Consider the following 56,651-nt stretch of genomic DNA (forward strand, 5'->3'; position numbering starts at 1 on the left):
AATATTGTTCCCAAACCCAAGAATCTACATTTGTTCTAATGTCTGTGAATGATAAGGATTAGAATGTATGAGCTTTAAAAAATACTTCAGAACTCTTTTACTTTATGATTCTACATTTTATTGTTAACCATCCAGAGAACATCAGTCATTGGGTGGTATATCAATACTATAAATAAACAAATAAACTAATAGGTATACTTATAACGATCACCTTCTTAGAATAAAATGTCCAGAAAAAAAAGTGTGTATGGATTTATACAGGATACATGGAAGTTACTATAAAATTATTGAGGAAAACCATTGAACTAATTTACTGGTATATTCTTGCTCCATAGAAATGAATGGTGTTGTGATCATTATCATCTTTGACTGAAATCCTCCAACTTTTAGCCATTTTCCACCATGTGTTTGTCTTCCATTCCCATTCAATTAGATAGAAAAGAAATTGTTTTCAACAATGATTCAAAGGAGAAGACTTTTTCAGAGAAATACTCATGGATTGGGTTCAGGATTCTTGTGCTTCTCTTACTTATGAGGTGGCCAAGGAATGTATGTGAGTGCCCTATATGTGCCCAGGGGAAGACATCCTGAGGTAATTCCTGCAATAGGGCTTTTTCAGGTTAGCAAGTGCAGGCTGCAGGGCAATGGAGAGACGTGTCGTGTAGAAAGAAAAGAAAGAAAAACACATACAGCACACTCAGCCACCTCATAGCAATTAGGTAACCTCAAAAATGCCAACAAAAGAAATCCAAAATAAATTATAAAACACCTGAGAATGAGCAGAAAAATGGACAGGGATGGGGGAGAATTCCTCCCTGAAACTTTGGGGGGCCGAGTGCCAACGCATTCGGCCCCCCAAAATTGGTGGGGAAATTCTCTGCCGGCCCCTGCCCCCCCGGGATGGGACTTACCATAGCCGAATGTCCCTCTCGGAGGTGGGTCCCAGCGGTGGTTTGGCGGCGGTTCGTGGGGGGCGGGGGCGGCGGCTGGTCTCCCAACCGGCTGTCACCGCCGCCATTGCAAAAAAAAAAAGTAAAGTAAAAAAAACAAAACACACCCCCGTGATAGGCTACGTAAATATTAATGTAGCCTATCATGGCTAGATTTCCAAAGTCAGCCGTGATAGGCTATGTAAATCGTCATGTAGCCTATCACGGGTGACTTTGAAAAACTTTGGAAATCTAGCTGTGATAGGCTACGTTAATCATTACGTAGCCTAACACGGGTGTGTGTGTGTGTGTGTTTACTTTTTTTTTTGCGGCCGGGTAGATGGGGCGCTTCTACTCGGCCTGAATTTCACTGGCGAGGGATGGGGTGCCTCCCCCCCCCGGCCTGAATTTCAGCTGGGCGAGGCGGGGCAGGGCGCCTCCCCCCCCTCGCCTGAACTTCGGGGGGAGAACCTAAGTGCCTCCCCCCCACCGCGAAGCAAGCTTCAAGAACAGGTAAGGGACTTTCGTCCATCCCTAAAAATGGAGGCCTCTTTCTGGGGGAAGGAAACTTAGAGGAAATTGAATAAGAAATTTTGGCACAGCACTAGCTCCACCTCTTCCCCAGAACTGAACAGAACACTGTTCTCTTCACATTTACATTGTGGAGGATGCAAAATGGAGGGTACTTTATCAACACAGATGGTGCTGTTGCAACTTGCAGTGACAGTGCAAACAACCAAAAACATTTAGGAAAAAAGAAAGAAGCTGTGCTACAACTAGGGATGGTGAAGAATTCCGCCAAGGATTTCAGGGAGGCCAAATGCACTGGCATTTGGCCCCCCGAAATCTGTGGCGGAAGGGCCTGCCACCCCCCGCCACCCCGCGGATTCCCCCTGGGATGAGGCTTACCTGGGGCAGATGTTCTGGATGGCGGCAGCTCCGGCGGCGGGTGCAGCGTCGGCTGGTCTTTTGACTGGCTCCCACGGCCGCCATTGCTGTCCTGGTCTTTGCCGTGATGGCAAAAAATAGGGAACACAAATGGGGGCCGCCATAGCCGCTGCCATTTGCGTACGCCTTTTTGTGTGTTTTTTTTATTGGCTTGCCATGATAGGCTACGTAAATACTTACGTAGCCTATCACGGCAAGCCAATAAAAAAAACACACAAAAAGGCGTACGCAAATGGCAGCGGCTATGGCGGCCCCCATTTGCGTTCCCTATTTTTTGCCATTCTAGCCTATGTAAATATTTACGTAGGCTATTATGGCGGGAAAAAAACGGGGAACACAAATACCGTAGTGGGCGCTATTTGCGTTCCTTTATTTTTCACCGTAATAGCCTACGTAAATATTTACGTAGGCTAGAACGGCGAAAAATAGGGAACGCAAATGGCAGCCGCCATAGCTGCCGCCATTTGAGTATGCTTTTTTTGGGGGGGAGGGGGTTAGCCGTGATAGGCTATGTAAATACTTACGTAGCCTATCACGGCTGCCTGGCTGGATGCAAATGGCGGCTGCTACGGCAGCCACCATTTGCATCCGCACCAGCCTGTCCACGGCCGGAAATCTGGCTGCAGACAGCCCTGGTCGGCTGCTCCGCGGAGCTGCCACGGAGCGGAGCCAGCCAGGCTGTATTCCGGGGGGGAGGACTGAAGTGCCTCCCCCCCCATCGATGATTCCAGGGGGAGGGACGGAGCACCTCCCCCCCCACCGCGAATCAATCTACGAAAAGGTAAGTGAATTTCGTACATCCCTAGGTATACCCCCTGCCAATGGTGAACCCTACCTGTGAGAAACCATTGCAGAATTTTTCCACTCCCTGGAGAAATTTGGTGAAATTTTCCACCCAATTTTTCTGCCCACAAATTGGATGGAAAATTTCAAGAGGCCATTTGCACACTGCTCTCATTATTAGGTACCTCAGGGAAACTTGGAATATCTGGAATATTGACCCTTAAAGGAAAGACACTGACTAAACTGAGGGAAATTAAATGATTATTAAAAAAAAAAAAAACACCTGCTGGTTTAAGACCAGAGTTAAGAGTAGTTAATGATGGCTGAAGTTCCACAAAGCCAGGAAATTAGAAGCTAAGGGTAATGCCTTAACTGACAGGTGCCATGATTAGTAAAGATATTCTACAGTGTTACAAATAGCGTTTCATTACAAATCACCCTCCATGCACCCACACTTCCCCTTGGTCTTTCAGATGGGGAGGATGGGGTGCTTGGGACCAGCAGAGATGTCTGATGTTGTCCTATCCCAGTCTTGGTGTAGAAACCATCTGAGCCTTACTGTATTGCTAGATGAATCCTCCTCTGAGCTAACTCATGCCTGTGCATTGCTTACATTAGGAATGGGAGAGAAATCCTCCATGGACTGCAATGACGTGATTCAAAAGAATCCAGCCTCCAGAGTCTGTGGAGGATTGGAAGACTTACCTCCACCTCCTGGAGGAATCCTCACTGGCTGGATTCTCCCTGCTAGCCAGCTCCAAAGTCCCAGCGATATGGCCACCATTGCCGTATCGCTGGCTGGGTCCTATTGACTGCGGACACAAATGGCATCCAGTATGCCATTTGCAGCTGTAAAGGTCTTAGTTTAAGCTAAATGCAGCCATTTACAGTATCTCTGGGGGCTTGAGGCCAGGTTTGGCCTGTCCTAGCTTACAGGGATGTTTGGGCAAGCTGCAGGACTCCTTCACAATCTAGGAATGTACGAAAGTCACTTACCTTTTCGACAAGGCGATTTGCGGTGGGGGAAAAGTGGTCCGCACCTCCCCCCAAAATTCTTCTCTGGCTGGCTCCGCTCCAAGGAGATTCCGTGGAACCACTGTCCGGGGCCGCCCGCAGCTGGAGATCCGGCTGCTGGGCAGCCTTCCTTCAGGAAGAAAAAAACAAAAACCCACGTATGCAAATGGAGGCAGCTACTGCAGCCATCATTTGCGTTCCCTTTTTTTCGCAGTTCCCTTTTTTTCACCGTCATTTGCGTTCCCTTTTTTTTGCAGTAAATATTTACGTAAGCTATTAAGGCGAGAAAAAAAGGAACGCAAATAGCGCCCACTACGCTATTTGCGTTGCCCTTTTTTTCCCCGTAATAGCTTACGTAAATATTTACATAGGCTAAAACTGTGAAAAAAGGGAATGCAAATGGTGGCTGCCATAGCCGCTGCCATTTGCATACGTGGGGGGGGGGTTGGTTTACCATGGCAAAGGGCAGATGGCAATGGTGGCCGCGGCAGCTGGTCAAAAGACCAGCTGCCACTGCCACCGGACCCACTGCTGGAGCTGCTGCCACCCGGAACATCCGCCCCAGGTAAGCCTTGTCCCAGGGGGAATCTGTGGGGGGCAGGGGGGGCAGGTCTTTCCGCCATGGATTTTGGGGGGCCGAATGCCAGTGCATTCAACCTCAGTGAAATCCGTGGTGGAATTCTCCACCATCCCTATCACAGTCACCAAAATCCTGCCAAGAGGCACTGAATTTAGCACTGAGGTTGAACAGAAAGGATCACAGCAACTTGGAGTTGGATAACTGTTTATTATAGGGAAAGGGATAGAGGAACATCAGAATAGGGATGGCGGAGAATTCTGCCACGGATTTCAGTGAGGCCGAATGCACTGGCATTCAGTCCCTTGAAATCCATGGCGAAACGGCCTCCCCCCGCCCCCCCCGTGGATTCCCCCTGGGCCGAAGCTTACCTGGGGCAGATGTTCCGGTGGCGGCAGCTCTGCCGGTGGCTCTGCCGGCAGCAGCAGTGGCTGGTCTTTCAACTGGCTGCCGCGGCCACCATTTGCATCTGCTCTATGCCGTGATAGGCTACATAAGTATTTACGTAGCCTATCATGGCAAGCAAAACAACAACAGCGTATGCAAATAGAGGCAGCTACAGCGGCCGTCATTTGCGTTCCATATTTTTTGCCGTTTTAGCCTACGTAAATATTTACGTAGGGTAAAATGGCGGGGAAAAAAGGAATGCAAATAGCGCCCACTACGCTATTTGTGTTCCCCTTTTTTTTGCCGTAATAGCCTACATAAATATTTACGTAGGCTAAAATGGCGAAAAATAGGGAATGCAAATGGCGGCCACCGTAGCCACCGCCATTTGCGTACACTGTTTTTTTTTTGCCTGCCATGATAGGCTATGTAAATACTTACATAGCCTATCACGGCAGCCTGGCTGGACGCAAATGGCGGCCTCTATGGTGGCCGCCACTTGTGTCCGCAGCAGCCAGTCCGTGGCCGGAACTCTGGCTGCCGACCTCCCTGGCCAGCTGCTGTGCGGAGCTGCCGTGGAGTGAAGCCGGCCAGGCAGGATTCCGGGGGGAGGACCGGATCGCCTCCCCCCTCATCGAGGATTCCAGAGGGAGGGACGGAGTGCCTCCCCCCCTAGCATGAATCAATCCGCAAAAAGGTAAGTGACTTTCGTACATCCTTACAGGAGAAGTAGAGGTGATAATTTTTATAGAGGATTACAATGCTGACAACTTGCAAGGAAAAGCAAAGCATACACCCCCAAGCAAAATAACCAAACTGACTAGCCTATCCTTTCACATACCTTGGTATGGGCCTCCCAGATAGCATCCAGCTGACAGCAGGTCCAAAACCACCATGATGAAGGGATCACACCTCTCCCCTGACCTCCTTTTAAGGCCCAGCCCCAGCAACTTAAGGCAGATTTCCTTAGCCAATCACCAGCTCAGACCCCAAAGGGACTACCTTCGTCCAGAAAATGTAGGATCTTCCCACCAGACCCAGCTGTTATCTATTTCCCAATTAACAGGGACTGAGCATGGCCTTCAGCAACAGGGCCAAGAAGCTGGCAGATGACACACTATTCCAGGTGGATGCCTGGGATGTGATGCCCAGGCCTGGTGTCATGGTGGGAAACAGGCTGTTGCTCTTGACAGTGATACATATCTCCACTTGTGCAACACACAATTTATCCACCAATATCACTACATGAATCAAAATGGAGGCAGTTTTAGCCACTTCCTAAAACCTCTCAACAATTATCAACATCAGCCCCTTAGAAAACAGGTCATAGTATTCTAGTATGTTGTAGAGATGGGAGAATGTTGTCAAGATTTTCTGAATTTTGCCTCAAACTCAATCCACATTGATCCATAGTAATGTCAGTATTTGTTGTTGTTGATGATGTTCAAATGGGAACAGTGAGCATTTGGCTGTGCATTTTTTAAAAAGCGCACACCCAAATGCATCCTGCTTTACCATTAACAATGGCGGCGGCGGCAGCCGGTCGGAAGACCAGCCGCCGCCGCCGCCACCACCCAGAAGATCCGCCCCAGGTAAGTCTCATCCCGGGGGGGGATCCGCGAGGGGGCGGGGGGGCAGGCCGTTCCATCACGGAGTTTGGGGGGCCGAATGCATTGGCATTCAGCCTCACCGAGATCTGTGGCGGAATTCTCTGACATGCCTACAAAAAGTGTGTTCTTGTCATTCTTATTTCACCTACATTTGATAATGTGACATGCCTCATTAACCTGTTAATCTTCCAAGTGATCTACGCCATCATTCTGGCTAAAAATGCCTTATTTCTCTTTACATAGTACAAATATGGCCAATTTCTAAGCAAGGGAATAAATAGACATAAATATAGTTAGACATTAAGGGAACAATCCTATGGCTGCTAAACAGCCATAGGACAACTGGTTTTCTGGGAACTGACCTCGGTTTTCCTGGAGAACCGACCTCCCCCCCCCTTGCAGCTTGGAACAGCCCCATGCTCCATGCTCACAAGAGGAGTATGGAGTGGCAAAAATGGAGTGTTCTGGGGGGTATTCTGGGGCAGGGAGGGCAGAAATGCCGGTACCACATATCCTATGTGCTGTATGGCAGCTTCCTCTTGCACTCAGCCTTCCTCTGGCTAGACAGCCAATATTGCCTGTCTGGCCAAAAATGCAGGGCAGAAGAAGCATGGAGGGAACTATCCTCTTCACGCTTCTCCTGCCCTGCATTGGATAGGTGTTTGCCTCCGAGTTCGGAGGTGGACACCTATCTGCATAGGATTACACCCTAAAAATGGAAGCATACAAACGCAGTGGAAGAATATTTAAAGCTACGAAAGGCACTCTGATGCTGAGCTCATAGTATGAACCATTCAGCAAAAGAATTTCAAGTAAAAGTAACAAGTAGGGGAGGCTCTACTGTGAAATGTATAACTGTAATTTATAAGCAAAATTGATTCTGTTCTGTTCAGACCTAATCAGCATCAGGAATGGTATTTTCTTTTCCATCAAATTAATTATATTTGCATTCCTGCTAATATTGTGATGGCATGTTGTTGTATAGAGCGGCATGCTATTATGCTGTGATTTTTGGTCACTCTGTTCTGAAGGGAATTTTTTGGATTCTGCATAGCATTGTCACACTGTGGTTGCATTCACACATAAAGCTTATTCATTATGAAGAGCAGACATTATAGTCAACCTTATGCTCTAATATTCCTGTTCTCTTCTGGTGCAACTGCAGGGAGCTTGTTCTGAAGCTTTGAATTCCATTCTAGACTAACTGCAGCTTGTTACGACATCCAAATCAGGACCAAATGTTGTCAATCTTAACTACTGCTCATGGAAAGAAACAGAATGTAAACCCTAGGTTATGCAGCTGGATTGTTTTCACTATCGATTAACCACAATTTAGACATCAGAAATTCTGCTAAACAGTGGTTAACCTAAAATGGAAGCAGGAACTTCCAAGCTCCTCCACACTTCTGTGCCAGGTAAGGGAATGGAGGAATGTGCAAGACTGGGGCTTTCTGTGCCTTGTCCTCATAATGTTAAACCATTTTTCCAACAGACCCAGGATAAAAAGGAAATACAACCTTCATGGGGTTGAATCAGAGCCATTCCAGATGTTGTTGGACAATGGCTGCTGCCACCATCCCTGACCATTGGCCAGGCTGCCTGGGTGTGATGGTCATTGGAGTCCAAAAACATCTGGAGGGCCAGAGGTTTCCCACTCTGTGTCAAATAATCTGCAGTGAAATAACTTTGACCTAATTCTTACTACCCTCCCTTGTTCTAGTGGTACATTTCCATGATTTTGCAAACCAGCTGAGGGAGGATAATTGCTCCATTTTCAGTTTCCTGAATTAAACCACAGCAAAAGTAAATAGGAAAATATAATCTCCTCCTTAAGAGGTGCAACAATTTTATGATGTGTGATTAGCAACATAATGGGATGTGTAATTATAAGATTTGAAAATAATAAGATACATATTTTATACTAAAAACAAAACCAAGAAGATTATTTCCACTTACAACGTCTGTTGTATATTTCCTCAATCTCCCTGCCCCAACCCATACACACTAATTTGGGTTTATGTGAAGAATCCTATCTGGATGAGAGGATGCTAAACTACTTTGCAGCAGGTATAGTAAGGCAGGTACCCAGCCTTAAAGACTAGCTGGCATCCTCCCACTGGCCATAAGGCAAATGCAAGTGTGGCCTAGCTGTGCACCTTTCACCTCTTGTTATAGATTCATGGGAGGACAATTATTGTACAATCTGCGATACAGCAGTCATACAGAAGGAAGAGGTAGAAATGCTGCACAGGGCAACATACTATCCATCTTAGGATTTGAGTAGTGGACTTCCTGTTTTGCAAACCTCTGTCTTCTCCATCATATTATACTAGCTCTGCACTCATTTCCAAGATGCCTACATAAAGAGGCAAGCAGGCTTCTCCCATGTCACCTGCAGCTTTTGAACAAGAAACAAGTCTAGACCCATGAAGAACACATTCTACTACAATTCTTTCCTATAAAGGGTCAATATTGAACCAGCCTATATGTCCACTAAGATTGCAATCCTATGCACACTTATCTGGATGTAAGCTGCATTGAATACAGGGGGACCTCTTTCAAAGTAAGCATGCATCCGTTTCTGCTGTAAGCTACAGTGAGTTATGACAAACATGTTTTCTTCTGCTCTCCTGCTGCAACTGTTGTCTTGCTCAACACAATGCTCCAGAGATATGGCCATGAACTCTGTAATTTCTTCACGTTAGGATTTGTCCCCCATCTCACCAACCCCCAAAAGGATATTCTAGGGCTACAATCAGGAAGACAGTCAGAAAGATTATATAACTTATCTGTATGTTATTGAAAACTGGGGTGATGCTGGGAAGAGGCAGGGATATATTTCTCTTGTCTTTGGAAGTTTCTGTTTATCAAAGGAACCTTGATCCACTGAAGAAAGGTGGTGCTTCCAAGCTGATGGTGGATGATGGGCAAGGACTGAACATTCTGAATTGAGATTTGCCCAAAAATGATGGGATTATTTCTGTTGCTGCTGCTCTTTCTATGGTTGCAGATGACTCCAACTGAGTGCAAGGTGCACTCTCTTCTGTGTACCATGACTTATCCCTTCCAGCTCCCATACAAGTATTATCAGACAGAAGACTTAATAATTGGAGGAATTGCAACTCAGTTTGGCTACATACTTCATGAAGTATCTTTCAATAAATTCCCAAGAACAATGATCATGGATCACATTTCGTAAGAAAAGCAATTTTCTCATCAATATATGCAATAGGCAGTACATAATTACTACAAACCTATCAGACAAACACCTACATATTCAGAAAACATTCTTCATATTACTTCTTTTGAAGATTCATTTAGGGTTATGAGCAGGTGTATAAATAAATAAATATTTTATGCCAAGTAGAAATGTTCTTGATTACTCCAGATCCTTCACCTCCTCCTTCTTATTTCATCATCAACATGCACCTGACTGTCCTTCCAGGCATTTCTAGCCTTCTGTGTTTGGCTAGAAGGATTGTGTCTGATGTCAAAACTCTCCATCTAGCTCTCAGCTACTTATTTCCCATCAGTTTCAGATACAACATTGGAATATGGTATCCTTTTGATTATCTAGATCAGCTTTAAATCATGTAAAGGTTATGGGGTTTTGAATCTCTACTTTGACCATAATGTCTTCTGCTTCCTCCCATATATATTTCAAGTTTCACAACATCCAGCCAAAGTTAAGTCATCTTTAGACTGAATGATGTCAACAGGAGAGAGATCTTCAACTAATTCCAATCAGCATGATTGGCGTATATTTAAATTTGGTTGAATCTTGTCCTTGAATTTTGTTTCAGAGCTGACATTTATTACACATTTCTTCCATAGAAGGGTCTACTGAATAAAATTAGGAGGAACAATAGCCTAGATATCAATTATATTCCTGTGCTCAAAAGCTAGGAAAGATGGCAGTACCTTAGATTATTTATCAGTTGTTCGCATTGTTGTTTTCTATTGCATTGAAGATATATCTATTTCTGTCTTGAAAGTCTGTGTACCTTTAATGTAGCATACCATAGCACACTATAGCATATTCTCAAATGCATGCTTTAGGAAGAGTTCCATATCTGTCTTATATACATCATCTAATTATTCCATTAGTCAAACACCAAAGAACTTCCAGCATGTCCTGTCCTTGGAATTTGCTGTGAAGCAAATCAATGAGAACCCCAATATCCTACCAAATGTGAGCCTGGGATTCCACATCTATGACAGTTATACAAATGCAAGGATGACTCATCAGAACATTCTGCAACTTCTGTCCACCTGGGAAAGGATTGTCCCCAACTTCAAATGTGACAAGAAAAAGGATATGATGGCTGTCATTGGAGGACTTGACTCTGAAATCTCCCTTCACATGGCTAACATCTTAGGCATCTACAAGATTCCACAGGTAAAATTAATCTACAGGCCAGAAGAAAAGAAACAGATCCTGAATTTTGATATTTGGTATAAAATTTGCAGGTATTACCCACTTCCCGCATGTGTGTGTGTGTGTGTGTGTGTGGGTATTAGAGTAGCACTGTGGCTCCATAAGAACAGAAGTGCCATGCTGGATCAGATTAGAGGTCCATGCAGTCCAGCATTCTCTACACACAGTGTCCAACCAGCTGCCAGTGAGAAGCCCACAAGTAAGACATGCGTGCAACCCTTGTTCCCCAGCAAGTGGTATACATTGCTATACTTACTCAGATATTGGAGGCAGTAGCATATAACCATCAGGACTAGCAGCCACTGATAGCCTTCTCTTACATGAATTTGTCCAATCACCTAGTAAAGTCAAGATGTGAGTGTGGTTCAATCTGCTGGGAACAGTGACGCAGTGCTATCAAATTTAATTGTGTATCTATTGAAGGCACAAATTAGCAGTTGTGCCTCCAAAAGTTAAGGCAATCAGTGAAAAAGGGGTTCTGCCATGTTTAATGAAAATCAGGGAGGAGGTGGGTTATTCTAACTTTAATAAAAGGTGCCTGAAAAAGTCAGGAAGTTTGGTTAAAGAGTGAGGGAGAAAGGGCAGTTAACAAAAAATAAAATAAATACTCAGTCACACAGTGTTGGCACTGAAAGCATGTGATGGCAACCATTTCTGCCCATCATTTGCCCAAAAGCTGGAGGCTATATATGAAAACCATATTTGTTTTCCTATTTCCCTTCTATTGTAGTGGGTGGAATGGTATAATGAATCTCTATGAGATTTCATAACACTGTACTCAGAGCGTTGAGGGTGTCGGAGGAGGAGAATAACTGTCATGTAGAGAAAAAGCAGCAGCCGCAGCAGCACATGAGTTCACTGATACCTCACACAGTTGTTGTGAGGATGAAATGGAAGAGGAGGATGCCCATGGAAGCTGTCAAGTTGGGTTACAGGGTCAAGTCGGGTTACTTGCAAGAGGAAAAAGGGCAGGACGTAAACGTAATAATAACAAATGTAATAATAACAGTAGTGGTAGTAATTATAATCATAGTAATAATAATAAATGATCTGGAACTAGGACTAAGCTGCAAGGTGGCCATGTTTGCTGATTACACCAAATTATTTAGGGCAGTTAAAACAAAGAGGGATTGCAAAGCGCTCCAAAAGGATCACTCCATAGTGGAAAGATGGACATCAAATTGGCAAATAAAGTTCTATGTAAGCAAGTGTAAAATGATGCAGATTGGGGGGTGGGGGGAATCCCAACTTTACTTGTATGCTCATGATGGACCAAGACGGAGATCTTGGACTTATGGTTGACAGTCTGATGACAATGGCATCCCAGTGTGCAGCTGCTATGGGGAAAAAAAAGGTGCATTCCATGTAATCCAAGGCATAATTAGGAAAGCAATCGACTTGGCTGAGGGGATGGGAAAATGCTGCAAGGCACTGATGTTTCAGCACACATACAGTAAGGCTCAGATGCTTCATAAGGCAATACAGGAGCAGTACAATGTGGAGCATCTTTGCTGGTCCCAGGCACTCCATCCTCGCAATCTGATTTGGGGACAGAAAGACCCAGGAAAAGAGTGGATGCATTGAGGGTAAGTTGTAAGCAGGCATGATTTGTGACATTGCAACATCATGACTGATCATGGGGCATGGTTTGGAGAAAGTGGAGAGGAAACTATTTTTCTCCCTCTCTCATAATACTAGAACCCGGGGTTATCCTATGAAGCTGATGGGTGGAAGATTCAGAACACATAAAAGGAAGGACTTTTTCACCCAGTGCATACAGTGATGATTAAAGAAATAATAAATTGTGAACCCCTTTGGATTGTCACAAATCTCCAAGCTGAAATGTTAGTAGATAACCCCATAATCCTGGATAAAGAACAATAGATAGCCAGATTTTAAAAACAAAAAAAACAAAAAATAATACTGTCTCACACATACTCTTTCCTCCTTTTCTCCTCTTCAAATAAATCAAGGTAGCATAGTTATTGCCTCAGTCATGGCATGCTCTTTGCTCATTCACCAGGCACGTTCACACAACATGCTAAGTCACGATGGCTGACTAGCCATGACTAGCCACGTACTGGGGGTTGTTTTCCAAACAACCCCCAGTGCATGGCTGGTGCACCCGACAGACACTTTGGACTAAATGAGGAATTGGAGGTTCTACCACTTCCTTAGCTAGGGATGGATGAACCCATCTCTGTCCATCTCCAGGGCAGGGGGAGCTCAATGAACTGCCCTCCTCAGCTTGCACAGCCTGTACCTGCTCAGCAAGCTTCCCAGGTCGTCCTGCCTGCCTGCGAGCTGTGTGAACCACCCCGCTTCCTCGTGCTGGCTTTCAAGGGCTGGCATGGGGGAAAGGGGCCTCAGCGGCCAGCCCCCAACCTCTTGCCCTGGCCTTCTCTAGAGGAGGCCAGGGCGAGAGCACTGGGGTGCCACCGTCACCTTTCTTCCTTGTGCCAGCTGTCAAGGGCTGGTGCAGGGAAAGAGGGCCTCAGCGGCCAGCCCCCAGCCTCTCGCCCTGGCTTCCAGCAGAGGGCGGGGGGAAGAAGAGGATAGGTGCCTCCTTCTTCCCTCCACTCCCACCTGCTACAGCAGTGGCAGCAAGGGACAAGCTGGTCATTTTCTGTAAGGCCAGAAAAACTTACAGAAAACAACCAGCCTGTCCCGCGCCACTGCCGCTGTAGCAAGGATGGGCAAAGGAGGAGACATGCTGCCTTCTTCCCCACTTGGTGATTGGCTTGCTGAGGGAACAGGTGCCCGAGCTCTTGCCTGACTCAGCACTCTGCAAGGCAGGCAAGAGCTCAGGTCCATGAACTGGCATCCGGGGGACTGAACTGGCAAATTTTCTCCAGGCCTTGAGCCGCAACAGTATGCTCGAGCCATCCCTGTCCATAGCAACTATGTAGTTTCCAGAGATCCCCTTTCCTCTCTAACTCAGTCCTGTCCAGACATGAGAGGCCTTGAGATAACCAATGTATCTTGGGAACACCTGCAAAAAACCTCCTCTATCAGATAAAATATAAAGTACAGCCTTCTGAACACTTTTCCAAGTCATCAGTGAATTCTAGTAAGAGATATTTCTTGTAAGAATTTCTGCGGACAATTTTATAAGTAAGTATGCACAGGCTTATCTGCAGTGTGAAATATTTTATATTCTATGAGTTTTTCAATGCTAAAACTTCTATATGTTTGCCATTGCTAAAATTTTTATGTTATTTTAGTAACGTGTTGTCCTGGATTATTTTACAGCCCCCTGAAGTAGGCTTCGAAATATAAATTGTTGTTGTCCTGGGTTGTTGCTTTTTTTTTTTTTTTTACAAATAAAATCTTTTCTTCAGCATCCAAACACTTTCTCTTCTATTTATGAGTCTGCTTTGGATGCTCTCCCACTTTCGCACCCAGGGACTGGAACACTGCTGTGAGGTCCCCAAAGGTCTTATCCACCAACATCTCTGTCTATCTAAGCTTCCCCAGGTCAGTAACCTTGGCTCCAAGTAAATGAACTTGTTCCCTGAGAGCCAGGAGCTCATTAAACCACTACTTCTGTCGAGGTGGCATATAGTTATATATGTGGCACTCAGTGCAATACACTGGATAGCCCCCACAATCCTGCTGGCCTTCTCCCTCATAACTGTTACACTGTTGTTCTTCTTCTTGTTGTTAGGTTTGTTTACCTGGAAAACTAAGAAATTTACTAGTAGAACATGGGAAATTTATTTATACTTATTTATATGTATGTATGTATTTATTTAAACTTATGTATTTATAGTTTCCTGCCAGCCTAGCAGTTCGAAAGCAAGAAATTGCAAGTAGATAAATAGGTACCGCCTCGGCGGGAAAGGTAACAGCGTTCCGTGCACCTCGGTGTTCAGTCATGCCGGCCACATGACCACGGAAGCGTCTTCGGACAGCGCTGGCTCTTCGGCTTAGAAACGGGGATGAGCACCGCACCCTAGAGTCGGACACGACTGGTTGGGGACACCTTTACCTTTACCTTTATTTATAGTTACTAGGAGAAGGCAGGGAAGGGTTTCCTTTCCTTGCCTCCTCAACCTGTTGCTAACTTACATGAGTGCTTCACTCACTTGTGTGTTGACACTTTGGTACTGGGGCTGAGATGCTTCATCACTGGGGCTCCCCAACTTGGTGACCTGGCCTCTCACACAAGACTTCCTCCCTATATAGTTCTAGGTAGCTTGCCCCAACTGCTGCTGCAGCCAATCAGATTAAAGCTTCTCATTTAAAAAGCAATTGAAGATGTGGCTAAACTGTTGGTCTGTAGTAGTTAGTGGAAATCGAGGTCAGTTGAGACTCCTGGGAGTGGAGATATTCTATTCAGAGGAGAGGACGATAGTCAATGGATTGTTGGAGGGGACAATAGATAATGGTAGGTGATTTAGGAAAGGGTGTGGTTTGAGCTTCTCATGGAATGCAATGGGTTGAGGGACTGACAGTGGTCATCTGATTTAGGAAGGGATGTGGTTTACAAGGGGATGAGTCCCTTTGTGTGTGTGTGAGCGTGCATGTGTGTTTTGAAAAAAACTAAATCAAAAGCTGCGCTGTCAAACTTAGGATGAGTCTATTTCTGGACTTTAGTTTATGAGCTATCATATAAGACATAAAATCTGAGCCTACACTGAGCCTGAACTGAAGCTAGAGTACACTTCTTGTTAATTGCAGCCTGTTACACTAGCTAGGCCTGCACAGAAGCCCTTCTCAATACAGAACAATGTTTTACTGCCCCTTTCCAAACTTGGGTTTATTTTATTTATTTATTTATTTTTACCACATTTACACCTCACCTTTTTTTCCTCTTGCAAGGAACCCAAGGCGGCTTACATTATCCTCCTCCTCTCCATTTTATCCTCACAACAACAACCCTGTGATGTAGGTTGGGCTGAGAGTCTGTGACTGGCCCAAAGTCACCCAGTGAACTTCCATGGCCGAGTGGGGCCTAGAACCCAGATCTCCTGGATCCCAGTCCAACACTCTCACCACTAAGAAATAAGACAAAGTGGTGAGGAAGCCCAGGAGTGTTAACAACGGAAACAGTCTCCAGCCAGTGTTGCTAAACCAAAGGAGGAGAGAAAGGGATTTCCAACAGTAGGGTTGGCGGAGAATTTCTCCCCGAAACTTCGGGAGGCTGAGCGCCAACGTGTTCGGCCCCCTGAACAAGTTTCGGGGAGAAATTCTCCACACCCCCTGCCCCCCGCATGCCCCCCAGGATGGGACTTACCTTTGCCGAATGTCCCTCCCGGCGGCAGGACCCGGCGGTGGTTCGTCGGGTCTTCGTCAGGGGCGGGGGCGGCAGCCGATCTTTCAACCGGCTGCTGCCGCCGCCATTCCAATAAAACTAAAAAAAAAAAAAACGCCCCCGTGATAGGCTACGTGACGATTAACGTAGCCTATGATGGCTAGATTTGCAAAGTCAGCCGTGATAGGCTACGTAAATAGTCACGTAGCCTATCACGGGTGACTTAAAAAAAAAAAGCGTGTATGTATAATGGCGGCCCCCATAGGGAGCCGCCATTCCCGTTCCTTATTTGGTCGCTGTAGTCTATGTAAAGATTTACGTAGACTACAGCGACCAAATAAGGAACGCGAATGGTGGCTCCCTATGGGGCCGCCATTAGCCGTACGTGCTTTTTTTTTTTTTTAAAGTCACCCGTGATAGGCTACGTGACGATTTACGTAGCCTATCATGGCTGACTTTGCAGATCTAGCCGTGATAGGCTTCATTAATCGTCACGTAGCCTATCACGGGGCGTTTTTTTTTTTTTTAACTTTTAATTTCGTGGCCGGGCGAGGCGAGGCGCCTCCTCCCCGGCCTGAATTTCGGCCGGGCGAGGCAGGAAGCCTCCCCCCCGGCCTGAATTTTGGCCGGGCGAGGCGGGAAGCCTCACCCCCCGGCCTGAACTTTGGGGGGAGAGCAGCGAAGTGCCTCCCCCCCACCGTGAAAAGCTGCGAGACCAGGTAAGTGGGTTTCGTGCACCCCTATCCAACAGCTACAAGGGTTGGATCTAGACCTAGGTGCATACAGCTGGGCTAGTGAAAGCAAAGTGGATGTCCCCGCCCTGCCCACCATGAGGCAGCCCCTCCAGCCCCTGGAAAATGCCACACAGAGGGTCAGGGAACCCTGTTGAATGGAGTGAATTGTGGTGCACAGGGGAAGAGTGGGTTCCCCGAAAATCGGGCAGAGGCACTGTCTGTGAGTAGACCTCCACCCATGAAAGGTGCCTTTGTCCAGTCTTGAGGGAACCCCTGTCCTTCAACCATTTACACTACAGCCTACCCCATTCACCAGTGACCCTCCCCCTCCATCCATCCAACATTTTCAGGAGACTAGAGGAGCAGCCAAGGGGAGGGGGAGGAGGCAGGAATGTGTCTACTTCCACCTGTCCAGTTTAACATGCCCAAATCTGGATTCAACCCTGTAAAGAGTTAAACATATGCAACAAGACAATATAGAATGTTTTATTTTTACTGCCCCTTTCCAAACTTGAGTGTAGTCTAAGTCTGTGGTTGAGGTTCTGTTCAACCACTCAGGAATCTCTATTAGAGGAGGTCTGCAAGAAATCTAGTTTCGTCTGCCCCCCTCCCCCCCCCCAGATGTAGCTCCAAACTGTAGGTTTGTAAAGATCAACCGGTCTGGGATTTAGCTCCTTTTTCTGAGCCCTTGTTTTGGCTTCAGCTGATGATTTATGAGTTTTAAATGAGTTTAAATTCTTACCTGAGAAAAAAGTAATGAATAAATAATTAAATGTCACCGATATTCTCCTCGCAGGAGTGAATATAGGTGACTATATTCACTTTCATGTGTGCTCATGAGTCGTTGCTGGGGCTCCTCACACTCAGAGAGTTGTTCCCGAATGCACACCATAACAAGGCATAAAGAAAAGCATAGTTTCATGCTGTGAGACAATGCATCTAATGCAGACACCACCTCGTAAATTATTCAATGTTGTCCATAAAATATAATTTAATAACACGTTTCTGGCAAGCTCTACCATTGCAGCCGATATTTGAGATCAATCATTGTTCATCATAAGATCTGCCCATTGTTGTGAAGGAAATGCATTTCTTTTTCTTAGATTGCCTACTGTATATTAGCTCCAGCAATGAATATTGGAAATCAACTCCCTTCTTTCTACCGGATGGTGCCCAATGAAGAATATCAGTTCAAAGGGATTGTTCGGCTACTTCAGCATTTTCAGTGGACATGGGTTGGGATCATCGCCTCAGATGATGACAATGGAGAAAGGTTTGTGGAGACCATGAAGTCAATGCTTTCCCAGCATGGAATTTGCACTGCACTCAGTGGAAAAATACCAGCACTATCTCAAGTTGTAGAGATAGTACAGTCAATAGAATCTATCCAAGCCAAGGCCATTTCCTTAACCAATTCCAAAATTAAAGTATTTGTTGTAAATGCTGAGCCTCAGACCACAGCCTGGTTGAAATGGATCATGTATTACCATTCAATATTTGAAGATGGTACAGAGGCCTCTTTTGGTAAAGTGTGGATTATGACAGCCCAGTGGGATTTCGCTACAGAAATGGTACAACAGAATTTTGATGTACAGCACTTTTATGGTACTTTATCCTTTGTGATTCACTTAAGTGAAGTGCCAGAGTTTCCAAAATTCCTTCAGATGCTCCATCCTAGCTCAGAGGAAGGCAGTGATTTTTTCAGGATCTTCTGGGAACAAGTATTCAGCTGCTCATTTACAGATTCTAGTGAGAACATCGGGGGCAGTGATAAATGCAGTGGGCAAGAGAAGCTAGAAAGCCTCCCTGGGCCTCTGTTTGAAATGGGCATGACTGGCCAAAGCTACAGTGTCTACAATGCAGTCCAGGCCATAGCACATGCTTTGCATCAGTTGTCCCCATCCAAGCCCAAGCTCAGAGCAACAGTGGACAAATGTCGATTTCAAGATCTTCAACCCTGGCAGGTAATGTTGCACAAAGCATCTCTCCTGCAATGGCTGATGTAATGTTTGTTGGTACTGGCTTCACAATGTGTAGTGTCAGGTCCAAATTTGCACACAAGATTCTACAATTGTTTCCTTGAAAAAAGAAATCTATTTTCCTTTGTTCAGATGTGTTCTCTTCATTACTGGCTGAAGGCACCCCCCATAGAAATCCGAATGTCAAAATGTTCAGACAGCTACTTTCCAGCTACTGGACTGCTCCCTTTATGTGTACCCTGACCTTCTGTGTTCTTGTTCAGAAGTCTGCCCCACTGTGTCCAATAGGCATTATTCCAAAGGAAATGTGCTGCATAAAGGTTACGTGATATGCTTTGTAATGGAGGTGCTGAATCGTAGGCCCATGGGCCAAATATGGCCCATCTGGAGTCCCAATCTGTCCCTCCAGGGTTCCCCAGAGGACTACACCTCTTCCCTTGACCCAATCCCCATTCCCCTGACTGCTGATCATTTTCTGGTTTCCCTGCTTTTCACATTTTCCCTAGTGTTAAATGTTAAAATTCGGAATTACTCTTTTAGAATTCCTCATTATAAAAGCTAACCTCCCCTCTACGGGTTAGTTACTGGCAGTAAGAGATTCAAACTATAATATGCTGGCATTTTATTTTTTTTAAATATTTTTGTTATGGCCCCTTTTGCCTTTGGCCCAACCCACCACTGGAATGCACACTCCATTGCTTATCTCAGATTCATGTTGGCCTAAGTGTGGAAGGCTAATTCTAGGGATGTACGAAAGGCACTTATCTTTCGCAGATTATGTTGATGGTGGGAGGGCACTCCGTCCCTCCCCCCAGAATCCTGGATGGGGGGGAGGCACTCTGTTTCTCCCCCCTCCCCAGAATCCTGGTCGGCCAGCTGTGCTCTGCAGGGATTCTGCGGAGCTGCCGGCCAGCTCCGCCAGCAGCCGGACATCCGGCCGCTGGCTAGCAGGGACGCAAATGGTGGCAGCCGTAGCCATCGCCGTTTGCGTCCCTGCAGTCAGCCATGATAGGCTATGCAAATGCTTACATAGCCTATCATGGCTGACTTAAAACAACAACAGCAACAACAACAACGCGCATACGCAAATGGTGGCAGCCACGGCCGCCGCCATTTGCGTTCCTTATTTTGTAACGTCTTAGTCTACATCAAGATTTATGTAGACTAAGACGGTGAAAATAAGGGGAACGCAAATAGTGTAGCAGACGCTAGGCTATTTGCGTTCCCCCTATTTTCGCCATCTTAGTCTATGTAAATGTTTTTTTAAAAAACTTAGCCGTGAAAGGCTACGTAAATCTTTACGTAGCCTATCACTTTTTTTTTTTTAACTGGAAATGGCGGCGGTGGCAGCCGGTCGGAAGACCGGCCGCCACAGCCGCCACTGCCGAACCACCGCCGGAGCCACCGCTGGAGCCGCCGCCGCCAGGAAGATCCGCCCCTGGTAAGTCTCGTCCTGGGGGGGGCGGGGGGGCAGACCATTCCACCACCAATTTCGGGGGGCTGAATGAGTTGGCATTCGGCCTCCCTGAGATCCGTGGTGGAATTCTCTGACATCCCTAGCTAATTCTGGTGATCTGGGAGTAGCAGTTCCAGAAAGCAGGGTGTGAAAACAGCTCTAGTCAGCATGACTTACATCTGAATAAACAGGCAGAAACATCTGAGTCAATGGAGTAAAAACAAACCAGAAGGGAAAAGGCAGCAAGTAGCTGCATTTCCTGACTCATCCTCCTGACCTTCCCTAGCAGCTCACCTGCTGTTTGCAGAAACTGCCCACTTTGGGCTTGTGCAACTGAGCTAGTAGGGATTCGGGGGGAGGGGGATATCCAAGATCTTTTGCCATGCTTCCACTTCGCAGTAATCAACTTGTCCTGGCAGATAAATACATGCAAATAAAAATATGGCTAAAAGTGTCATTTTGGGTACTCATATTCTAATAAAATTAATAAAGATAAAGATAAATCCCCTTATTCATAAAATAAAGCAGGCCATCATAGACTGGGAAAAAACAACAACCAAAGTTAATTCTGCATACTAGAATATCAGCACTTAAAGTAATGGCTATTGACTGGTTAATGGAAATAACAGTTAATGCATTCTTCTCTGAGTATTAATTTATTGAGACGCACTCACTGTATGATCCTTTAGAGCAAGAAACCTAAAATAATCAAGGGATCAATGCTTGTAAATCTTACAGTATGGTTGCAATCCTGAACATGCTTCCTTGCGAATTAGCCCCATTGAACATACCGGGTCTTTTGTCCAAGGGAACGTGAATACGATTGCATTCCATATGATTTTTTAAAACAACAACAACCCACCGTTGACTATTTTAGTCATTCTTTGAAATAAGTGTTTCTCTTCTTTAATGTAGCTTCACTCTTTCCTGAGGAGCATCTCATTTAACAACACTGTTGGCGACTTGGTGTCTTTTGATGAATACGGTGAACTTGCTGATGGATTTGATATCATAAACTGGGTTACTTTCCCAAACCAGTCCTTCTTCAGAATAAAAGTAGGCAGGATTTTACCAGATCAAAAGTTCACCCTTAATGAGGAGGCCATCTCATGGCACAGAGCATTTAATCAGGTGGGACTGTATTATAGATCATATTATGCAAAGCTAAATGGGAAAGTGTTCCTTCATAAACCCACACACCCTACTAGAATATTTTTTAAAGTCGCACTTACAATAAGCTTAAGGTTTCTTTGTCACAATAAGTCACAGAGGAGTTGAGGTTTTGTCTTCACCTGAGCTATCTTGTTGTTGTACACTGGCAAGCAATGCAATAGCATCACTGTCTGATTAAACACCGAGAGAAGAATTTTGTTTTGAATGAAGTCACGTGTAGTTTAAGGCTTCAAATCCATGTTCATCTAGGAATAAGGAGCAATGGACTCAATGGGGGTTATATCAACACTAAAACACATGTCTTCTACTACCTTGAATGCAGAAGATCACATAATTTTAAACATCATTAATTAATTTAAAATTACTACAATCCTTACCTTTGAAAGCATAGAGCTGTATAATCCTACTGGACTATTTTTGGTGACAAAATACCTTGCATGTGCCCTGAGAACAACTGAATAGAAATTCCTTAGCTGGGTTGGAGGGATTATCTAGCCCATTACTGGGGGAATAACAAGGAATACCTGCCTAAATTCAAGTAGAAGTATTCTCCAGAAATGCCAGAGAATGTATGCAAGTCTACATACTGCTATTGAGCTATGTCTCTCTCCACAAAGTAAACTAAGTACAAAAAAGGGCCACAGTTAGGGATGTACGAAAGTCACTTACCTTTTCGCAGCTTGGCTTCGTGGTGGGGGGGGGAGGTGCTTCGCTTCTCCCCTGAAGTTCAGGCGAGGGGGGGGGAGGCATCTTGCCTCGCCTGGCCGAAATTCAGGCCGGGGGGGAGGTGCCCCGCCTCGCCCGGCTGAAATTCAGGCCGGGGAGAAGCACCCCGTCTCCCCGGCTGCGAAACAAAAAGTGAAAAAAAAACCAAAACCCCGTGATAGGCTACGTAACGATTAACATAGCCTATCACAGCTAGATTTCCAAAGTCAGCCGTGATAGGCTACGTTAATCGTCACGTAGCCTATCACGGGTGACTTTGGGGGGGGGAAGCGCGTACGTAAATGGCGGCGGCCCATGGGGCGCCGCCATTTGCGTTCCTTATTTTGGCACGTCTAGTCTACGTAAAGATTTATGTAGACTACGGTGAAAATAAGGGCAACGCAAATGTGCCAAAATACGGAGCACAAATGGCGGTGCCCATGGGCTGCCGCCATTTGCGTACACCCTTTTTTTTCCCCAAAGTCACCCGTGATAGGCTACGTGATGATTAACGTACCCTATCACGGCTGACTTTGGAAATCTAGCCGTGATAGGCCATGTTAATTGTTACGTAGCCTATCACGGGGTTTGTTTGTTTTTTTACTTTATTTTGTAATGGCGGCGGCGGCAGCCGGTCGGAAGACTGGCCGCTGCACCCGCCCCCACCGAAACGCCTCCGAAACGCCGCTGGGACCTGCCGCTGAGAGGGTCATTTGCAGGATGTAAGTCCCATTCCGGTGGGGGGCGGGGTGGTGGTGGAGAATTTCACCACCATTTTCGGGGGGCCGAATGCGTTGGCATTCGGCCTCACTGAGATTCATGGAGAAATTCTCAGAAATTCTCCGCCATCCCTAGCACAGTTGTAGAAACCGATAGGAAATTAGAGAAGAAACACGCAACTGTAAGTGGGTCAGGTAATACGGGTGTGCTGTTGTAACAATATACAATAACGTAGTGGGTGTTAGTAATCTATTTAAAATAGGATTGGTGTTAGAACAATATGATTATACTTATGAAGGCAATGTGAATACAGTTGTGCATATGTGAGAAGATAACAGAAGCATCTGTATCACAGGTATATACAAATTATTATTATAGTTTTTTCTGAGGAGTCCTTAGACTCAAGAAAAAACACTGTGGCAGTGCTGTAATCTAAATAGTTTTTTGAATGAGGCCACTTAATCTGCTGGGAATAGCTTGCATTTTATGTCATATTGCTTCACAGAGCTCAAACCACAGGCTGAAAGTTTCTCCTCCTCTAAAGTAGGGATGGCGGAGAATTTCTCCATGAATCTCGGGGAGGCTGAATGCCAATGCATTCAGCCCTTCGAAATTGGCGGTGAAATTCTCCGCCCCCGCCAGGATGGGACTTACCTCATGCACATGTCCCTCTCGGTGGCGGGTCCCGGCGGCGGTTCGGCGGCGGTTCAGCGGGGGTGGCGACCGGTCTTCTGACCAGCTGCCACCGCCGCCATTACAAAGTAAATGTAAAGAAACAACAACACACACACGTGATAGGCTACGTAACGATTTATGTAGCCTATCACAGCTAGATTTCCAAAGTCAGCCGTGATAGGCTACGTAAATCATTACGTAGCCTATCACGGGTGACTTTGAAAAGAAAAAAAAGCGGGTACGGATATGGCGGCGCGCATGGGCGCCGCCATTTGTGTTCCTTATTTGGGCCCAGTCTACGTAAAGATTTACGTAGACTACGGCGAAAATAAGGGCAATGCTATTTGTGTTGCCCTTATTTTCACCGTAGTCTACATAAATCTTTACGTAGACTACCCGGGCTCAAATAAGGAACGCTAATGGCGGTGCCCATGGGCGCCGCCATTTGCATACGCGCCTTTTTTTTTTCAAAGTCACCCGTGATAGGCTACGTAACGATTCACATAGCCTATCATGGCTGACTTTGGAAATCTAGCCGTGATAGGCTATGTAAATCATTACGTAGCCTATCACATGTGTGTTTGGGTTTTTTTACATTTACTTTTTTATTTCGCGGCCAGGGAGACAGGGCGCTCCTCCCTGGCCTGAATTTCGGCGGCGAGGGATGGGGTGCCTCCCCCCCGGCCTGAATTTCGGTGGGGCGGTGCAGGGTGCCTCCCCCCCCAGCCTGAACTTCGGGGGGAGAACCGAAGCGCCTCCCCCCCACCGCGAAGCAAGCTGCGGGACCAGGTAAGGGACTTCCATCCATCCTTACTCTAAAGATGGTGAGTTGAGTCAGATGTTATTATTTATCTGAAGAAGCAACTCATATGTGAAGCAGGATTACACTGGATGCCTGTAAAGACTTGACTTTAAGATCCTCAGAACCTGACCCACTTACAGTTGTGTGCTTGTTCGCTAATTTTCTCTCAACAAAGTTACACTTTCTGTGTCAAGAATATCTGTAATTAACTGGTTCTGTACTCACCATTGTTATTTTTTTTAAAAAAACTATTTTTTATTTTATAAATGAAATAAACACTACCAGCAACATAATCAAAATCTTCAGTTTCCAACATTACAGTATTCTGGGGAAAAGAAAAAGTGGAGGATAGCAAAAGAAGGAAAAGGGAAAAAAAGAAAAAGGGGAAAAAAGGATTACATTAAACTTCAGTAAGAACAAACCAAATATCCAAATATAAATCCAATTGAGATTATACCTATACAGCATTCTTCCAAAGATTGCAAGTATTATTAAATTTTAGGGATGTACGAATTGTGTACCTTCTGTGCCACTTGACTTCTGCAGTTTGCAGCCAGTGCTCTGTACCATCGTTTGCAAGCCCCTGGAATTCTCCTCTTTTTTTTCCGTTCTGAAAGTTACGAAGATAAATCTGTACCGACAGCCGTAATTCTGCATAACTTCCATAAGAAAGGCTATTTTTAATAGATATTTATGTATTTTTTCCCCTGCCATGAGACGTGCAGTAATTATTTTCAGCCAAAACACTTCCTCCTCCTCGGGGCTTAGCAAAACAAGGCTGCTCTAGGTGTGCCTGAGCAATGCACTTTTGGTTTAAAGCAACGCTGTTGAAAGAAAGAAAGAAAGAAAGAAAGAAAGAAAGAAAGAAAGAAAGAAAGAACCTTTTTAAAATGACCATGCTGATCTGGAGCCCTGCATGAGTATTACTCCCCGTGCTAGGCTTTCTATTTCCATATCCAGCCTTGTTGGTGATGTTGTGAGGCTAAAATGGAGAGGAGAACCAAATCTGTGCATGTCTACTCAGAAGTAGGCCTTATTGAGTTCAATGCAACTTACTCCTACACATGTCAGCACCTCGCTTGCCACCAGCTCAGCTTTGTATTTCCACATCCAGCTCATTATCAAACCTCTTGTTAGTTATCTCGCTGGGTGACTTTGGGCTGGACTCTCACCACGACACCATACTTCTGTTATGAAACTCATGAAGAAAAAGAGACAGTATGGAAAGTTCTTTCTGAAGCCGTCACAGTTCGCTTGTACAAATGCAGCATGAAGGGAAAGATCAGCAACCTTCTCTTTGAATAAAAAGCACACTCTGAACATGTTCAGGGAATGGGCAAAATGAGGAATAAACATACCAGGGAATATGAAGAACTATATTCTTCTAGTGTGTGTGTGCGTGTGTGTGTGTGAGATCTCCCTCCATCCAGCTGTTCCCTGAACCCCCCCCCCATTCACCCAAGGATCTTCTGAGATAACTAACAGGAGGTTTGATAATGAGCTCCTAATGATAATAGGAGAAAAAAGATTAAGAAAAAGATAAAAAATAAAAAACAAAAGCAAATCATTTGTATATTTTAAGTAATATCATATCTAAAAATATATTTATATGTGTATACACACTAGGGATGTACGAATGGTACCTACATTTCCGCGGATTATGCTGATGCTGGTGGGGGAGGCGTTCCGTCCTGCCCATTGGGATCCTGGCCAGCCGGCTTCACTCCGCAGGGATTCTGCGGAGCCGCCGGCCAGCTCCGCCAGCAGCCGGACATCTGGCCGCTGGCTAGCAGGGACGCAAATGGCGGTGGCCGTAGCTGCCACCATTTGCGTCCCTGCAGTCAGCCGTGATGGGCTACGTAAATGTTTATGTAGCCTACCACGGCTGATTAAAAACAAACAAATGCGCATATGTAAATGGCGGCGCCCATGGGCGCCGCCATTTGTGTTCCTTATTTTGGCACGTCTTAGTGTACGTAAACATTTACATAGACTAAGACGGCGAAAATAAGGGGAATGCAAATAGTGTAGATGCGTTTTTTGTTTTTGTACGTGCGTTGTTGTTGTTTTTTTAATCAGCAGTGATAGGCTACGTAAACGTCTACGTCGCCTATTACGGTGTTTTTTTTTAATCTAGCTGTGATAGGCTACGTAAATCTTTATGAAGCCTATCACATTTTTTGTTTGTTTGTTTTTTACCTGGAAATGGCGGCGGCAGCCGCTCGGAAGACCGGCCGCCGCCGCCACACCGCCGCCGGAGCCGCCGCCAGAGCCGCCGCCGCCAGGAAGATCTGCCTAAGGTAAGTCCCGTCCCGGGGGGGCGGGGGGCCATTCCACCACCAATTCTGGGGGGCCGAATGCGCTGGCATTCGGCCTCCCCGAGATCCATGGCGGAACTTTCGTACATCCCTAACACACACATACACATACAAATAGGCATTTTATTACAATATAACACAAAAAAAGGAGAAAGAAAACAAAAATATGCAAACATTTACTTTGGCATTACGGATGTATGAAACTCACATTTTCGTAGAATCTTTCGCGGTGAAGGAAATGGGGGGAGGCGATCCGGTCCTCCCCCCCAGAATCCTTGATGGCTGGCTCCGCTCCACGGCCAGGCCATGAAGCAGCTGGCCAAGGCCGCCTGCAGCTGGATTTTCGGCCGCGGACAGGCTGCTGCAGATGCAAATGGCAGCCACCATAGCAGCTGCCATTTGCATCCAGCCAGGCAGCTGTGATAGGCTACGTAAGAATTTACGTAGCCTATCATGGCTAACCCCCTCCCCAAAAACCCCCCAGCGTACGTAAATGGCAGCAGCTATGGTGGCCGCCATTTGTGTTCCCTATTTTTCACCAATTTATCTTACGTAAATATTTACATAATATAAAACGGCAAAAAAAAGGGGGATGCAAATAGCGTAGTGGGCACTATTTGCGATCCTTTATTTTTTGGCATTCTAGCCTACGTAAATATTTATGTAGGCTAGAATGGTGAAAAATAAAGGATTGCAAAGAGCCCCCACTACTCTATTTGTGTTCCCTTTTTTTTCACCGTTTTATCTTACGTAAATATTTACATAAGATAAATCGGCGAAAAATAGGGAACGCAAATGGCGGCCACTGTAGCCACCGCCATTTACGTACGCTGGGGTTTTTTTTTGGGGGGGGAGTTAGCCATGATAGGCTACGTAAGTTCTTATGTAGCGTATCATGGCTGCAAGGACGGCAATGGTGGCAACAGCAGCCCGGCCGTGGCCGGCCAGGAAACCAGCCGCCAGAGCAGCTGCCACCGCCGCTGCTGCCGAATCCACCACCACTGCCACGGACTCTGCCGCATCCGCCCCAGCTAAGTGCTATCCCGGGGGGATTCCGTGGGAGGAGGGGGGCAGGAGGCTGTTCTGCCACGTTTTTTAGAATCCGGCCTTGCTGGAATGCATGGCAGAATTCTCTGCCATCTCTGTCTGGCATACTGCCCAACATCTTATCAGCTATAGCCCAAACAGCACTTCAAAAGAAGTAAAAATGGCTAAGTTCCAACTCCAGCGGCTGAGAGAGTTGGTTCCCTTGTTTTAATTTTAATACCAATTAAAAATGATTCTGCAGCATCAGGATCCAAAAATCTTTTCATCTGGTCTTCAAAAAGAATACAAAATGTAGCCAGTAGGGATGTACTGTAGGGATGTATGAAAGTCACTTACCTTTTCAAAGATTGTGTTCGCAGTGGGGGGGCGCTCCATCCCTCCCCCTGGAATCCTAGATGGGGGGGGAGGCGATCCGGTCCTCCCCCCTGGAATCCTGCCTGGCCGGCTTCTCTCCTTGGCGGCTCCGAGAAGCAGCCGGCCAAGGCCATCCATTGCCGGAGTTCCGGCAGTGGACTGGCTGGTGTGGATGCAAATGGTGGCCGCCGTAGCGGCTGCCATTTGTGTCCAGCCAGGCTGCCATGATAGGCTATGTAAGTATTTTTTTTCTGCCGTTTTAGCCTACGTAAATATTTACATAGGCTATTATGATGAAAAAAAGGGGAATGCAAGTAGCGTAGGGGGCACTATTTGCGTTCCTTTTTTTCAGCATAACAGCCTATGTAAATATTTACGTAAACTAAAATGGCGAAAAATAAGGAATGCAAATGGCGGCTGCTGTAGCCACTGCCATTTGTGTATGCCAGTTTTGTTTTGTTTTTTTATTGGCTTGCCATGATAGGCTACTTAAATACTTATGTAGCCTATCATGGCAAAGACCAGGATGTAAATGGCAGCTGCTGCAGCTGGTCGAAAGACCAGCTGCTGCTGCTGCTGCTGCTGGAGCTGCCGCTGGACCCGTCTTCGGAGCCGCTGCTGTCCGGAACATCCACCCCAGGTAAGCCTCGTCCTGGGGGGAATCCGCGGATGTTGGAGAATTTCTCCCCGAATCTTCGGGAGGCCAAATGCCAATGCATTCGGCCCCCCGAAATTGGTGGGGAAATTCTCCGCTGTCCCCCCACCCCCCACAGGATGGGACTTACCATGGCCAAATGTCCCTCTCGGCGGCGGGTCCCAGCGGCGGTTCGGTGGCGTTTTGTTGGGGGGGTGGCAGCCCATGTCCCGACCGGCTGCCGCCGCCGCTATTGCAAAAAAAAAAGTAAAGTAAAAAAAACCAAACACCCGTGATAGGCTACGTAATGATTTACGTAGCCTATCACGGCTAGATTTCCAAAGTCACCCGTGATAGGCTACGTAAATCGTCATGTAGCCTATCACGGGTGACTTTGAAAAAAAAAAAGCACGTACGCAAATGGGGGCGGCCCATGGGCGCCACCATTTGCGTTCCTTATTTTGGCACGTCTAGTCTACATAAAGATTTACATAGACTACGGCGAAAATAAGGGCAACGCAAATAGCGTTCCCTTATTTTCGTCTTATTTTTGCCTAGACGTGTCAAAATAAGGAACGCAAATGGCGGTCCCCATGGGAGCCGCCATTTGCGTACGCACTTTTTTTTTTTCAAATTCATCCATGATAGGCTACGTGATGATTTACATAGCCTATCATGGCTGACTTTGGAAATCTAGCTGTGATAGGCTATGTAAATCGTTATCTAGCCTATCACGGGTGTGTGTGTGTGTGGGGTTTTTTTTTACTTTTTTTTTTGCAGCTGGGTAGACGGGGCGCTTCTACCTGGCCTGAATTTCGCCAATGAGGGATGGGGCGCCTCCCCCCCAGCCTGAATTTCAGCTGGGCGAGGTGGGGCGCCTCCCAACCCTCGCCTGAACTTTGGGGGGAGAACTGAACCCCCACCACGAAGCAACCTTCGAGAACAGGTAAGGGACTTTCATCCATCCCTACCTTAGTAGCAAGATATTTAATATGATAGTGCAGGTTAATTTGGTTTTGCAAATAGCTCATGCAAAACTTTATCCATAAATTCAGCCAAACCTATATCAGTAGCCATGTCTTTAATACCAAGGCTACGTAGATTCGCTCTATGTGTGCAGGCCTCCAGTTCAGAAATTCGAGCAGACAAAATATCATGAGAGGCTTTGATGGCTGTTTCATGAGCAGTAACCCAATCTTCAAGAGCATTAACCTTCAATTCCATCTTTTGAAAAGAGATATTAATTACATCCACAGCCCCCTGGAGGGCAATAATTGAGTCCTGAATTGTTTCAAGTTTCTTTGACTGCTCTGGTAGCTGAGAAGACATAGTTTTTATCAAAGCAAGCAACTCCTCTTCATCTCCGGCATTTCTAGAAATCTTTGCCGAGGGAGCACTTGGGGGGGGGGGAGTTGGTGGAGTTCTCAAGCCTTCCTTTTTTTCCTTTGGTACTGCCATCCTCCACTTTCGAAAGCACAACAAGCAAGTATAGTTGCAGAAACAAACAAAGAAACAAACAAAAACACTTATGCAGATTTAATTACAAGTCCTCAGAAATTGCTGGTAGTTTAAATTCAGAAATACTATTTGGAGCCGTTTTTCCTTATGTCTCCTAATTGCTTAGGAGTTTCAAACAGTGTTCAAACAAATGACACTCCAGCATCTAATCTTAGATTTCAGACCCTCTGTTTCTCTGCAGAAGCAGCTGTTCTTCCAAGATTTCATCCAGATGGTACTATAAGCTTCCCCTTTTATTTCCAGGTGAAGATAAAAAGGTTTCTCAACCTTTTCACAGCTGTTTGAGATAAGCAACCTGTGGAGTTCCACAAGTCACTGCAGGATGCCATGGCTCCAACTGGATATCCTGTATTCACAATTGTTAAAGGCACTGGAGTCTGTCCCTCAGCTCCTAATAATCTTGCAGTGAACTACTTAAAAACACATTCAACTGTGGCTACAAGTAAAACAAACTTAGGTCAGTCTTGAGTGCTACAAAGTGCTATAAGACTCTGCTGTGTTCACACTCAGAATCACCAAGGACCATTCTAGACCAACCTGTACCTAAACAGTGAAAAAGACCCATATATTTAAGCTACTCTTTATACACTGTCATTTTAAAGGAATTTTTTATTTCAGATTGGCTTACTTTTCAATGTGTTTCAGGAAAAAAAGAAAATTAAAAAAAGATTTATTTTCAAAAGAATTTGGTTTCAAAGGGACGTTAGTGCAACTTTAGTCTTGGCTAATTAGCACATTGATTTCAATGAACCCTAAATACAATATTCATTAAATTATCTAAGCCCCATTCTGCTCAATGGGACATACTTCCAGGTAGACTTCAGCCTTAGTCTGGATTGAAACCAATATGTATTTGTGCAAATATCTCTTAATCCAGGGATTGTTGGGGTTGGGGGTGGTGAAGAAATAATGTCTTCGATGACTTCAATGATAATTACTTAGAGAATTTGATCCAAAAGAAGCCAAAAACCTAAATGATCCCTACAATGATAGTAAACAATAGCATGTGTCATTTGAATATTTGGATAATGATGGTGCATCATTATGCAGCATGCAGGAATGTTCTGGCATAAGACATTCCACCACTCTGCCTTCCTCTGCTGCACTGGCAAAGCATGATATCGTGTTAGTATCCTAGTGCAGGATTTTTTCTCCCTTAAAGAATGGGGTGGGGGAAGAGAAAAAAAGAGGATTAAAAGCTGCCACAGAGAACAATGAGCCACTGCTTTAGACAGCCCATTACACCTCGTGCCATGGTAGGAGCTCCTCTGAATTGCCAGAAGCTTAGACTTTTTTCACAGAGGCTAGTAAATATTCTGTTCCCACCAGATGTGCCACTCCTATTTAGGGTTGGCGGAGAATTTCTCCCCGAAACTTGTTTGGCCCCCCAAACAAGTTTCGGGGAGAAATTCTCCGCCCCCCCCGCCCCCCACACCCCCCCCGGGACGGGACTTACCTTTCCCAAATGTCCCTCCCAGCGGCGGGTCCGGCCGGCGGTTCGTCGGGTCTTCGTCCGGGGCGGGAGCGGCAGCCAATCTTTTGACCGGCTGCTGCCGCCGCCATTCCAATAAAAGAAAAAAAAAACACCCCCATGATAGGCTACATGACGATTAACGTAGCCTATCACGGCTAGATTTGCAAAGTCAGCTGTGATAGGCTACGTAAATCGTCACGTAGCCTATCACGGGTGACTTTAAAAAAAAAAAGCGCGTACGGATAATGGCGGCCTCCATAGGGAGCCGCCATTCCCGTTCCACTATTTGCGTTGCCCTTATTTTCTCCGTAGTCTACATAAAGATTTACGTAGACTACAGCGACACCCCACCGCGAAAAGCTGCGAGACCAGGTAAGTGACTTTCGTGCACCCCTACTCCTATTGATGTCTCTGCTGCTTTCTTAGCTGAACTTGACCTGGTAGCATTGGGGTTCTCAGTACTTCAAAACTGGTTAAAGGAGATCAGGGAAATACACCAAGGAAGGATTTTGAAAATTGTTCTCCCTAAAAAACAAACACACACACTCCCTGAAAGACCATAAGATTCTGATTATTTCCATTTAGTTACAGCCCCCATGAGAAGGAACTTTGCTATTAGATATGTAGAGTAATTCTGTACAGACCCCTTTTTGATGGAGCTTTTCTGCGATCTTCTACACCAGGGTTAGGGAATGTGTGGTCATCCAGATGCTGTTTGATTCCAACTCCCCTGAATACCACCCAGCACTGCTGTAATCAAGAATGGTGGGAATTGGAGCACAACAACATCTGGAGGACCACATGTTCCATACCTTCTTCTACATGAAACCACATTGCAAGATGGACTAAATGAATGAATTAGTGTTTATTGACAAAAGGTTGAATGGAGGGAAACAGATAATATGGGTTTTACCTGCATAACTGCACAATGCATTCATTCCTTTCTCTATCCTTTGTGCAGTCTCACACTGACAGTTTGTCCATTCCTGTTGGGGGTGGGGGGATTGAACTTTAAGACAGAGTGAATTGACAGCGTCCCATATTGTATCCCTGAAACTTCCTGCCATTTGTTGATAAGTTAGAAGACCCATACAATGTTTCCTTTTTATGGACAGGTGCTGCCCATTTCACAGTGTAATGACAACTGCCATCCAGGTTACAGCAGAAAAAAGAAGGAAGGGGAGCCATTTTGTTGCTATGATTGTGCTCCATGTCCAGAAGGGAAGATTTCAGACCAGAAGGGTAGGATTGCTCAAAAAGACCTTGTAAAATATATTACAGTGTCTTTTATCACCAGTTCAGTATTCAAAAATGATGTGGATGATGCCAACAAACTAATACACCAGTTCCCTTATAACATTATAAACATACAATATCATTAAACAACAAAAATCATTACCATCCTTTCCTGATGGTAAACATTTACTGAGATATGCTAGTAAATCTCCAAAACAAATGACATATTCACTTCTCACATTAAGTTAAAAACCAAGGTCCTGCCCTGCAAGTTATTTTATGACTGACCAAATCTCACCATTCTTTAGATTCCCTCCAGATAAAAGATGACATTGTCCAATTGTTAGACCATCGCTATCACCATCATGTAATAGATTTATTTACCATTGACCAAATTTAAAAATACCACTATGTGGTTTTGAAGAAGATTTAAAATATTAACGTACGGGCTTTTCTAAATGAGGATTTAACTTGCCACTTTACTGAGGCTTCTGCTTTCAGATTCTTTATGCAATTAAGATAGGCTCCTTTACACCTGCTTTTTTCTGGAGGTTTTCTTTCTCTGCCTTTCATATGTTCCATGACAAAACTACTAGATGGCACTATGGTATAGTGGAATTGTGCAAATATACAAAGGATTCATGCCACCATTCATAGAAATACCAGATGTTCCTCATTTAAAAGAAGAAAAAAAAAGCTATAATAGATGCACAGCAGGAAGAGGCACTGGAAGATGAGGACATAGTGTAAATCATGCAGAAACGATTGTTAGTGAGGAATCTCAAGTGCACAAAAAATGCCTTATGTAGAAATATTCTACATCATGTTATGCATTAAAATACAATTAATATACCTAGTAATTGCTAAAACTTTTGTGTAAACATTACTAAAACATTCTAACCACTACAACACATAATTACAAACAGACTTTCAAACAAACAGATTGGGCAGCACAGGGAAGGCTTTGGTAAAGAAATGGGTCACCTAAAACAGATACCAAGGGGAGGTCATTCCACGAGGTAGGCACCACCACAGAGAAGGCCCACTTCTTGGTTGCTGCAAGAAGGCAGTCTACAGGTCATGGCACAACCAGCAGAACCTCTACCAATGATCTTAATGATCACACAGGTGTGTATTGAAGAATAGAGATACAACTTTTGTGTCTCCTTTTGTTCCCATCTTCCAAAATCCTGTATTGTCTTTGTAAACGTATCAAGATCTGCTTAGCAGATACAACCTCTACTGAAAAAAGAGAAGCTGTTCAGACATTGACAGTTTGGCAGAATTGCAGGGACCTGTGTATCTGTGCACACATATTTAGTCTTATAGGTACCTTCCAACATGAAATTTGTGGGGAGATGTCCGCTGTTTGTAGCTGAACGATGATTTATGGCAGGCAGCCAATACTTCAAAAGAGTGTGTGTGCCCTTCTATCCCAGTTTTCATAGAGTACTTAGAGTATAACAACATTTTAAATAAAGGTAGTTTAGGAGCCAAACACCCAACTGTGGAGATGAACCATTGGACAAAAGGTGATAAATATCAAGAGAAAATTAACAGAAGAATTAACAAATAACATGTTTTATTTTTCAGATTTGGATGACTGTTTCAAATGCCAAGAAGGTCAGTATCCAAATAAGTACCAAGATCAATGCCTTCCCAAAGTTCTAAATTTCCTCTCTTTCTCAGAACCTTTAGGAATGGCTTTAGCTTTATTGCCTCTGTCTTTTTGTCTGATCACAGCTTCAGTGCTAGGAATTTTCATCCAGCACAATAACACTCCCATCGTCAAAGCCAACAATCAGGACCTCACGTACTCTCTGCTCATCTCCCTATTGCTCTGCTTCCTCTGCTCTTTGCTGTTCATTGGCTTGCCTCAAAAAGTGAGCTGCTACTTACGACAAACGGCTTTTGGTATCACCTTCTCTGTGGCTGTTTCATGCATCCTGGCAAAAACCATCACTGTGGTTCTGGCTTTCATGGCCACCAAGCCAGGATCCAGGATGAGGAATTGGGTGGGCAAAAGACTGGCCAACTCTGTCATTCTTGCTTGCTCCCTAGTTCAAGCTAGCCTTTGTGCTATATGGCTCTGCACTGCTCCTCCTTTCCCAGATTTTGACATGCACTCTCTGGCTGAAGAAATCATAGTGGAATGCAATGAAGGGTCTGTTGCAATGTTTTATTCTGTCTTGGGGTATCTGGGATTTCTGGCCATTGTCAGCTTCATTGTGGCATTCTTAGCCAGAAAATTGCCTAACATGTTTAATGAAGCCAAGTTCATCACTTTCAGCATGTTGGTGTTTTGCAGTGTTTGGTTGTCCTTTGTTCCAGCTTATCTGAGCACGAAGGGAAAATACATGGTTGCTGTAGAGATCTTCTCCATCTTGGCCTCTAGTGCTGGACTACTGGGTTGTATCTTTATCCCCAAATGCTATATAATTATTCTGAGACCTGAGATGAACAGCAAGGACCAACTAATTAGAAGGAATGTGTAGGACTTCTAGTCTGAGATTTTATATATATATTTACCAGGGTGTAAGTCCAATTAAATTTATTGAGGCTCATTTCTGAGCAGACATGTATGGGATCGCACTATTAGAGTTTCATAATATTACTACTGAATTTCTTCATAAATAGTGATATTTACCTTGCACAAAACCCAAAGAAACAAATTTAAAGGTTCACTCTCTCTTTCCTAGTCAGTATTTTGCCTAGCACTAGGGATGTACGAAAGTCACTTACCTTTTCGAAAGGTGACATTTGCGGTGGGGGGGAGGCACTCCCCCCGAAATTCTCTCTGGCCAGCTCCGCAGACATTCCATGGAGCCGCTGGCCAGGGCCGCCCACAGCCGGACATCCAGCCACTGGGCAGCCTGCAGGGACGCAAAGGCTGGCTGCTGTAGCCGCCATTTGCGTCCCTTTATTTTGTTGTGATAGGCTACGTAAATATTTACGTAGCCTATCACAGCAAAAAACAAAACAGCCATTTGCGTTCCCTTTTTCCCCATCATTTTAGCCTACGTAAATATTTACTTAGGCTATTATGGCGAAAAAAAGGGAACGCAAATGGCGTAGTGACCGCCATTTGCGTTCCTTTTTTTTTTTTGCCGGTTTAGCCTACCTAAATATTTATGTAGTCTATTACAGCAAAAAAAATTCAAAAATATTTGCATAGGTAAAACAGCAAAAAAAAAAAGGGAACGCAAATGGCTGCCGCCATAGCCGCCATTTGCGTCCACTGTTTTGTGTTTTTTTTTTCCGTGATAGGCTATGTAAATAGCCTATCACGTAAATACTTAACGTAAAACACAAATGGCATCCCTGCGTTAGCCATGATAGGCTACGTAATTGTTTACATAGCCTATCACGGCTATAATGAGAAAGCGAATGGCGGCCGCAGACACGGCCGCCATTTGCAACTCGGCGCGGACGGCAGCAGGTAAGTGCTCCGTTTCGCGTGCCTTTCATGGGATGGGGGGGTGGGTGGCTTCGTTCTGCCACGGATTTCGGGGGGCCGAATGCACTGGCATTCGGCCTCACCAAGATCCGTGGTGGAATTCTCTGACATCCCTACCTAGCACACCATGCTACCCTTCCTCTAAATAACAATTTCTCAGTTATATTGAGTGTAGTGTCTATTTTATTTCCTAATGAAGTTGTGATATTAATAGAGCAGATTTAGACCTACGACTACTCTTTTCAAATGAATCATTCTATTCTTATCTTGTGTACATTTGGACTTGGCATAAACATGTTATATACATATAGCTCTTGCATTTCATGGCTGTTCCTCCTCATTATCTGACAAAGTCGGCTCAAGTCCACAATTTTATACAATAATAAATCTCTTGTTAGCCATAACAATATTTTCTATGTCTTTCCTGTACTTTTTCTTTTTGCCCATAAAATAATACTAAAAGGTAAGACAATATATTGTGTCCTAATGGCCAGAATGTTATTAATAACTTATAAAGGATTTGCAATGAGGTAATTTTGATCTATTTAATTCTTAACATCCCATACCCAGAATCAGTGCAGCCCATAGGGCTTGCAAGGTTGAAGTAAATTCAGTACCTGCCATGTGCCCTCTTCAGAATGAGTCAGCTTTGGATATGAGCTCAGGATCAGTGTAAGAAGACCTCTTCCCACCCCTGAAATACTGGTCTAGGGAAGGACCCTTTCCCCTCCCCTCTAAGCGAGGCCTTCCCAACCCCTTTCAAACACACATCCTAGAAAAAAGTTGGGGTAGGATGGAGGAAACCATTCCTACATCCACTTTGGGACAAGGAAGAGTGAATGCTACTTAGCCATTTCAATGACTACCTAATCTCACACTGCAACAGTTGTCTGACTTCCAAGTGCTACAAGGAGATGGATTATCCAGACAGAGATCCCTTCAGGTTTGAAGGGGCTCTTGGCAAAGTGCTTTCTGGTGGGCCAGCTCCTTCACTGTTGCATCTCCTCCTCTGTCAGTGAGCACAGATTGGCCTACCTTTCGTACCTCATGGCAGGCAGCAGGCAACAACACTCAGAGAAGAGCCACCAGCAGTACTGAGAAACTGTCTAGCCTCTACTTTCATTTCCCACAAAGCCCCATACAAGGTTAGGAGCATTATGGGTAATGAATATGGAAGCTAGTCTCAGCCCGCTAACAGTGCTCAAAGTGTCAACTAATTTTCAAAGAAAGTCTCAGGGTAGATGTGAATGGTGGGCTCTGAAAGAGTGGTGGGCCCTAACAGCTGCCAGGTGCTATTTCCAACCATTCACACCACCTTAAATAAAAAAGCCCTCCTCCTACTTGAAGGGTGGTCTTCCTGGTTAACAGCTCCATTACCATACATTAGCTCTGCACTCAACTCCCAATATTATTTTAATATGTTTGTTTATTTTCAATATTTATATACTGTTCCACATCACAGATTTTGGAGCAGTGAACAATAAGATGAAAGAATAAAACCCCATAATTAAAACAGTTAAAACATTTTAAAAGGAACAGATTCTGAACATAATAAATAAATGGTGGTCACTCTGAGAAAGCCTCTCTAAATAGCAATGTCTTCAGGAGGTGCCAAAAGCAACACAATGTTGGTGCCTGCCTGACCTCCAAAGGCAGGGAATTCCACAGGAAGGGGGCCACAACGCTGAAGGCTCTTTGGCCATAGGTCCACAGGGAACCACCAGGAGCAAGTCCTCCGATGATCTCAGTGACCAGGCAGGTTGGTAAGAGAGAAGGCGCTCTCTCAGGTATCCTGGTCCCAAGTTGTTTAGGGCTTTGTACACTAGGAGTAATACCTTAAACGTGGCCCGGTAGTGAATAGGCAGCCTGTGCAGTTCCCTAAGCAAAGGAGTTACATGCTGAAAAGGGGAAGCTCCCGACAACAGATGAGCTGCTGCATTCTGCACTAGCTCCAGCTTCCAGACCAGCCTCAAGGATAGCCCCACATAGAGCACATTTCAGTAATCCAGTCTTGAGGTTACTAATGCCTGCACCACTGTGGCCAAGCTATCCCTATCCAGAGGAGGCCATAGCTGGCAAACCAGCCGAAGCTGGAAAATTGTTGACACTGACTGGCAGCAGCAGATCTCCAAAGTTTCAGGCAAGATTCTTTCGTAGCCCTACCTGGAGACGCTGGGGATTAAACCTGGGGCCTTCCGCATGCCAAGCATGTGCTCTAACACTGAGCCACAGCTCTTCCTATTTTATTTATTTATTTATTTATTGGGTGGGGGGGAGACGTCCCAAGCCCATGGGAGGCGACCAATCGGTCTGTGATATACACGCTCCAACTCGGCTCAGCAGCCAGGCGCCCCTCCCAACAGGCAGACTCGGCTGACCAGTGTGGGGGGCAGTCAGACCACAGCTTGGAGCGCTGCCGCCGGCAAACACCAGCGCCGCGCTCACCCGCCCGCCGACTCCCCCCGCCAGGAGCAACACCTCAGGGAGGCCGGCAAGGCGAGGAGGAAGAGGCCGGCAAGGCCGGCGGCTGGGTAGACAGGCCGGCTGGCAGGCAGGCCGTGAGCTGGCCTGGCGGCCAGCGGGCCGGTCAGGCAAGCGGGCGGGCGGGCAGGGCAAGCGAGCGGGCGGGCGGGCGATTGAGCGGGCGGGCGGGCGATCGAGCGGGCTGGCAGACTGGCGGGCGGGTTGAGCGAGCGCGCGGGTGGGCGAGCGGGCAGGAGAGCGAGTACATGAGGAGACTGAGCGGTCGGGCGGGCGAGAGGAAAGGAGTCGGTGAAGGAGGGAGGGAGGCGAACAGTATCACCAAGCGAAGATTTTGGCACGCAAGATTTTTGGCACGAAGCCGTTCTCCAGCAGGCCAAAGTCCCTCGTCGTGACCGAGGAGAAAGGAGTGGGCGGGCACACTGCAGCCTCAAGAGCCGGGGCCCTCAGCGTGCGCGACAACACCAGTCTCCAGCAGGCCGGTGTCCTTCGTCGTTTCTGGCGGAGCTGTAGTTCTCTCTAGCTGTGTTGAGCCGGAGAGCTGAGTTGGAGAAGGGGGCTGAGTTTAAGGCAACTCAGCCTGCCCATCCTTGCATGGTGGTGCCACTGGGGTGCACCAATCAAAGGCCCCTGCATCATGTCACCCCACCCGCCCGCAATGGCCCCCCCTTTTAGCCAGACAAGCTGGCGCCGCGTGAGGGCATATGTCAGCATTTTTTGTTGTTGATGATGTTCAAATGGAAACAGTGTGCACTTGGCTGTGCTTTTTTTTTTTTTTTTTGACGTGCATAGCCAAATGCATTCTGTCCTGCCATTGACTAAACCATGAAAATGTGTATTTTGTCAAAATCAATATTTCTTTTTTCAAAATGCACATTTTGAAAGTGCACTTTTAAATTGAATGCAGTTTGCAAATGTGATATGAAGCTTGGTAATATGCAAGCTTTGCACAATAACTGTGCTCACATTTGGGTGTATGAATGGGGCAACTTCTGGTAAAAAATTAATCAAAACAAAAATTTTATACATCCCCAATATGTTGTAGGGATGGTATAACCAGTGAGCCTCAAGTCTGTTGAGTATGGAATGCTTTTTCCAAGTGTGGAAATGCTTGCTTGTTTGTTTTTTTAAAGTAGGAGTGCACGAAAGCCACTTACCTGGTCTCGCAGCTTGCTTCGCGGTGGGGGGGGAGGCGCTTCGCTGCTCCCCCCGAAGTTCAGGCCGGGGGGGGAGGCTTCCCGCCTCGCCCGGCCGAAATTCAGGCCAGGGGGGAGGCTTCCCGCCTCGCCCAGCCAAAATTCAGGCCGGGGAGGAGGCGCCTCCTCTCGCCCGGCCGCGAAATAAAAAGTTTTTTTTTAAAAAAAAAAAGCCCCCGTGATAGGCTATGTGACGATTAACGTAGCCTATCACGGCTAGATCTGCAAAGTCAGCCATGATAGGCTACGTTAATCGTCATGTAGCCTATCACAGGTGACTTAAAAAACAAAACAAAAAAGCATGTACGCAAATGGCGGCCCCCATAGGGAGCCGCCATTCGCGTTCCTTATTTGGTCGCTGTAGTCTACGTAAATCTTTATGTAGACTATGGCGAAAATAAGGGCAACGCAAATAGCGTTGCCCTTATTTTCGCCGTAGTCTACGTAATCTTTACGTAGACTACAGCGACCAAATAAGGAACGTGAATGGCGGCTCCCTATGGGGGCCGCCATTAGCCGTACGCATTTTTTTTTTTAAGTCACCCGTGATAGGCTACGTGACGATTTACATAGCCTATCACGGCTGACTTTGCAAATCTAGCCGTGATAGTCTACGTTAATCATCACGTAGCCTATCACAGGGGCGTTTTGTTTTTTTTTTACTTTTATTGGAATGGCGGCGGCGGCAGCTGGTCGAAAGACCGGCTGCCGCCTCTGCCCCTGTCGAAGACCTGACGAACCGCCGCTGGGACCCGCCGCCGGGAGGGACATTCGGGAAAGGTAAGTCCCGTCCAAGGGGGGGGGTGCGGGGTGCAGGGGTGTGCAGAGAATTTCTCTCCGAAACTACTTCGAGGGGCCGAACACGTTGGCACTCGGCCCCCCAAAGTTTTGGGGAGAAATTCTCCCCCATCCCTATTTTAAAGTGTTCATTTTGATAAAGTGTGCATTTTTCAAATTTGTGACTTTTTGAAATGTGTGCACCATCCTGCCACTGACAGTCATCCAGCTCCAAGGTAGTGGTGAAGCTGGAATTAACCACAGCATAGGATAACTTACCATATGCATACGGTCCAATGAATTAACGCATCTATTAAGAGCATGGCTCTTAGCAGCCATAATTTCCCAACATTCTGGAGCTTGAATTAGATAACATGTTAAACTGAAAGGGTGTTTGTGTGTGTGTGTGTGTGTGGGCTGTTTATTGAATATCATTACATTTTGAAAAGGCTATGCCTACACTACTAGACACCTGGACCTTTAAAGATAGTAGACATTAATAATATTCACCTTGAAGAACTCAGTATTACCCACAATAAAGTATTTTAAAATCCAAAACTGAGTCTGAGGAGAGAAAAGGAGAGAGAGATTTGGAAAAGAGGTTCTGAGAAAACTGTGAAGAGGGACAGAGAGAGTCAGAAAAGACAGGTCCCGAGGAGGCAGCAGGAGCAGCATTCTGCCCTTCCCTGAGCTACCAGAACAGAGGCTCTAAAATGGAAGGTCAATAACTGAGGCCTACAGTTATTTCTGAGTCCTGAGCTGCACAGCTAAAGACAGGTTTTAAAAATAACCTACCTTTGTGTAGTTGCTGTAGTTGAAAACTTTAAATTTTTTATATTTCATGTTACTGTATTGTATTTTATGGTTTTAATTGTTGGGAACCACTCAGAGAGCTTTGGCTATTGGGAGGTATAGAATTAGGGATGTACGGAAGTCACTTACTTTTCCGCGGATTATGTTCATGGGGGAGGAGGTGTTCCGTCCCTCCCACCGAAATCCTCAACGGGGGGGGGGAGGCAATCTGTTCCTCCCCCCCAGAATCCTCCCCGGACAGCTGTGCTCCGCAGCGGCTCTGCGAAGCAGCCGGCCAGGCCCAGGCCAGAGCCGTCCGCAGCTGGATTTCCTGCCACAGAGGGCTCTGGGTAAAATGTTTATGTAGGCTAAAACAGCAAATCAAAAAGGGATGCAAATAGCGCCCGCTACGCTATTTGCATTCCCCTTTATTTTCGCCATAATAGTCTACGTAAATATTTACGTAGACTAAGACAGCGAAAAATAAGGAATGCAAATGGCAGCTGCAGCCACCGCCATTTGCATACACATTTTTTTTTTTAACTGACAGGAATGCAAATGGTGGCGGTGGCAGCAGGTCGGAAGACCAGCCGCCGCCGCTGCTGCCGCGGCCTGGAACATCCACCCCAGGTAAGTCTTGGCCATTGGTAAGTCTTGGCAGGCCATTCCGCCACAGATTTCGGGTGGCTGAATGCACTAGCATTCGGCCTCACCGAGATCCGTGGCGGAATTCTCTGACATCCCTATATAGAATGTTATAAATGAATGAATGAATGAATGAATACATACATGCATACATACATAAATACTTGGGAGGAACTATTCTTGGACTCAATGGTATGTATGTGTAAGTCAGGGCTGGGCAAAATGTGGACTGAGGGATGCGTACACCTCTCTGGCATCCCTGCCACACCACTGCCATCCCTGCTCTAATGCATTTTGGTGGTGCAGCAGCCAAAAAAAAATGGAGATTTTCCAGCAAAATTTGGCAGCATATTGCTTGTTGTTGTTCAGTCGTTCAGTCGTGTCCAACTCTTCATGACCCCATGGACCATAGCACGCCAGGCCTTCCTGTCCTGCTCTCTCTCCTGGAGCATGCTCAGGTCCATATGCATTGCATCAGTGATGCTATCTAGCCATCTCATCCTCTGCCGTCCCCTTCTCCTTTTGCCTTCAGTCTTTCCCAGCATCAGGGACTTTTCCAGAGAGTTTTCTCTTCGCATTAGGTGGCCAAAATATTTGAGCTTCAGCTTCAGTATCTGTCCTTCCAAGGAGCACTCAGGGTTGATTTCCTTTAGGATGGACTGATCTGACCTTCTTGCAGTCCAGGGGACTCATAAGAGTCTTCTCCAGCACCACAATTCAAAAGCATCAATTCAATTCTTCAGTGCTCAGCCTTCCTTATAGTCCAGCTCTCACAGCCATACGTTGCTACTGGGAAAACCATAGCTTTGATTAGATGGACCTTTGTCGGCAAGGTGATGTCTCTGCTTCTTACTATGCTGTCTAGGTTTGCCATAGCTTTCCTCCCAAGGAGCAAGCGTATTTTAATTTCATGGCTACAGTCACCGTCTGCGGTGATCTTGGAGCCCCCCCCCAAAAAAATCTGTCACTGCTTCCATTTCTTCCCCTTCTATATGCCAGGAAGTGATGGCGCCAGATGCCATGATCTTCGTTTTTTTAATGTTGAGTTTCAAACCAGCTTTTGCACTCTCCTCTTTCATCCTCAACACGAGGCTCTTTAGATCCTCTTCGCTTTCTGCCATTAGGTATCATCTGCGTATCTGAGGTTGTTGATAATTCTCCTGGCAATCTTAATTCTGACCTGTGATTCATCCAACCCTGCATTTCTCATGATGTACTGTGCATATAAGTGAAATAAGCAGGGTGACAATATGCAGCCTTGTCATACTCCTTTCCCAACTTTGAATCAATCAGTTGTTCCATGTCTGGTTCTTAGTGATGTACGAAAGTCACTTACCTGGTCCCGCAGCATGCTTTACGGTGGGGGGGGAGGTGCTTCGGTTCTCCCCCTGAAATTCAGGCCGGGGAGAAGCGCCCCGTCTCCCCGGCCACAAAATACAAAGTGAAAAAAAAAATACCACCCGTGATAGGCTACGTAACGATTTACGCAGCCTATCACGGCTAGATTTCCAAAGTCATCCGTGATAGGCTACGTAAATCGTTACGTAGCCTATCACGGGTGTTTTTTTTTTTACTTTATTTTGTAATGGCGGCGGCGGCGGCAGCCAGTTAGAAGACCGGCCGCCGCCCCCTCCCCCGCCGAAACGTCGCCGAAACGCCGCCGGGACCCGCTGCTGGGAGGGACATTCTCAGGAGGTAAGTCCCATCCCGGGGGGGTGGCAGGGGGGTGGCGGAGAATTTCACCAACAATTTCAGGGGGCTGAATGCATTGGCATTCGGCCTCCCTGAGATTCGGGGAGAAATTCTCCGCCATCCCTACTGGTTCTTACTGTTGCTTCTTGACCCTCGTACAGGTTTCTCAGGAGACAGGTAAGGTGGTCTGGTACTCCCATCACTTTAAGAATTTGCCACAGTTTGTTGTGATCCACACAATCAAAGGCTTTAGCATAGTCATTGAAGCAGAAATAGACGTTGTTCTGGAATTCTCTTGCTTTCTCCATGATCCAGTGAAAGTTGGCGATTTGATCCCTAGTTCCTCTGCCACTTCGAAACCCAGCTTGTACTTCCAGTAGTTCTCGGTTCACATACTGCTGTAGCCTAGCTTGTAGGATTTTGAGCATCACCTTGCTGGCATGTGAAATGAGCAAATTGTACAGTAGTTTGAACACTCTTTGGCATTGCCCTTCTTTGGAATTGGAATGTAAACTGACCTTTTCCAGTGTTGTGGCCACTGTTGAGTGTTCCAAATTTGTTGGCATATTGAGTGCAGCACTTTAACAGCATCATCTTTTAGGATTTTAAATAGCTCAGCTGGAATACTGTCATCTGCTCTAGCTTTGCTGTTAGTAATGCTTCCTAAGGCCCACTTGACTTCACTCTCGAGGATGTCCGGCTCAGGTTCTGTGACCGCACTATCATGGCTATCAGGGACATTAAGATCTTTCCTGTATAGTTCTTCTGTGTATTCTTGCCACCTCTTCTTAATCTCCTCTGCTTCTCTTAGGTCCCTCCCTTCTTTGTCCTTTATCATGCCTGTCTTTGCACAAAACGTTCCCTTGAGATCTCTGATTTTCTTGAAAAGATCTCTACTTTTTCCCATTCTGTTGTTTTCCTCATTTTCTTTGCATTGTTCATTTAAGAAGGCCTTCTTGTCTCTCCTTGCTATTCTCTGGAAATCTGCATTCAGTTGGATAGATCTTCCCCTTTCTCCCTTGCTTTTCACTTCCCTTCTTTCCTCCGCTACTTGTAAAGCCTCATCAGACAGCCACTTTGCTTTTTTGCATTTCTTTTTCTTTGGATGGATTTAGTTGCTGCCTCCTGAACAATGTTACAGACCTCCGTCCATAGTTCCTCAGGCACTTTGTCTATCAGGTCTAATCCCTTAAATCTATTCCTCACCTCCACCGTATATTCAGACGGGATATGATTTAGGTCATACCTGAATGGTTTAGTGGTTTTCCCTACGTTCTTCAATTTCAGCCGAAATTTTGCAAGAAGCAGCTCATGATCTGAGCCACAGTCAGCTCCAGGTCTTGTTTTGACTGACTGTATAGAGCTTCTCCATCTTTGGCTGCAAAGGACATAATCAATCTGATTTCGATATTGACCATCTGGTGATGTCCATGCGTAGAGTTGCCTCTTGTGCTGTTGGAAAAGCGTGTTTGCTATGATCAGCGTGTTCTCTTGGCAAAAACTCTATTAGCCTTTGTCCTGCTTCATTTTGTACACCAAGGCCATGCTTGCCTGTTATCCCGGTGATTTCTTTACTTCCTACTTTAGCATTCCAATCTCCTATGATGAAGAGGACATCTTTTTTTGGTGTTAGTTCTAGAAGGTGTTGTAGGTCTTCATAGAACCCATCAACCTCAACTTCTTCGGCACCAGTGGTTGGGGCATAGACTTACTGTGATGTTGAATGGTTTGCCTTGGATTCGTACTCAGTTCATTCTGTCATTTTTAAGATTGTGCCCCAGTACTGCTTTTCCCACCCTTTTGTTGACTATGTGTGCTACTCCATTTCTTCTAAGGGATTCTTGCCCACAGTAGTAGATATAATGGTCACCTGAATTAAATTCGCCCATTCTTGTCCATTTTAGTTCGCTGTTTCCCAAGATGTCGATGTTCAATCTTGCCATCTCATGTTTGACCACCTCCAGCTTACCTTGATTCATTGATCTGACATTCCAGGTTCCTAAACAATATTGTTCTTCACAGCATTGGACTTTCTTTTCACCACCAGACACATCCCCAGCTGAGTGTCCTTTCGGCTTTGGCCCAGCCGCTTCACTCTTTCTGGCACTACTTGGCAATACCCTCTGCTCTTCCCCAGTAGTATATTGGACACCTTTCGACCTGAGGGGCTCCTCTTCTGGCATCATATCTTTTAGCCTTGTGATACGTTCCATTGGCTTTTCTTAGCAAGAATACTGGAGTGGGTTGCCATTTCCTTCTCCAGTGGACCACATTTTGTCAGAACTCTCTGCCATGACCTGTCCATCTTGGGTGGCCCTGCACTGCATAGCTTATGGCTTCACTGAGTTACGCAAGCCCCTTCGCCACAACAAGGCAGTGATCCATGAAGGGGATCCATGAAATATGAATGACAAGATTCAAAGATGACAAGAAATAAGAAAAATAAGAATGACAAGATGGAGCATATTGCTCCAGAGACTCAAAAGTGCCAAATTTAGCTCATTTGCGTTCCAGTGAGCAATGAGACAATATTTGTTCTTCAAAATGTTCTTTTAAAAACCTTTTAACAGTTACTTTGGATAAAGTGGGCACCACCAGCGTGATGGCCCCCTTTCTTTGGAATTCCTTGCCCCTGGAGGTCAGGCAGGCACCAACTGGCCAGCCACAGTTTTTGTGGTACTGTGTTGTAAAAGAAGAATTTTAATATGATGTTTTAATTCTTTGCATCTTCGTATCATTTTATCTTTTATGTTCACAACTCCAGAATCTGTTTTAGATGAGGAGCGGTATACAAACGCAGGAAGTAAGTAAGTAAGTAAATAATACTGATGACATTTTTTCCCTTAAGATGTTCTGTTCTGTGCCAAGCACTTACAACAGCCTGTATAAGCCATCTCAGCATGATTAGCAATGCCCTGCATGCAAATGCTTTAGGTCAATGATGGCCCACCAAATTTGCAGAGAGAAGCTATCAACTGAAATTCCACAGACAAAGCCCACTCCCGCTATGAACAGAAAGTTTTTTTTTTAATCTGACAGAAGTGTGGTCTTGTCATTCTTATTTCACCTGCATTCAATAATGTGACATGCCTCATTGACCTCTTAATCTTCCAAGTGATCTATGCCACCATTCTTGCTAAAAATGACTTCTTTCTCTTTACATAGTACAAATATGACCAGTTTCTAAGCAAGAGGATGAATAGACATAAATGCAGCGAGACATTACACATGGAAGCATACAAACGCAGTGGAAGAATATTTAAAGCTATGAAAGACACTCTGCTGCTGAGCTCATAGTATGAACCGTTCAGTAAAAGTATTCTAAAGTAGGGGGGGGGGATCTATTGTGAAATGTATAAAGTGTAATTCATAAGCAAAATTAATTCTGTTCTGACCTAATCAGGGATGGTATTTTCTTTTCCATCAAATTCGTTATATTTACATTCCTGGAAATATCATGATGGTATATTGTTGTATAGAACTATACTGTATGTTACCATAACTGTTGTTTTTTGGGGTCACCCTGTTCTGAAGGGAATTTTTTGGATTCTGCATAGCATTGTCACACTGTGGTTGCATTCACATGTAAAGCTCATTCATTATGAGGAGGACACATTGTAGTCAACCTTATGCTCTAATAATCCTTCCTTCTCCTTTTCTGGTGCAACTGCAGGGAGCTTGTTCTGAAGCTTTGACTTCTATTTTAGACTAACTGCAGCTTGTTATGACATCCAAATCAGGACCAAATGTTGTCAATCTTAACTACTGCTCGTGGAAAGAAACAGAATGTAAACCCTAGTTTATGCAGCTATGTTTTCACTATCGATTAACCACAATTTAGACATCAGAAATCCTGCTAAACAGTGGATAACCTAAAATGGAAGCAGGAACTTCCAAGCTGCTCCACACTTCTGTGCCAGCCAGGTAAGGGAATGGAGGAATGTGCAAGACTGAGGCTTTCTGTGCCTTGTCCTCATAATGTTAAACCATTTTGCCCACAGTCCCCAAGATAAAGAGGAAATGCAACCTTCATGGAGTTGAATCAGAGCCACTCCAGATGTTGTTGGACAATGGCTGCCATCATCCTTGACCATTGGCCATGCTGCCTGGGAGTGATGGTAGTTGGAGTCCAAAAACATCTGGAGGGCCAGATGTTTCAAAGAATTTGCAATGAGATAACTTTGACCTAATTCTTACTACCCTCCCCTGTCTTCAGAGCAATTGTAACTACTTGGGGTAGGACGGTCAATGTACATTCCTAGATGGGCTTACAAAATTTCCCTCTGCCAAATTCTCACACAGACATGAAGCTTCTGATTTCTAGATAGGCTTGCTGGAGCACAACAAAATATTAGAGCCCATTATTGTTGCAGTGGTACATTTCCATGATTTTGCATGCCAGGTAAGGGAGGATTATTGCTCTGTTTTCAGTTTCCCAAATTAAACCTCAACAAAAGTAAATATAAAAATAAAATCTCCTCCTTAAAATGTGCAACAATTTTATGATGTGTGTTTAGCATCATGATGTGATATGTAATTGTAAGACTTTGAAGATAAGAATATATATATATAAAAACAAAACCAAGAAGAATGTTTTCATTTACAATGTATGTTGTATACTTTTTTATTCTCCCTGCCCCAAGCCATACACACCAATTTTGGGTTCATGTGCAGAATCCTATCTGGATGAGTAGCTAAACTACTTTGCAGCAGGTAGAGTAAGGCAGGTTCCTAGCCTTAGAGACAAGCTGGCATCCTCCCATTGGTCATAAGGCAAATACAAGTGAGGCCTAGCTATTGCTATGAACTTTTCACCTCTTCTTATTACAGATTCATGGGAGGCCAATTATCGTCCCATCTGCGATACAGCTGTCATACACAGGGAAGAGGCAGAACTGCTGCACAGACTAACATACTATTCATCTTAGGATTTGATTAGTGGGCTTCCTGTTTTACACACTGCTATCTTCTCCATCACGTTATACTAGCTCTGCACTCATTTCCAAGATGCCTACATAAAGAGGCAAGCAGGCTTCTCCAATATCAGCTGGAGCTTTTGAAGAAGAAATAAGTCTAGACCCATGAAGACTACATTATAGTACTCTGATCCTTTCCCACAAGGCAGGGGTCATATTGATCCAACCTATATGTCCACTAAGATTGCAGTCCTATGCACACTTATCTGGATGTAAGCCCCACTGAATATGATGGGACATGGGAGCTCTTCCAAAGTAAGCATGCATTGGTTTCTGCTGTAAGCTACAGTGAGTTATGACAAACATGTTTTCTTCTGCCCTTCTGCTGCAACTGTTGTCTTGTTCAACACAATGCTCCAGGGATATGGCCATGAAGTCTGTAATTTCTTCATGTTAGGATTTGTCCCCCATCTCACCAACCCCCAAAAGGATATTCTAGGGCTACAATCAGGAAGACAGTCAGAAAGATTATATAACTTATCTGTATGTTATTGAAAACTGGGGTGATGCTGGGAAGAGGCAGGGATATATTTCTCTTGTCTTCGGTAGTTTCTGTTTATCAAAGGAATCTTGATCCACCAAAGAAAGGATGGTGCTTCCAAGCTGATGGTGGATGATGGGCAAGGACTGAACATTCTGAATTGAGATTTGTCCAAGGATGACAGGGTTCTTTCTGTTGCTGCTGCTCTTTCTATGGCTGCAGATGACTCCAGCTGAGCTCAAGGTGCACTCTCTTCTTTGTACCATGACAGATCCCTTCCAGCTCCCATACAAGTATTACCAGACAGAAGACCTAATAATTGGTGCAATTTCAACTCAGTTTGACTGCATTCTTCATGAAGTAGCTTTCAATAAATTCCCAAGACTCATGGACCACATTTTGTAAGGACAGCATTTTTTCCCATCAAAATATGCAATAGGCAGGACATAATTATTGCTAACATATCAGACAAACACCTACATATTCAGAAAATACTCTGTATATTACTTCTTTTGAAGATGCATTTAGGCTTAAGACCAGGCATTTAACAATAAATATTTGATGCTAACAAAAAATGTTCTTGATCTTTCACCATCTCCTTCCTATTTCATCACCAACCTTCACCTGACTGTCCTTTCATGTGCTTCTAATCTTCTGCGTTTGGCCAGGAGGGTTTTTTTCTTTTCTTTTCCTAATGTCAAAACTGCCCCCCGCGCGCACACACACACACACACACACACACACACTGCTCAGCTACTTTTATTTTCCATCATTTATTCTATCAGTTTCAGATATATGGTATCCTTTTGATTATCTAGATCAGCTTTAAATCACTTAAAGGTTATGGGTGTGATATATATATATATATATATATATATATATATATATGAATCTCTCTCCAGCAAAGGAGATCATTACTTTGTCGTGGTGCTGGAGCTTGAGCACCTCAATGACGCCATGAGCTAAGCCGTGAAGGGAGACCCAAGACAGGAAGGTCATGGCAGAGAGGACAGACTAAATACGATCCCTGGGGAAAGTAATGGCAACCCATCCCAGTATTCTTGCCATGAAAACTAAATGGATCAGTACAACCAGAGATATGTCAGTATACCATCGGAAGATGGGAGTCCCAGGTCAGAAGATGGTCAAAATGCTACTGGGGAGGAACAGAGGATAATTTCAACTAGCCCCAGAGGTGATGACGCAGCTAGCTCAAAGCCGAAAGGACGGCTAGCGGCCAACAGTGCTGGTGGTGAACGATGAATCCATTCACCAAGGTAGACTCCAGCAATTCATGGAATGAGAATTGCCAGATGTATAACCTAGGTTTAGAAAAGGCAGAGGAACTAGAGACCAAATTGCCAATATCCACTGGATAATGGAGAAAGCCAGGGAGTTTCAGAAAAACATCAGTTTCTGTTTTATTGACTATTCTAAAGCCTTTGACTGTGTGGATCATAACAAATGTGGCAAGTTCTTGGTGGTATGGGGATACCAAGTCATCTTGTCTGCCTCCTGAGGAATCTGTATAATGACTAGGGATGTACGAAAGTCACTTACCTTTTTGACAGGGTGATTTGAGGTGGGGGGGCGGCGCTTCACACCTCTCCCCAAAATCCCGATCTGGCTGGCTCTGCTCTGCAGAGATTCCACGGAGCCGCCGGCCAGGGCTGCCCCAATAGCGTTGCCCTTATTTTCGCCGTAGTCTACGTAAATCTTTACGTAGACTACAGTGACCAAATAAGGAACAGGAATGGCGGCTCCCTATGGGGGCCGCCATTATCCGTACGTGCTTTTGTTTGTTTGTTTGTTTAAAGTCACCCGTGATAGGCTACGTGATGATTGACGTAGCCTATCACGGCTGACTTTGCAAATCTAGCCGTGATAGGCTATGTTAATCGTCATGTAGCCTATCAGGGGGCGTTGTTTTGTTTTTTTCTTTTATTGGAATGGCGGAATTTTTTTCTTTTTATTGGAATGAAAAAATATCTCTAAGTGGTTTACAAGAAGACTAAAAATATTAAAATATGGGCTTTTCTTGGCTATTAACCCTCCACTTTTTGAAGGCTTCTCCTTCTAGATTCTTTGTGTAGCTCCTTTACACGTGTTTGTTCTGGGGAGTTTCTTTCTCTGCCTTTCTATATATTCCATTAGAAAACCAGTAGGTGTCAGTGTGGTATAGTGGAAATGCACAAATATGCCAGGGTTTCATGCCACCATTCACAGAAATGCCAGCCTTGCCTCATTAAAAAAATAAAAATAAAAATGGGAGAGGCACTGGAGGATAAGGTCATTGTGTAAATCACCCACAAACTATCATGAGTGAGGAATCATGAGTGCACAATAAATGCCTTTTGTAGAAAGGCTCTACATCATGATATGCATTAAAATACAATTAAAATATATAAAAATTGTTAAAACTTTTATATAAAACATTAATAAAAACAGTATAACTACTACAGCATATAATTACAAACAGACTTACAAACAAACAAACAGACTGGGCAGCATACTCACTCAAGGAAAGCCTCAGTAAAGAAAATGGTTCTTTAATTGGTACCTTGGTAAAGAAATTGGTCTGTAATTGGCATACTGGAGGCAGATTATTCCACAAGGTAGGCACCACCATGGAGAAGGCCCACTTCCTGGTTGCTGTGAGATGGCAGTCTGCAGGTCATGGCACAAGCAGCAGGACCTCTACCAATGATCTTAATGATCACACAGGTGCGTATTGAGAAATACACCTACAACTTCAGCACCTCCTTTTGCTCCCATCTTCCAACACCCTGTATCATCTTTGCAAACATATCAAACTCTGCTTAGCAGATACATCCTCTACTGAAAACAAACAAACAAACAAACAAACCAGAAGTTGTCTAGACATTGACTGTTTGGCAGACTTGCAGGGGCCTGTGTATCTGTGCACACATAGTTAGTCATATACGTACTTATCCGGACATGTGCACACACTCTCCAACCACGGTAGTTTTGGGGAGATGTGGGCCATTTGTAGCTGAATCATGAATTATGGCAGCCACCACTTCAGTTGTCCAAGAGAATGTGTGCCTTTCTATCACAGATTTGTGAACTTAGAGTATACCAATGTTTCAAACAAAAGACATTTAGGACACGAACATCCAACTGTGGTAATGAACCAAAGTTGATTATTGTAATAGAAAATTGGTGGCATAATTAAAGGATTGACAAATAACATGTTTTGACTTTCAGATTTGGATGACTGTTTCAAATGCCAAGAAGGTCAGTATCCAAATAAGAACCAAGATCAATGCCTTCCCAAGGTTCTAAACTTCCTCTCTTTCTCAGAACCTTTAGGGATAGCTTTAGCTTTATTGCCTCTGTCTTTTTGTCTGATCACAGCTTCAGTGCTAGGAATATTCATCCAGCACAATAACACTCCTATCGTCAAAGCCAACAATCAGGACCTCACATACTCTCTGCTCAACTCCCTGTTGCTCTGCTTCCTCTGCTCTTTGCTGTTCATTGGCTTGCCTCAAAAAGTGAGCTGCTACTTACGACAAACTGCTTTTGGCATCATCTTCTCTGTGGCTGTTTCGTGCATCCTGGCAAAAACCGTCACTGTGGTTCTGGCTTTCATGGCCACCAAGCCAGGATCCAGGATGAGGAATTGGGTGGGCAAACGACTGGCCAACTCTGTCCTTTTTGGTTGCTCCCTAATTCAAGCTAGCATTTGTGCTGTATGGCTCTGTACTGCTCCTCCTTTCCCTGATTTTGACATGCATTCTCTGGCTGAAGAAATCATAGTGGAATGCAATGAAGGGTCAGTTGCAATGTTTTTTTGTGTCCTGAGTTATCTGGGATTTCTGGCCATTGTCAGCTTCATTGCGGCTTTCTTTGCCAGAAAATTGCCCAGCACTTTTAATGAAGCCAAGTTCATCACTTTCAGCATGTTGGTGTTTTGCAGTGTTTGGTTGTCCTTTGTTCCAGCTTATCTGAGCACGAAGGGAAAATACATGGTTTCTGTAGAGATCTTTTCCATCTTGGCCTCTAGTGCTGGACTACTGGGTTGTATCTTTTCCCCCAAATGCTATATAATTATTCTGAGACCTGAGATGAACAGCAAGGACCAACTAATTAGGAGAAATTAGTAAGCCTCCAAGTGTTACTTTTACTTTTACTCCAAATGTGTAAATCTAATACACATTTACCTGGCAATAAGTCCAATCAAAGTGAGTCAGGCTAACTTCTAAGCAGGTGTGTATAGGATTGCACTGCTAGAGTTTCACAATTTTACTATTCAAATTATTCTTAAACAGTGTCATTTACCTGGAAGTAAACAAAAAGAAACAAATTTACATAATTATTTCTTGTTTCCTAATCAATACTTTGCCTAGCACACCATGGTAACTATCTTCTAAACAAAACATTCTTAATTGTAATGAGGATTGTGAAATAGTGTATAGTTCTAAAATGCTGGTGTGGAATAGTAGCCTAGAAAGCAATGTTTCATTTATGGTGTTTGAGACAATGTGTGCAGATTTAAATCAATTTGCAACAGAAACTATGGAGGACATTGGTAATTAATCAGGTTTGCACTCCTGCTGCCTACATAAGAACAAAAATGGAAATCTTGGATGCAAGACAATAAAAGGCACAAGTCTGATATAAAATGGGAAAAATAGATTCTCCTCTATTCTCCTCATCTCCTCTGACCTCAGAATAATAATACTGAACTCATAGTATCACTTCATGTATGTCCTCACCAGACTCCCTCTCTGGGAGACCAGGTTTGCTGACTGCATGTATTGGAGGTTGGGCCCGAAGGGCAGTCTGGGGATTCTGCTCATGTACTGCCCACCCCGCTGCATGAGGTGCTTGAGGTGGTGTCTGATGTGCGTGTGCAGTCCCCTAACTTGTTGGTGTTGGGGGACTTCAATGTACAGTTGGAGGCCATCCTCGTGGGGGTGCCTTGGGACTTCATGGAGACCATGTCTTCCTGGGAGCTCCACCCTATTCCAAAGGGGCCCACTGATGTAGCCGGTCATGTGTTAGACCTTGTGTTTGTTCCTTGAGAGGTAGGGAGTGTTCTGAAAATCGGGGGTATATCCACCACCCCTTTGTCATGGTCAGATCACTACCTGGTGGAGTTGGACTTCTAGGTTCCACAACCCCTCTGCAGGGGTGGAGGACCCATTAAGATGGTCCACCCCAGGTGTCTCATGGATCCAAATGGATTCCTGACTGCGCTTGGGGATTCTATGGAGCACACAAACAGCCACTTGGTCAAGACCCTGGTGGATAGCTGGAATGCTGCAATCATCAGGGTATTAGACCGGGTGGCTCCAAGACACCCTCTCCCCCTGAACAGAGCTCAGACTGCACCATGGTTCACCCCATGGTTGTGAGCTCTGAAGCAGGAGGTGAAATAGCTAGAGTGCTGGTGGTGGAAATCTCGCTCCAAAGATGATCGGACATGGGTTAGAGCTGTAGCTTCAGCCTACCATGTCATGATAAGAGCAGCAAAAATGATTTTTATGTTGCCTCTATCACTTCCGCAGAGTGTCATCCCAGGAGGCTGTTCCAAGTGGTCTGGAACCTGGTCAGTCCAGTTGTTCCAGAACCAACAGAGCATTCTAAGGCCTCTTGTGATGAGCTTGCAAAGCACTTTGTGGATAAAATTGACCGGATCAGGAGTACTATTCCGTGCACTGTGGATACAGTTAGTGAACGAGGGCTGGCCTGTGGCAGGCCAGTTATGTGGGATTGGTTCCAGCTTCTTCCTTCTGAGGAAGTGGACAAGGTGCTTTCATCTTTAAGGCCAACCACCTGCTTACTTGATCCTTGCCCATCTTGGCTCATTATGAGCTGCAAGGAGAGACTCAGGGAGGGGATCAAGGCAATGGTGAATGCCTCCATTGAGAAGGGAGTCATGCCATCAGCCCTCAAGGAGGCAGTGATAAGACCACTGTTAAAGAAGCCCTCCTTGGATCCCCAAGACTTGGACAACTTTTGCCTGATCTTGAATCTGCCGTTTTGGGGCAAGGTGATTGAGCAGGTGGTGGAGTTGCAGTTGCAGGCATACTTGGAAGAAGCTGGTTATCTGGATCCATTTCAGTTGGGCTTCAAGCCTGGGTGGGACAGAAATGGCCTTGGTTGCCTTGGTGGTATGGGGAGGGCTCTGGATAGGGGTGAGTGCTCCTTTCTTGTTCTCCTCGATCTCTCAGTGGGGTTTGATACCGTTGACCATGGCATCCTCCTGGACCACCTGGAAGGGTTGGGCATAGAGGACACCATATTATGGTGGTTCTGTTCCTTCTTCTCTGGCAGGTACCAGGGGGTAGCTCTGGAGGAGGAGCCTTCAGACCCTTGGCTGCTCACTTGCGGGGTGCCACAGGGTTCTATCCTGTAAAAAAGGTAAAAGGTAAAGGTGTCCCCAACCAGTCGTGTCCGACTCTAAGGTGCGGTGCTCATCCCTGTTTCTAAGCCGAAGAGCCAGCGCTGTCCGAAGACGCTTCCGTGGTCATGTGGCCGGCATGACTGAACACCGAGGTGCACGGAACGCTGTTACCTTTCCCGCCGAGGCGGTACCTATTTATCTACTTGCAATTTCTTGCTTTCGAACTGCTAAGTTGGCAGGAGCTGGGACTGAAGACGGGAGCTCATTCCGTCACGCAGCACTCGGGTCTCGAACTGCTGACCTGCCGACCTTCCAGTCTGCAGTTCAGCGTCTTAACCACTAAGCCACCGCGGTCCCAGTGGCTCTATCCTGTCCCCAATGTTATTTAACATCTATGTGAAGCCGCTGGGGGCTATCATCAGATGACATGCAACTCTATGCGGATGACATGCAACTCTACCTCTCACTTAAATCCTCACCAAAGGTGACTGTAGAAACCCTATCCAAGAATCTGGAGATAGTGAGTGGCTAGATGGAAAGGACTAAGCTGAAACTGAACCCTGACAAAACTGAAGTACTTTTGGTGGGAAACAAGGGGAGGTTGGTACGGTGTTGGCCTGGTGTTGAATGGGGTGTGGCTGCCCCTGAAGGACCAGGTCCACAGTTTGGGGGTTATTTTAGACTGCCAGCTGTCCATGGAAGCTCAGGCATCAGCCATGAGCCTGGTGGTGCTGTACCAACTCCAACTGATAGGGTGGCTGCCCCCTTACCTCCTTAACCATCTGCTCCCATCCAAAGTTCATAGAACCATAGAATCATAGAACAGCAGGGTTGGAAGGGGCCTACAAGACCATCGAGTCCAACCCCCTGCTCAATGCAGGAATCTAAGTCAAAACATCCCTACACCTTCTTTGCCAGCATTCTGTATAACCCAAACATAGGCTGCCTTTACATTAAAGAAAAAAAAACCTGCAGTCCTCCCATTGTGGAACCTTTCTGTGTTTACAATG

The 56,651-nt window shown here is 45.2% G+C and overlaps 2 protein-coding genes across 2 annotated transcripts; both read left to right on the forward strand.

Annotated features, from left to right (window-relative positions):
• The first annotated feature begins 566 nt into the window (after positions 1–566).
• LOC146341786 (vomeronasal type-2 receptor 26-like) lies at positions 567–35,263 on the forward strand. The gene is made up of 5 exons (XM_084807679.1): positions 567–592; positions 10,356–10,647; positions 21,028–21,243; positions 32,648–32,774; positions 34,362–35,263. The coding sequence occupies exons 1-5, from the start codon at positions 567–569 to the stop codon at positions 35,261–35,263; spliced, it is 1,563 nt and encodes a 520-aa protein (XP_084663805.1).
• Positions 35,264–51,941: 16,678 nt separating this feature from the next.
• On the forward strand, positions 51,942–53,392 carry LOC146341787 (vomeronasal type-2 receptor 26-like). The gene is made up of 2 exons (XM_084807680.1): positions 51,942–52,053; positions 52,494–53,392. Exons 1-2 carry the CDS (start codon positions 51,942–51,944, stop codon positions 53,390–53,392), a joined length of 1,011 nt encoding a protein of 336 aa, XP_084663806.1.
• Positions 53,393–56,651: the final 3,259 nt, after the last annotated feature.

This window comes from Heloderma suspectum, chromosome 6, assembly GCF_057233095.1.
Source record: "Heloderma suspectum isolate Gila_16-S chromosome 6, 16-S_ref, whole genome shotgun sequence".
NCBI lineage: Eukaryota > Metazoa > Chordata > Lepidosauria > Squamata > Helodermatidae > Heloderma > Heloderma suspectum.

Coding starts and splice junctions, on each gene's coding strand:
- LOC146341787 (XM_084807680.1), top strand. CDS start 51,942: ATGGCACAAGCAGCAGGACCTCTACCAATGATCTTAATGATCACACAG. Junction 52,054..52,493: donor CTCCCATCTTCCAACACCCT/GTATCATCTTTG, acceptor TTTGACTTTCAG/ATTTGGATGACTGTTTCAAA.
- LOC146341786 (XM_084807679.1), top strand. CDS start 567: ATGTGCCCAGGGGAAGACATCCTGAG. Junction 593..10,355: donor CCAGGGGAAGACATCCTGAG/GTAATTCCTGCA, acceptor TTATTCCATTAG/TCAAACACCAAAGAACTTCC. Junction 32,775..34,361: donor GAAGATTTCAGACCAGAAGG/GTAGGATTGCTC, acceptor TTTATTTTTCAG/ATTTGGATGACTGTTTCAAA.